The sequence below is a fragment of the Phalangium opilio genome, unplaced genomic scaffold (assembly GCF_054372755.1).
Source record: "Phalangium opilio isolate 3A_F unplaced genomic scaffold, DU_Popi_V2 ptg000041l_1, whole genome shotgun sequence".
Taxonomy (NCBI): Eukaryota; Metazoa; Arthropoda; class Arachnida; order Opiliones; family Phalangiidae; genus Phalangium; species Phalangium opilio.
The window spans coordinates 5,891,331-5,952,278 of record NW_028324165.1 but is presented as its reverse complement, the minus strand read 5'-3'; the positions used below and the strand labels follow the sequence as shown (position 1 = coordinate 5,952,278).

At 37.4% G+C, this 60,948-nt stretch overlaps 4 protein-coding genes and 2 long non-coding RNA genes across 7 annotated transcripts in view; 3 read left to right on the top strand and 3 right to left on the bottom strand.

The window, feature by feature from the left end:
• Positions 1–2,843: 2,843 nt before the first annotated feature.
• Positions 2,844–11,162, bottom strand: LOC149679571 (uncharacterized). 2 transcript variants are annotated; one of them, XR_016365838.1, is made up of 6 exons: positions 9,687–11,162; positions 9,258–9,310; positions 3,294–3,348; positions 3,208–3,228; positions 3,116–3,136; positions 2,947–2,980 (listed from the first exon to the last, which is right to left on the bottom strand). It is a non-coding gene; the product is annotated as an uncharacterized LOC149679571 (long non-coding RNA). The 2 variants fall into 2 exon arrangements; XR_016365837.1 differs by having other exon boundaries at positions 2,844–3,136.
• On the bottom strand, positions 5,369–8,131 carry LOC149679572 (uncharacterized). The gene is made up of 2 exons (XM_089835385.1): positions 5,656–8,131; positions 5,369–5,586 (listed from the first exon to the last, which is right to left on the bottom strand). Exon 1 carries the CDS (start codon positions 7,699–7,701, stop codon positions 5,938–5,940), a length of 1,764 nt encoding a protein of 587 aa, XP_089691511.1. The 5' UTR covers positions 7,702–8,131; the 3' UTR covers positions 5,369–5,586; positions 5,656–5,937.
• Positions 11,163–15,528: 4,366 nt separating the features above from the next.
• On the bottom strand, positions 15,529–29,539 carry LOC149679570 (uncharacterized). The gene is made up of 12 exons (XM_089835409.1): positions 29,484–29,539; positions 22,373–22,425; positions 22,155–22,208; positions 21,711–21,731; positions 21,619–21,639; positions 21,454–21,483; positions 18,570–18,633; positions 18,425–18,489; positions 16,752–16,805; positions 16,663–16,683; positions 16,573–16,593; positions 15,529–16,481 (listed from the first exon to the last, which is right to left on the bottom strand). Exons 1-12 carry the CDS (start codon positions 29,515–29,517, stop codon positions 16,422–16,424), a joined length of 498 nt encoding a protein of 165 aa, XP_089691535.1. The 5' UTR covers positions 29,518–29,539; the 3' UTR covers positions 15,529–16,421.
• Positions 29,540–31,214: 1,675 nt separating this feature from the next.
• On the top strand, positions 31,215–32,501 carry LOC149679569 (uncharacterized). The gene is made up of 3 exons (XR_016365842.1): positions 31,215–31,342; positions 31,406–31,531; positions 32,378–32,501. It is a non-coding gene; the product is annotated as an uncharacterized LOC149679569 (long non-coding RNA).
• Positions 32,502–33,241: 740 nt separating this feature from the next.
• On the top strand, positions 33,242–35,914 carry LOC149679568 (uncharacterized). Its single transcript, XM_089835689.1, has 5 exons — positions 33,242–33,245; positions 33,417–33,628; positions 33,706–33,769; positions 34,407–34,605; positions 35,677–35,914. The coding sequence occupies exons 1-5, from the start codon at positions 33,242–33,244 to the stop codon at positions 35,912–35,914; spliced, it is 717 nt and encodes a 238-aa protein (XP_089691815.1).
• A 5,117-nt stretch (positions 35,915–41,031) lies between these two features.
• The window catches only part of LOC149679567 (sodium- and chloride-dependent GABA transporter 1-like), a 21,720-nt gene continuing 1,803 nt past the window's right edge, over positions 41,032–60,948 (top strand). The window contains exons 1-13 of the mRNA XM_089835355.1: positions 41,032–41,530; positions 52,102–52,373; positions 53,703–53,834; positions 54,543–54,762; positions 55,949–56,081; positions 57,171–57,305; positions 57,722–57,825; positions 57,894–58,063; positions 58,135–58,202; positions 58,939–59,070; positions 59,142–59,244; positions 60,419–60,519; positions 60,591–60,761. Coding sequence (XP_089691481.1) covers positions 52,130–52,373; positions 53,703–53,834; positions 54,543–54,762; positions 55,949–56,081; positions 57,171–57,305; positions 57,722–57,825; positions 57,894–58,063; positions 58,135–58,202; positions 58,939–59,070; positions 59,142–59,244; positions 60,419–60,519; positions 60,591–60,761 — 1,713 coding nt within the window. The 5' untranslated portion in view covers positions 41,032–41,530; positions 52,102–52,129. The remainder of the gene's footprint in view (positions 41,531–52,101; positions 52,374–53,702; positions 53,835–54,542; positions 54,763–55,948; positions 56,082–57,170; positions 57,306–57,721; positions 57,826–57,893; positions 58,064–58,134; positions 58,203–58,938; positions 59,071–59,141; positions 59,245–60,418; positions 60,520–60,590; positions 60,762–60,948) is intronic.

Here is a 60,948-nt window from a genome sequence, read left to right as displayed (position 1 = left end):
GGGCCTTGAAAGATATGGGAGGCAATGAATGAAATATATCGCATGCACGGGCCTTGGCAGATATAGGAGGCGATGATAATCTCTCTCTTTGCACGAGAGGTTTATCTTTAATATTTAAATAAATATAATTATTTTTAATTGTTTTAATCTTCAATAATTAACACTAATAATAGTTAAATCGTTTAAAATAACGTTATACCTATTATCATCTCAAACTTTGCTAATATTGACGTTTAAAGTGAAGGGTACCCCTCTTGCCCACTTTCTTCAAATTTTGGGGTATATATACGATTCGTTTCCGTTATAATAGTAAGGAAAAAGCGCAATTGCGAAAACCTTTGGTGGCTATCCCACCTTAGGGAGGCTAGACGTTTCTCGTAAACCTAGCTGATCGCCGCGTATATCCTAAAACCAAACGATGATAATGGAGTAGAAGCCAATGAGACAGATTGGTATCTATGTGGAATAGACGGAAGACCAGTGGATGGTGGTGTTAGAAGCCAATGATACAGATTGGTGTCTATGTGGAATAGACGGAAGACCAGTGGATGGTGGTGTTAGAAGCCAATGATACAGATTGGTGTCTATGTGGAATAGACGGAAGACCAGTGGATGGTGGTGTTAGAAGCCAATGATACAGATTGGTGTCTATGTGGAATAGACGGAAGACCAGTGGATGGTGGTGTTAGAAGCCAATGATACAGATTGGTGTCTATGTGGAATAGACGGAAGACCAGTGGATGGTGGTGTTAGAAGCCAATGATACAGATTGGTGTCTATGTGGAATAGACGGAAGACCAGTGGATGGTGGTGTTAGAAGCCAATGATACAGATTGGTGTCTATGTGGAATAGACGGAAGACCAGTGGATGGTGGTGTTTGAAGCCAATGATACAGATTGGTGTCTATGTGGAATAGACGGAAGACCAGTGGATGGTGGTGTTAGAAGCCAATGATACAGATTGGTGTCTATGTGGAATAGACGGAAGACCAGTGGATGGTGGTGTTAGAAGCCAATGATACAGATTGGTGTCTATGTGGAATAGACGGAAGACCAGTGGATGGTGGTGTTTGAAGCCAATGATACAGATTGGTGTCTATGTGGAATAGACGGAAGACCAGTGGATGGTGGTGTTAGAAGCTAATGATACAGATTGGTGTCTATGTGGAATAGACGGAAGACCAGTGGATGGTGGTGTTAGAAGCCAATGATACAGATTGGTGTCTATGTGGGATTGACAACGAATAGAAGATGGTGGTGGTGGAAGCCAGAAAAGTACCAGACTGGTGTTCATATGGGATGGACGAATACAAAACATGTTGGTGTGAGAACTCAAGTATAGAGTAGCCAACGGAGAGAAATACTATTTTCCAAATTTCTGTGAACTGTCAATGCGGTCCGGAAATTGGGAACACGTTTGCTCCGATACGCAAACTGCGAACGCGGTCACGTGGGTGTAACAACGGACAGACAGACACACAGACAGACACGGCCGTTACAGAACCTCTCCTGGACTACGTCACACGGAGAGGTAAAAAAGGTAGTTTTTGAAACCAACGAATACAACTGCATTGTTAAGAAATGCTCAAAACTCAAGACAAACACTGCTATTTCCCAAAACAGCAGCCGCTATTTCTAAAATAGCAGCCGCTATTTCTAAAACAGCAGCCGCTATTTCTAAAACAGCAGTTTTGAAAAACTCCGCTGTTTTTTGGAATCGCGGTTGCTATTTCGAGAACTGCTCTACAGGAAACTGCTCATATGAGGTACACCCGTTTACGTTACCCTAGAAACCAAAATCGCTCGAAGCCTTGACTCTCACTAAAGGTTACACGGGGTATTGCACACGCAAATTCATTGTTTTATAGATTCATATTAAAATATTAACTCGCAAGTGTGCAATATCCAAGTCGAAAATAAGTAAATATGTTTCAAGCAGACCTTTTTACAAGCATCCGTAACAAGATAATATTGTGACATCAACTTGAAGAAAATTTCAACATCCGGCAATACTACAGTTTTCCATTAATTTATCAGTTTAATCCCAAATTTTGAACAATTGGTGGTGTTTGAGCAACAATTACCTTCTTCCTTTGGGCACGATCCTTCTACTAATTGAATCTTCGGGTTGGACAACATACATTTTTCCTGATATTCATATATAATAATAATCATGCTTATTTGCCAGGGGGCTTTAATTCAATGCATAGAAGGGTGGTGGAACCCTATGTCACATATAACCGACAGCACCCTATACTATAGGGAGAGGGAAAACCCATCTTGCGCCTGTGCAGCAAGTTTATCACCAAACCTACTAAAATCGTACAATTGGCGATAAATTTCTAAGCATTGACTTTTGTTGACGCGGGTTTAACTCAGCTTTCCCTGTCCATGGTTAGGTGCTGTCTGAAGTGTAACGCATATTTTGTGGCCAGCTTTTTGGCTTATTTGGGAATTCACAATACGATAGTATTAGCAGTATCCATGGTCGGAGTACCTGCTTTGTGAAAGTTTTGGGGAGTTGTAGGCAAATTGAAGATGGAACAAAATTCTTGACTTCAGTTATGTTTGCATGGAGCCCTTCAAACATTTCAGCTGATACTCTAATAGACCATCCCATTAATTATATGCAGAGAAAACAACACATAGGCGGAAGGCAGCAATTTTATGAATATTTGCCTCGTGCCGAGAGGCTCGAGTGACAACACGCGGAAGGAGGTTAGTCGACTCGCACTACCTCTAGCGTTACTTCTTGGCACGAGGAGAATTAACCCAAGAAGGTAATCTCCCCCGCCCGGCCCTTTGACGTTTTTTCTCCTCTGGAATTAATGGAATGATCTATTTTGACATTCATAGTTAGATTCCCGGTTTTTGGTTCGCCTAGAACCCTTTTAGTTGGATAACACCCTTCATAACTGACTAAAATATAAAATAAATTTACGTTACTTACTCCCATTTTTTTGGCATATTCATTATAGATCTAATTTGATATAATTATAAAAATATCAATTGTACGCAATATCATTTGATACTGTAGAACAACGAGGGGCCAATCACTCTTGGTAATCCGACAGAGGTTAGCCCCTCTAACAAAATAAAGTAACTATACTCTTACCTCATTCAGGGCTTTGCAAGTGTAAAGAAAGTTTAATTAAATGCACATTTCAAATTAAACAAATGTCAAATAAATAAATAAACACATCTCACCTTATTAAAATCGTTTTTAAACTGAAATTTAAATTTAATTAATAGAGATGAAGTGTAGGTTATAGTAATAATTAACAATAATTTACCGCGCATGTTTTGACATATTTTTTTATCTATATCGCCTTTGATACCTTCTGCTATCTGTAAATTACAAATAGGTATAAGTACAGTTTACAGGGAATACTGGGCATTTTTTTAAAGGCTGACTTCCAGCGAAAAGGGTTCTAGCGAACTGAAAACCGATCATCGAGACTAGCAATGTAGCGACCGTGCCGATTTTCGAAGCCCCACTGAGTCAAAAGTTGGAAGGGTTCTCGCTAACGGAAAGCCGTGCAATGTGGTTCTAGCGAACTGAAGATGAACAATTGAAATCCTTTTAAATTTATTTCCTCTCGAATTTCTGCTTTCCCTTGAAGGAAATTCTCTATTGTGTATCTTCAGTTCGCTAGAACCACATTGCACGGCTTTCAGTTAGCTAGAACCCTTCCATCTTTTACCCCAGCGGGAATTCGAAAATCGGCACGGTCGCTCCATTGATTCTCCCCCATTTCATCCAAAAACAGTTTCCCCAATTTCCATTTCTCCCAAACTCATTTCTCCCAAAATATTTTTCCCAAAACAGAAACATTGGCTATTAATTCCCCTTACAATATCCTCTCGAACCGTGCATTCCACTGCTTTAATAAACTCTGCGCGTATTTCACTGTATATCTAAATTAACGCAATAAAAGCAAACTGAATGATTACAACGCAACCCAACCTAGCCCAACCCAACCCAACCTAACCCAACCAAAACCAACCTAACCTAACCCAACCTAAACCAACCCAACCAAACCTAAACCAACCAAACCTAACCTAACCAAACCTAACCCAACCCAACCCAACCTAACCTAACCTTACCTTACCTTACCCGACCCAACCTAACCTTACCCAACCTAACCTAAAATAACCTGGTCTAACCTAGCCTAACCTTACCCAACCTAACCTAACCTAAAATAACCTGATCTAACCTAGCCTAACCTTACCCAATCTAACCTAAAATAACCTGATCTAACCTAGCCTATCCCAACCCAACCTAAACCAACGTAACCAAACCTAACCCAACCTAACCTAACCTAACCTAACCCGACCAAACCTAACCTTACCCAACCTAACCTAACCTAACCTAACCCACCCTAACCCAACCCAACAAAGCTAATTTTTTCTAGGTCTTTTTAATAGGTGAATATATAAAGTATTTGGTCTTGCTCAACTTGTTAAAAAATAAGAAATCGTCATCACAGTTGCGCGCGATTTTGCACGTGACGTAAGTCTGGATGTAGAATGCTCGTGAGGATTTTTTTTTTCAAACTAAAACAAATTTGTTCACGTGCATTCTTTCCATGATCTTACGAATTTGAGCGCGAGCGTCATTTTTACCTCTCCGAGTGACGTATGTCACGGAGAGGTTCTAATTTCGACGTGTCTGTCTGTCTGTCTGTCTGTCTGTCCGTCTGTCCGTTGTTACACCCACGTGACCGCGTTCGCAGTTTGCAAATCGGAGCAAACGTGTATTCAATTTCCAGACCGCATTTACAGTCCCGGAAATTGTATTCCACTTACAGGCTATTACTCCATTGCCTGTCTAACAACTCTGTTCATTTGTCCACCCCACATGGACACCAGTCTGAAATTACTAGCTTCTAAACACCACCATCTTCTAGTCTTTCGCCCATTCCACATGGACACCAGTTTCTACTTACTGGCTTCTAAACACCACCACCTTCTCGTCTTTGTCCATTCCACATGGACACCAGTCTGTACACCTGGCTTCTAACACCACCATCTTCTGGTCTTTGTTTTTGTCCATCCCACATGGACACCACTCTGTACACCTGGCTTCTAACACCACCATCATCCTTAAGCTTAAGACATACGCGGCGATCGGCTAGGGTTACGAGAAACGTCTAGCCTTCCAATGGAGGGGTCTTCCTCCAAGGTTCACGCAATTGCGATGTTCTTATCTACAGCTGCGGTTCGAATCCTTTATATACTACCTATTTTAGTAAGGCGAAGCAACCGGCGTATGCTTCATTTCAAACGCCAATATTAGTCAAGTCTCTCAAGAATGTTTAATTGTTCTTTTTTAAAGCGATGTAACGTTCAATAAGGCGAATAACTAACGAAGAAAATATTAAATACTAATTATATTTATTTTAATATTTAAGATAATCTTGTTTCTCAATTCAAAATTAATACGGAAAGAGTTAAAAAGCAGTCTATGTTATTGTCTGTGTGTGTCCGTCCGTTATTACACTAGTGCCGCAGTGCGCTGCGTTAGAAGTTCGTTTTGCTTTGATGTGTAAAGAAATCCTTCAGAACCATAATATTCCCTTTATCCTTAATATAAAGTGAATATTGTTTTGATATGTTTCGAGTTATCATACAAAGTTATAATACAAAGTTTACGTTTAAGAGCGGGATACAGGTTTAGCTATTCTTTATTCTACTGTGTTCTAGTAGCGACTGACGAGGGATCTCTCGAGGGATCTACAGGTACAATCCTAGTGTTGATCGGGTTGGGTTCAGTTCAGTTCAGTTTCAGATAATATAACATCCCGTTATTTTTAGAGTTGATGCCAAATGGTTGCGAGAGCAAAAAAGTACAAAAAATGATAACAAAACAACAAAAAAACTTAGACATAATCGGCAAGACGACGCGGTCGCGTGACGAGACGGCCAGATCTTGTACTACGCGGGACGGGCGGCGAGTCGGGCGGTACGGATGTGGGGCGCGGCGAGGTGACAGCGACCAAAGTAGGGACGGTGATTGAACGCGAGTGCGGAGGTGAAGTCGGAGGTGGTGTCCGAGGTGTAGTCGGAGGTGGTGTCCGAGGTGTAGTCGGAGGTGGTGTCCGAGGTGTAGTCGGAGATAGTCTGTTCGTCAGGAGTTTTCCTAGGTTTTCTAACGAGAACCATACTCGAAATCCATTTTGTAGGTTCCGTCACCTTTGCTATGACGCCTAATTTCTCTAGCTCGGCCAGTTTGCGTTGGAGAGGGTCACGTAACGCAACGGGTACATTTCTCGGTCGATGCTGTACTGGCTCCACCGATTTGTCTAGAACTAGATGACATTCTCCCGGCAAGCATCCCAAACCGTTAAAAACGTCCTGATAATCGGACAAGAGTTTTGCTTTGGTTAGAGGACTAGGAAGGGATGTGGGAGATTCCGTAACGGCGTGTACCGCTGAGCTGGGCACATGCATAGTCAACAATCCAAGGGCTTCGCAGGTGGCACCTGAAAGCAGTGAAGGTTTCGTGCCTGGGACGATAAGAAACTCAAGAACGTACGTGCACTGTTTATACAGACAATGCAAAGTTGCGATGCCGGTGGAGGTGATGGTAGATCCATCGTAACAGCTGAGAACCGTTGTCTCTGGGCGGAAAGTGGCGCTATTAGCGGGTAACGCGTCGAAATCAGTCTCTCTAAGACAGTTGCAGGTAGAACCGTTATCGAGTTGACAGCGTAAGTCAGTAACGGCGCTGTCGCCCTGTATTTGTAGGGTAACAAACCATTGCTTGCCCCGAGAGGAACGGGCCTGGTGAGCTTCTTCAAGGGCGTAAATTTCGTCAGTTTCATCGTCAGTCCCTGCAGCATCGGGAGCAGCAGGTTCTAACTGATGGGAAAAACCCTGTTTCCGACGGCCACGGGAATGACTTGATTTATTTCGAGGTAGAGGCCGTGTGGTAGCGACGGGATCTCGACCCTGGCGACAGACGGTGGAAAAATGGTTTTCCATGCCACATTTGCGACAAGTCTTACCCAGAGCTGGGCACAATTGTCTATCGCGAGCGTGAATCGTGTTGCAAAAATTGCAAGGGCGTGCGAGTAACGCGACGGGCGGTTTAGAGGCCGATTTGCGAGGGTGTTCACGATTCTGGCGGTCCAAACGATGGACTTCAACGTGATTGGGTTTAGTCTCCGAAAATTGGCGTTCCGCCAGTTCATTTGCGCGACATATATCGACAGCCGAGGCTAACGTAAGAGTGCGTTCCTTACTTAGCTGGGCGCGAGTGGTGAGATTCTTATTTCCAACCACGATGCGATCGCGTATAAGTTCCTCCTGAAAGGTTTTATATTCACATGTATCGGATAGGCGGCGTAAACGGTTCACAAACTGATCGATAGTCTCATTGTGTTCTTGGACCGCGGAGTTGAAGATCATGCGATCATAGATAACATGTGTGAGAGGCTTGAAATGGAGTTCAATAGCGTCCAGAATATCTGTAGCACTGGCGCGCTGTTCTGCCGTGAGAGGCAAGTCTTGATACAGTTTAAAACAATCCTCCCCCATAATAGCGAGGAGGGTAGCCGCACGAACGGGCGCACCCTTAGTAGCCAAACCGGTAGCAATTTCATAGTTGGTCCACTGGGCGCGAAACAATTTCCAGTGCGCGGCCGAATCACCCGACGATAGCGAGACCGGGCGCGGCGGCGGGATCGAGGAGGCCATAATACCGCGTCAAGGAGCGATACACGAAAAAAAACACGAGGCGGCCGAGGCTTAGGGCAGAAACGCGAGGCGGCGACGGCGACGGCGAGAGAACGGAGAGAGCCAAGGTGCAACGAGGGAAACGAGGCTTAAGCGCGAGAGGGAAGCGAGGCGAAAAAAACAGCTAATCCCACTTCTGACACCATGTTTTGATATGTTTCTTACTTTAAGATATATAAGAAGGTAGCGACGTAATGTCTATTATTAATAACCTTTATTAATAATAGAGAGTTATCATACAAAGTTATAATACAAAGTTTACGTTTAAGAGCGGGATACAGGTTTAGCTATTCTTTATTCTACTGTGTTCTAGTAGCGACTGACGAGGGATCTCTCGAGGGATCTACAGGTACAATCCTAGTGTTGATCGGGTTGGGTTCAGTTCAGTTCAGTTTCAGATAATATAACAAATATGATGAAATATTTTTCGTAATTATGATGCATTTAGTGCTTTTGTAGCTTTAAAGCTCTGTTTCATTTTGATATTCCAAAGAGTTTTTTTAATATTATTATTTGAAATGGCTGTTTATATATTACTTAAGCTATACTACATCTGTATATAGAATAATCCTTGGTTTAGTAATTTCATGAAGAAAGCTAAGATCTAGACTCCGGCGGGCATATCTAGTATTACTTGTAATAAGCTTAGTGAATTATAGAGTAAATAAGAAGAATAGATGATGGTGGCAATTAGATTAGTAGGGCTAAGCTACAGAGTTTTTATTCTCTTTATGGTGCGCATTGACTATCAGTGCGTCTAGCTACAATTTAGCTTTGGCATTATTTAACGTTAACACTCATGTTGGCAAACTAAGAATATTGTTGAGGTGAGACGAGACGATAGTGTTTACACTGCTAACCAGTTGTGAATGTAGCTATCAGAATATAGGGTAAACAGCTGAAGCGTAGACTTCATTTCCTGTTCTTTTTGCCATTAACTGATTTCCATGTGTCCAAGATTTATCCTTATTGGAAGTAAAATGTCGTCTGCTTTACTGTATATTCGCTATGCTTGGAATACTGCTTCAATATTTCGTAAATTTTTTCTTCAAAAAAGAGAAATAATTCCATATTTAGGTAAATAACTTTGTAGTAGTAGACCTCTTGACTCGGAGAGGTAATATTTTGGTTTTCCCAACTTGTTCCACACTAGAAACGTCACTCGTGACGATTTGTTATATTTTTCAATTAGCTCCTCCTACTTTATATATTTACCTATTTATATAGGCTAAAATTAGATCTCAACTTCCGGGCTTGGGCGAAATGGGAAAAAAAATCTTTTGGGCGAAATATTCCTTTTTGGGGATTGGGGATTATGGGATTGGGGAAAATGGGAACTACCGCTCCATTGTTAGTCTCGATGCTCGGTTTTCAGTTCGCTAGAACTCTTTTCGATGGAAGTCGGCCTTTAAATTGAAAATAAAGTCAATGTGAAATACTCTTTATATTATATACTCTAAAAAATATTATATATTATTACGCTGTGTAAACGATCATTGTGGATAGAAAAATATTACCTTCTTGCAGTCTTCGGAATAGTATTTGCCTTGATTTCTGTTAAAGCGAACGTCTAAGAAAATATAGCAAGAATATTCAAGAATAAGTCCAATATACTCCGTCTTTTGATACTGCAACAAGTATTTTTACTAAGAGCATTATACCAAGAAGCAACGATATATTTTCTTTCAATTAAAATACAAATTTATATGTATCATTATATAGTGATTGGCACAAACCGATATGATATCGAAGATCGATATGGCACTTAAACCGATATATCGGTTCAAGATTAATTGACCGATTTTTAAGGAAATTAAATAATCGGTTAAAATCGGTATCGGTTAGTTTGCGATATCGGCCATATAAAAGAATCATAATTTCATCTTGATAGAAACGCTCTCTTCCTAAAATACATGTTGAGACATTAGACAAAGAATCAAACTTACAATGTTCACTGCAAATAGTGTCTATCATTGTTGCACATATTGCATTCTCACCATCATCAAAAGCTATAACTAGTCCTAATCCAATCAAACCAAAAATGCTAACGAACAAAGCTCCCATTTTAAAGTTGAGCGCGGAACCTTTCAGATTTGGGAATATTTTAAACGCTCAAACCTATTTTATACTCGCTAATGCTCATTAGACATTTGCGTGAATAGATCCCATTTAGTTAAAAGATTTTTTCTCCCAGTTCGTTTCTAAATCGTTTATTTTACCACATTTAGCTGAGCAAATAATAAAGGTTTATCACACACGTAATTAAGCGAATCACTACGATCAAAGACAAATGGATATAACCGAAAGTGAGGCAGGGACGAGACCGTAGGCGATATGCGGGATTCGTTTTACCTCTGAACCGACGAAAAATTATATACTACTGCCCCCCCCCCGCGTAGTACTAGGGGAACCTTCCCCGTGAATAAGCCTCTTAGATGTAACTAGAAAGTAGAGATGGCCGATATCATGCTTAACCCGATACCGATCGATACCGATGCAAACATGAACCGATACCAACCGATACCGATATTGTTAGTATGACAGTACCATTTAAATATGTTTTAAAAATACAAGGAAATAATTTAAAGATTAATTTCGTGGATTATACTACTAAGTACAATGTTTAGGGGTATTTTCAAAATAATATTACGGCTTGTCTTTTTTAACTAGTATATGCTGAGAGGACCTTTTATACTTTAACTTCTAATACATTACTGAAAGACCTAAAAATGTCATGTAGCGCCATATAACGTATTTTAAACGAGTATCGGTTTAGTATCATATTAAACCAACCTATCCGATACCATCGGGAAACCAAAGTATCGGTGCCGATACCGATATGGTATCGGTACCGGTTCATCCCAACTAGAAAGGGAAAGACACGAGGGGAAAACTTTACCATCCATCTCGCTTCTTGGCGCCTGCGCTCTAGGCGTTTCAAATCCAGAGAGTGAGCAGAGACGGCAATGGATCAACCAACCCCCTTGTACGCCTCGATATTGAGGACTGCCTACTCCCTTTTTTACATCGAAGAGGCTGATACTACCAGGAGATTTATGATCAAAAAGAAACAAAAATTGTTCTACCGAAACAAATTACCTTAAAAGTCGAACTATTTACGTTGGAGAGAAGTAAAAGATAAGGAAAGAGACGAGTAGAACTTTGATAAAAGAAGCTAGAGAGAAAGAGATACTTTGCTAATACGTAGCACTACGAAAGGCTTTCCGCGACCCCAGTAACCAGAAGTGAGATGAGACTAGAAGTGAAGGGCTCTAGCATTGATAGTAGATCCTGGGAGGCTATTCTCTAAAAATCGAAAATCATTCGGATCACTCCGAATCCTTATGATTCGGATCGGGCTCATTCGGAGTGGACCGAACAAACCGTATTCTCTAACCCCAATCCTTATCGTCATTCGGATACTTCGAAAATTTTCTCTCAATTCAAATGGACGTCACTTCCTCTTAAGCCACGGCCCACGTGGTACTTTTTGACGCCCACTTTTTCTTTATTGGACAATTTTATTTGGCGCGCTTTCAAATTGAAGGGATGGAAACTTTGGTTTTTTCCAAGGAGTGGAAATTTTGGGAAATGGTCTTTGTATTGGGAACACATTCAATACAAAGCAAATTTCTATTTCTTTTCTTAAGATAGAAACAAGTGCTTTTTTTCCTTTTTTATTTATTTACTTATTTTTGATAAAAATTATTTATTCCTAAATTGCTTCATAATATTCTTTTAAAATGGTATTAAAGAACACGCTAAACAACAGTTAATATACGTCGAATTTTGAATGAAACTTAGCGCAAGTTTTGGTAGGGTTAAATATGAGGCAATGAGAACCTAGAATAACAACGTTAATTAATCGCAAATTATAATCCAATTGTGTGGATCTCGTGAGATTATGATAAATTCATTAATGTAGATCATTAGCCCCCCATCAATGGTTACACACCTACCAAAATTTAATAATTTAAATAGATGCTAAACGAAATAACCAAATTTAATCTAGCAATTATTAATAATTGATGCAATTGGTCAAAAATAGGTGGCTCTAACTTACAAGCCCCGGTAGAAAAAATATTAAAATGAACAATTAAATGTGTTAAGTAATTGGATCTCGCGAAATTATCCCTTAAATGTACAGGGTTGGCAAGTTTTTGCCAGGGGTGGAAAAAACCGCGGTTTAAACCAGGTTAAAACCGGTGGCAAAAACCATTTTTTCCGCGGTTTTTTCCACTTTTTAAGGTTTTTTCCAGTTGCTATGTGAAGTATTTGACTAATTATTCGTTAAATATTCGCGAAAAACCTGGCAAATTTGAATACTAAAAATTTAATAGAGTAATAACCACCTCAAATTTAAAAATTAAAAATACTATTGTTATTTTTCTAACATAACAATAACAAACATCACGAAAATGCACTTAAAACTCGCTAGTTTACCACTTTGTAACCATGAATTTAGTTTTTGCCGGTTTTTTCCGTTTTTGCCGGTTTTTACCGGTTTTTTCCACGTGTCCCGGCAAAAACTAGTTTTTGCCGGGTTTTTGCCAACCCTGTAAATGTAGGATAAATTCAACGACGTTTTTTACCTTTAATCTACCAAAAAAAGCCGTCGATCTACCTTGTAGATTTCGCCAAGGCCCGCCAAGGCCTAAAGCCATTTCCCGCTTTAACCTAAAATTTTGCCCACGCTTGATTTTAAGTCTCGAAAAACCCTTTGAACTCGTAAATCGCGACGGGCAATGCGATTACCATGTTCAAATCGCAAACGATGAAGCTTGAGTTGAAAAAACAAAGCAGCCATACTAAATAAAAATATGAACCGCAGCCAAAACTTCGGCGAAAGTTCCGCGAATCTAAGATTGATGGAGGGAAGAGAGGCGGTAAAATCTCCGAATGCCCGATTCGGCCGTCTCTTACGCCCGCCGAATGATTCGGAGAGGTTATCACCGTATGATTAGGATAAGGTGCTTACAGAATACGTTTTATTTTCATTCGGAGAAATTGACTCCGAATGAAAAGATTCGGATCGAAATTCCTCCAAAAGGACCTTAGAGAATAGCCTCCCTGGCACCAGTGAACAAAATTGAGGATTTTATGCCGCTTCCCACGCGCCTACACTACTGAGAGAAAAATTGGTCGAGTTCCAAAAACATTTCCTACCCCCTTCCCCTCAACCTAAAGCCGCGGAACACGGACGCGGGTGCTGGAATCTAGTTCGGCCGTCTACCGCCACGAGCGTCTCACGTTTTGGAGGGAAAATTCAGAAACCGCTACCAGAGGGCCAACCGTTCGTGTGTTATCAAGAATATTCACTTTCGCCGAGTGAAGAATTTGGTTAGCTCAGTACTTCTGGTCTCGTCTCACTTCTGCAGTAACTAATTAGTTTCCGTTATTTGTGTTTGCCTTTGATATTTGGTGCACACGCGAATGTTTTACAAGGTAAATTATTGGAGAATTATACCATTTTGTAACAGGTACTTCAAGACTATAATAAAACAAGTTAGGAAACCTAAATATTACCTCGTCGAGGCGAGAGGACTACCACTTATTTACCTAAAAATAACAGCCTGATAGTTTTTATTGTTTTGTCATACGTCCTCGATCCGCGATCGGATAGACGAATTTTTTTTTTTAAATTCCCTCATCCTTTAACCGTTACCTGCCCACATTCCTAAATAAAAACCTCGCTTCTAAATTTTTTCCCTAATGTCTCTATATTGCAACAGAGGATTCCATCGAGAATGGGATGAACCAATACTCTAAGTGCAATAGAGATTTACAAAATTTCTGTGAACCTTGAACTTGTTCCAGAAATTTACAAACTCCAAATATGGTCACGGACACACGGACACCGTCACACAGACAGACATACAGCATCCTATGTAATACCTCTCCCTGACGCCATCGACACTCGGAGGGGTAAGGAAACAAGCTTAAATAAATCCCTAAAACTAATACCGACTAATACCCTAATGATGTAGAAATTTCTAGTTTCTTATTTCGAAACGAATTATTTAAACAGATTGTTAACTTCATTGCTACATGACTTTAATGATGGTATAGTACAAGACGGTGATATCCCCAGAACCTTCAATGGTAAATCAGGTATATTTAAACAGCGCGAATTAAAATTTAGGATATTATAGCCATTAGTGTATAAGATATGTTCCATAAGTATGACAATACATTTACTTCGTATTTAATGCTAGAGACTTACTGCGATTTAGTTCGAGAACGGCGCGAGAATTTAATACACTCGGTTTTGCAGTACATCTTCCTATTTAGTCTTTACTAAGCCTTTGACAGCGCTTCACCAGGCTTTACGAGAATCTACGAGGTTTCACCTACTTCACTTCATGAGAAGCTCTCGGTAACAAACTTATGGAATATATCTTATGAACTAATGGTATATCTTATGAACTAATGGTATGTCTTATGAACTAATGGTATGTCTTATGAACTAATGGTATGTCTTATGAACTAATGGTATGTCTTATGAACTAATGGTATGTCTTATGAACTAATGGTATGTCTTATGAACTAATGGTATGTCTTATGAACTAATGGTATGTCTTATGAACTAATGGTATATCTTATGAACTAATGGTATATCTTATGAACTAATGGTATATCTTATGAACTAATGGTATATCTTATGAACTAATGGTATATCTTATGAACTAATGGTATATCTTATGAACTAATGGTATATCTTATGAACTAATGGTATATCTTATGAACTAATGGTATATCTTAGGATTCGATCATTAAATCTTTGATCTAATATTTGCCGAGTTCTAGCGAACTGAAAACTAATCATAGGCCAGTATTCGTTTCTATCGAGTAACTCGATTCAGTATCGATAACAGTATCGATTTTTGTCACTTTTGTGGATGTTTTGTTGGCTAATTCATTCTCCCATAAAAATATTTCTTTTCAGAAAATGCCATGAAAAATATGAATAGATTCTAGTTTTCATTGAATTTAAATGTATACTTCTGATAGTTTGCCAACATTTAATGGGTGCTTGCTTAGGGTCAAACTAAGTTAGGATTGCTAAAATAAGTAGCACTACACCTAAAAATACGCTAAAAGTTGCGAAAAAATATTTAGTATTTAATTATGTTTGGGTAATTAATTTTCCGAGAAAAAAGGCGGAAAATTTCTAATTGAATCTAATTTGCTATCGATTCAATTTCAACACTTACTGAAGCCAGGGATAGATTTAATTTCAGAAGTAGGAATGGAGAACAGAGTAATGTGGGCGCGCGTGAAAGTCCCGGACCTCTTTCCATGGGACAGGGGTATGAAAGAGGAGGCGGGTCATCGTGACAGAGGTAAAAAGGAATTACGGATTTTTCGCGTCCCGATAACAATATCAATTGTTGTCGATGGTTTGTTGGCTAATTCATTCTCCCATAAAAATATTTCTTTTCGGAAATGCCATGAAAAATATGAATAGATTCTAGTTTCCATTATTTTTAAATTTATATTTCTTAAATTTCTTGGGTTTCAATTGCCGCTATCTTTTAAATGGCGGTCCAAAAAGTAAAAACCTTCTTTATACAGTATAATAGTGTCTGCGCGTTTCATCCGAGTTCAAAAAGAATTAGTGTACCGGTCTTGTTTCGTATATACGGGCCTTATGGCTTTTGTTGTTTGATTTGACGTCAGCTCTTAAAATTGAGTCTCGAAAACTAACAAAAATGTCCCGACTCCCGACTGGATGACGGGCTAAGCCGAGAGCCTTAAAAAATACAATAAATATATAAATTGAAAGCATTTGAAGAATATATTCTCTTATTGCTTTATTTTTTAAACACAATTATAATTATTAATGTACGCCATTTAATTGAAACGATGATCTTCTTATTTAGGTTTCATCACGCACTCAGGCTGATATAAAGGAACACTTGTTAGATGAAACATTCAAGTTTGTGTGTAACGTCAAGTAATATCAAAGGCAAATATAAATAACAGAGAGTGACGCTTTCGTGAAGCCGAAGGTCTAACGTTTTCGACACCTCTCTAGCTTCTTTGGTCCGACTTTAAGGGCACGTTTGAATATTTTTGGTTCTTGGTGATCATAATGCAAACTTGGTAGTTATAATTTGGTTTGTCCATGTATTCTCGCTAGTATCAGAAGTTGCTAGTATTTATAGACCACTTCGATGTAACTAAACAGAAAAGGCACGAAGGTAAAACTTTGCCTTCTATCCCGTTTTTTAGCGCCTGCGCTGTGGGCTTGGGAGATCATTAGTGTGCGAACGTAGAGTCAGCTATAGGGATCAACCCACTTGTACGTCCCGATACGGAGGGTTGTTGTCTACCCCCTTATTCACATCGAAACGGTCTATACGCGAATTTCCTCTATATCAGTTGAAAGGGGGAAACGTCACAGTTGGGCCTGCCAATAAACAGTTTTCACCCTCCCTCCGTGCGACCCGCTGAAGAAGCTAAATTTCACGTACAAAGGCGCCTGGGCGGGGACTGGCGAAAACCCGCCTCAAAAACTAGCCTTTCCCCCTGAATTGAAATAGATCTATACCGCGCTGGGCAGGGGGGGGCGTGGCAATAAATATTTTCCGTTATCTCTGAGCAGGGAGCACAAATATTTGTACTCACTGGTCCGAGGCAAAGCTCTCACTTCAAATACGCACACTCTCTAATAATCACTATTTGCCTTTGATTATATTTACACTTACACCCAGACTAGTCAAAAATTTCCCAAATATCTGTCAAGTAAATGTTAGCAAAACTTTTAATTTTGAAAACAGGCTGACGAATTTGTTAATAACTTATAATTACAAAATTTGACTGACTTACCCCACCTAGAGTCATACCTGCCTAAAATTATAATGAGTAAAAATAAATACATAAATGAATTTAAAGAATAAATGGATATTATTCACTAACTTTCAACAAGTCAGCTTTAAACTGTGAAATTAGAGTAATAAAATGAGGTTTTGAAATGCATTATTAAGGTAGATTTTACTAATTGTTACCTCGCAGGCCATTTCCATTTGTTTCAATGTTCCTGGGCGCAATGCTAGAATTTTCTGATGAAACGAAATTGACAAATGCCATAAGTAAAATCATGAATCTATACAGCTATGAATATACATCCGTATGCTAGACCCTTTCTAACCTGTCGATTTGATTTTAGTATTGGTTTACTAAGCCTATGACGCATTTTGAGTAGCCAAGAGAAGGAGGGCGCCTTTTGAGTCTGGGTGTTGGAAGCGCGATATAGCTTTGGGAACATTTTAACGCGTTATGTTTTGAGATAGAGCGATTTTCATATGAAAAACTAGCTGTTACCCGCGGCGTCGCTCGCGTGTAATAAGAACTTCCATCAAAATGATATAAAGAATGGGTAGATTTTACTGATGACTGATATTTTTGTAGCACCCTAGGAGCGAGGGCACGCGGCGTTGCCCGTCAGCCCGTCGGGACATTTTTTATTATTTTTCACGCGGACATTATTCCATAAAGAAGGGTTTTAAGTTTTTGGCCGCTATTTAAAAAGATGGCAACAAATTTAACCCGAATGACCATTCAACCCGCCTATAGGTCAAAGGAAATCAGTGTACTAAATATTTGCGAAATCGTTTGAAACGCGCGGACTCTGTTGCATAGAGAAGATTTTTTCCATTTCTGGGCGCCATTTTCTAAGATGGCGGCGGATTGGAAAAATCTTTCTTAGTACGCGCCTACTACTTATGAGTAACGTTCCTGCAAATTTTCAGCCTTCTAGGGCAAGCAGTTTGGGCTGGGCGTTGATTATCAGTCAGTCAGTCTGTCAGTCAGTCAGTCAGTCATTCAGTCAGTCAGTCAGTCAGTCAGTCAGTCAGTCAGTCAGGACTTTGATTTATATAGATATAGATAACATAACATCGTATAAAATCCTAATTTAATAATGTCAGGGGTTGCGATAACGTATAACAAATTGTTAAAAGCGATTTTAACAAGTTTACGTTTACGTTACCCTATCGCTCGAAGCCTTGACTCTCACTAGAGGCAAATGTGGATGAGAGGGAAAGTATGACAATGGCCACAGAGCCTGTGTTAAAGAACGCGGACATCAAAGTTTCGCCAATAACTATTTAGTTTACTAGTGACTGATGGACTTGCAAACTCTCGACTAAAAATAGTTCAGACATTTATGCTCCTTGGTTTAACCATAGCCCACTTGATCACGCGCATCACGACGCAAGCTGCTCGCGCTATAGCTAAATTACCGAGATTTGTTTTAAACGTATCTAGTTTTATGTGCTCTTCTATTGCTTCGATAACCTTACTTAAATTCATATTATACATTGAAATACCTTTTAAAACATTACAAGCTACTCTGTCCTGACTACAAACACAAATCAAGGAAGTTCTAGCATACAAAATAGCAGGCGACGGTAACCGCGTAACCGCGAATTAACACAAGACCTATTTTAAGGGAGTGAACAGGCCCAGTATAGCTACGCCAATAAAACGGTCAACTACGGCGAAGCTCTGATGACTCGCGACTTTTGGCCATTTTCATACTTTTCCTCTCATCCACTTTTGCTAGAGGTTAGACGGGGTATTGCGCACGCATATTCATTGTTTTATAGATTCGTGTTAAAATATTAACTCAAGTGTGCAATATTCAAGTCGAAAATAAGTTAATATGTTTAAAGCAGACCTTTTTACAAGCATCCGTAACAAGAAAATTTTGTGACATCACCTTCAAGAAATTTTCATCATCCACTATTACAGTTATATTTTCCATTAATTTTTCAGTTTAAGCCCAAATTTTGAACAATTGGCGGTGTTGGAGTTACAATTACCTTGTTTTTTTCGACACGATTCTTCTACTGCTTGAATCCTCGGGTTGGACAACATACATTTTTCCTGATATTCGTATATAAAAATAATCATGCTTAATTGCCAGGGGGCTTTAATTCAATGCATAGAAGGGTGGTGGACCCTATGTCACCAGGAGTTCATAATAACCCGAAGTATACGAAACTGGTTAAAAAGCCAGTAACAACAAAGTTTCGACGTAAAACTCAGCGGATTCATACACCGCTTAACTACGAAAGAAATAGTTACGCCATTTTTAGCGCCCACGCGCATTAACTTACACACTTCCGGTTTAGCACCATTTTATCATGTGATTTTGGGAGCGAAAAGGGTTCACGTCTGCTTCTGTCGTAACGGTGTAAATTAAGCCTTGGCTAAGAAGTTGGCTTTTAGTCGGGGTTTCTAGTTTTTTACAAAATATTTAAACGATCGTCAATGATGTTTCGTTGTGATATGTGTGAGTGAGAATTCCGGGGTTAAATTAAAACGGTTTGAACAAATTTATTCGCAGTATCTTTAATATGAGAATTGCAACGTGTTTCTACGTCCACTATATCGCCATTTTTCTTTTCGACGGAGATCCCAGCCAACGGAAGTTTCGGAACGAAAACCAAGGAGCATAGATACCACTCCGATATACTGTAAGGTTGTATGTCCATAAACAGGCTAATCCTTTCTATGCGCAACGACAGAATCTTGTTGTTCGCGATTTTTACCATTAGTTCTATGGCCAGTTTCATACTTCCCCCCCGAAGGGGGGTTATTATGAACTCCACACGTATAATCGACAGCACCCTATACTATTACCATGGAGCAAACCAGGAGAGTCGACTCAGGCAGTTTCCGTAACTGTCCGGTAGAGGCATGACAGAAGCGTTGCGGTCTCTAGTTTTCCCACGGAGCATAATTAGATGCGAAGGGGAAGGGATGCCAGGGACTAGTTTCCTCAATCTTAATATCCCCCTGTTTTTCCGTACTAAAAAAAGGGGCGCCACAGTCGCGTTTCGAAAATCGGTTACCATAGAGTCGACTATCCTGGTTTCATCCATGCTATTAACATTAACTAGAGGTGTACGGTTAACCGTTTCATTCGAATAATTCGATCGAATACCGAACCAAATTATTCGATCCGGTATTCGATAAGCCCCATTTTCAATATTCGATATGAATATGGAATACCGAACTGACTATTCGGTTAAAGTTCGACTACCATAAATTTAGGTCCTTAATTGGCACTAGAGAGAACCACCTTGTTTTAAAAATATCATCCCGATTTTATTTGTCCTCCATCAAAAACTACCAGCAAGTGCCTAAGAAAATTTTAAGACACACTTGACCACCAATGAGGAGAGGTATTTTGACATTTAGGAGCTTCTAAATGTTTTTCTCCTTGCTTTGCATTAACTATTCGCGAACATTTGGGTTACCACCCGATTAATCGCGAATAGTTAAGCCTAGTATTCGCGAATACTAGGTTTAACTATTCGCGATTAATCGGTTAGTAAAATATTTACCAAGGCCTAACTAGGTATTCGGTATTCGATTTGGAATTAACTATTCGATTCGGTACCCAAAAACTGGTATTCGCACACCCCTACCATTAACCCAAGCAAGTTTTATTGGGAAAAAGAAAACCCGGATAACACCGTAAATGAAAAGTACTTTTAACTTGCAAACTCTAAGCGGAAGGGTATGTTCGGGTTCGAACTTGGGACCCTCTTGCTATTCACCTGAGGCTGATAGATATTTTTCCCCACGCGACCTCACTAGTTTCGCCTAGATTTAAATCCGCGGGTGTAACCTCAGACCACCTAACCATGGAAAGGAAACTGAATAAGGAGGTAGGTTTGCTTAGAGCAGCGCCGCCTGTGGCAGCGGGTGTAACAAGTTTATCACCAAACCTACTAAAATCGTATAATTGGCGATAAATTGCTAAGCAGTGCCTTTTGTTGACGCGGGTTTAACTCAGCTCTCCCTGTCCATGGTTAGGTGCTGTCTGAAGTGTAACGCGTATTTTGGGGCCAGCTTTTTGGCTTATTTGGGAATTCACAATACGATAGTATTAGTATCATGGTCGGAGTACCTGCTTTGTGAAAGTTTTGGGGAGTTGTAGGCAAATTGAAGATGGAACAAAAATCTTGACTTCAGTTATGTTTGCACACCTTTCAGTTATCATGGAACCCCTCAAACATTTCAGCTGATACTCTAATAGACCATCCCATTAATTATCTGGAGAGAAAACAACACATAGGCGGAAGGCACCACTTTTAGGAATATTTGCCTCGTGCCGAGAGGCCTGAGAGACTACAAGCTTAAGGAGGTTAGTCGACTCGCACTGCCTCTAGCGTTACTTCTTGGCACGAGGGGAATTAACCCAAGAAGGTGATCTCCCCCCCCCTTTGACGTTTGCTTCTCCTCTGGAATTAATGGAATGATCTATTTTGTCATTTATATTTAGATTTCCGGTTTTTGGTTCACCTAAAACACTTTTCCTTGGATATCACCAGGGATAGATTTAATTTTAGAAGTAGGAATGGAGCACAGAGTAATGTGGGCGTGCGTCAAAGTCCCGGACCCCTTCCCCGGGACGGGTGGGTATGCAAAAAGAGGCGGGTCATAGCGACAGAGGTAAAAAGGAATTACGTATTTTTCGCCGTCCCTATCAGCAACGTCATCAAAACGTAGCTTAACTGAGCCAATAAGATAATTTAAACTTTTCTTTACGTGTTGGAGGGAGGGGCTCTATACTAGGATTTGAGTCGAATTTAGTAAATACTAAACGTTCTCCATTCCTAATTCTAAAATTAAATCTGTCCCTGATATCACCCTTTAACTGACCAAAATAGAAGTAAAATTTATGTTACTTACCCCCATTTTTTCGGCATATTCATTATAGATCTGATTTGATATATTTAAATAATTATCACTTTTATACAATATCATTTGATACTGTACAATTTCGAGGGGCCAGTCACTCTTGGTAATCCGACAGAGGTTAGCCCCTCTAACAAAATGAAGTAACTATACTCTTACCTCATTCAGGGCTTTGCAAGTCTAAAGAAAGTTTAATTAAATGCACATTTAAAATTAAACAAATGTCAAATAAATAAATAAATACATCTCACCTTATTAAAATCGTTTTTAAACTGAAATTTAAATTTAATTAATAGAGATAAAGAGTAGGTTATAGCAGAAGTTAGATGAGACTAGAAGTACTGAGCTAACCAAATTGTTCACTTGGTGAAAGTGAATATTATTGATAACACACCAACGGTTGGCCCTCTGGTAGCGGTTTCTGAATTTTCCCTCCAAAACGTGAGACGCTCGTGGCGGTAGACGGCCGAACTAGATTTAAGTACCCGCGTCCGTGTTCCGCGGCTTTAGGGTGAGGGGAAGGGGGGTAGGAATTAGAACTCGACCAATTTTTTTCTCTCTAGTGTAGACGCACTGGAAGCGGCATAAAATTCTCAAATTTGTTCATTAGTGCCAGGATCTATTACTAATGCTATAGCACTTTACTTCTAGTGTCATCTTACTTCTGGTTATAGTAATAATTAACAATAACTTACCGCGCATGCTTTGACATATTTTTTATCTATTTCGCCTTTGATACTTTTTGCTATCTGTAAATTACAAATAGGTATAAGTACAGTTTACAGAGAATACCGGGTACTTTTTTAATTGAAAATAAAGTCAATGTGAAATACTCATTATATTATATTCTCTTATAAATATTATATATTATTAAGCTGTGTAAACGTTTGTAGTGGTAAGAAATAATTATTACCATCTTGCAGTCTTCGGAATAGTGTTTGCCTTCATTTCTGTTAAAGCGCACGTCTAAGAAAATATAGAAAAATATTCAAGAATAAGTCCAATATACTCCGTCTTTTGATACTGCAACAAGTATTTTTTTACTAAGAGCGTTATACGAAGAAGCAACTATAAAAATACTTATTAATTTCAGTAATATTTTCTTTCAATTAAAATACGAATTTATATATATCATAATATAGTGATTGGCACAAACCGATATGATATCGAAGATCGATATGGCACTTAAACCGATATATCGGCTCAAAATTAATTGACCGATTTTTAAGAAAATTAAATAATCGGTTAAAATCGGCATCGGTTCCAGCTAAACTTATCGGTATCGGTTAATTTACGATATCGGCCATGTAAAAGAATCATAATTTCATCTAGATAGAAACGCTCTCTTCCTAAAATACATGTTGAGACATTATACAAAACATCAATCATACAATGTTCACTGCACATTATCGCTATAATTGTTTGACATATTTCATTCTCATCATTAGCTATAACTAGCCCTAATCCAATCAAAACGAAAATGCAAACGAACAAAGCTCCCATTTTAAAGTTGCGCTGAACCTTTCAAATTTGGGAATATTTTAAACGCTCAAATCTATTTTATACTCTCTAATGCCCATTAGGCATTTTCGAGACTAAATCCCATTTGGTTTAATGACTTTTTCTCCTAGTTAGTTTGTAAATCGTTTGTTTTACCACATTTAGTTAAGCAAATATTGAAGGTTTTTAGCAGACGTAATTTAGCGAATCACTACGATCAAAGGCAAATGGAAATAACCGAAAGTGAGGCAGGGAGGAGACCGTAGACGATATGCGGGATTCGTTTTACCTCTGAGCCAAAGAAAAAATACTTACTGCCATCCCCCCGCTTAGTACTAGTGAAAACCTTCCCCATGAATAAGCCTCTTAGATATAACTAGAAAGTAGAGATGGCCGATACAAGGCTTAACCAGATATCGATCGATACCGATGCAAACATGAACCGATACCGACCGATACCGATATTTTTAGTATGACATTGCCAATTACATATGTTTAGAGGTAGTTTCAAAATAATATTACGGCTTGCCTTTTTTAACTAGTATATGCTGAGAGGCCCTTTTATACTTTAACTTCTATTAAACTTAGTTATTAGATAAACTAAATTCAAGTACTTTTTATATAAATGAGAAATCATTACGATTGACATTCATAGAAATGAGATATTACAACCATCAATACATTACTGAAAGACCTAAAAATGTCATGTAGCGCCATATAACGTATTTTAAACGAGTATCGGTTTAGTATCATATTACACCAACCGATTCGGTACTATCGGGAAACCCATAATATCGGTTCCTACTAGAAAGGGAAAGACAAGAGGGGGAAAACTTTACCGTCCATTTCGCTTTTGTCGCCCGCGCTCTACGGGTTTCAAATCCAGAGAGTGAGCAGAGACGGCAATAGAACAACCAACCCCATTGCACCCCTCGATATTGTGGACTGCATAGTGCATACTCCCTTTTTTACACCGAAGGGGCTGATACCATCGCTTAAGGAAAGAGACGAGTAGAACTCTGGTAGCACCAAGGCTTTCCGCGACCCCAGTAACTAATTACTTTCCGTTATTTGTTTGCCTTTGATATTTGATGCACACGCGAATGTTTTACAAGGTAAATTATAGGAGAATTATACCATTTTGTAACAGGTACTTCAAGACTATAATAAAACAAGTTGGGAAACCTAAATATTACCTCTCCGAGACGAGAGGACTACCACTTACTTACTTAAAAATAACAGCCCGATAGTTTTTGTTGTTTTGTCATACAACCTTGATCCGCGATTGGGATAGACGGAAATTATTTTTTAAATTCCCTCATCCTTTTACCATTACAAGCCCACTTTCCTAAACAAGAACCTCGATTCTAAATTTTTTCCCCAACGTCTTTATTTCAACGAGAATGGGAAGAACCAATACTCTATTACCAAAATTTCTGCGAACCTTGAATTAGCTCCTAAATTGGAAACACCTTTTTTAAAATTTCCAAACTCCGAACATGGTCACGGACACACTGACCGCGTCAGACAGACAGACAGACATACACGTCCTATGTAATACTCCCTGACGTCATCGTCACTCGGAGAGGTAACGAAACAAGACTAAATAAATCTTTAAAACAAATACGCTAATGATGTAAAATTTTTAGTTTCTTATTCCGAAACGAATTATTTAAACAGATTGTTAACTTCATTGCGACATGACTTTAATGATGGTATAGTACAAGACGGTGATATTCCTAGTACCTTCAATGGTAAATGGGGTATATTTAAACAGCGCGGATTAAAATTTAGGATATTATAGCCATAATTGTGTATGATATGTACACATGTTCAAAGGAACAATTTGAGAAATATATATGCAATTTGAATAACCCATGTACACCTTTATGACATCATCCTGTCGCTATAGTTTCTAAGGGCGATGAAAAGTGGCAAGATTATAATCGTCGAGTATTCGACAAATAATAAAAATATAAATCAACTAATTAGAAAGAGATCAAAACTGTAATCGAAGCAAGTTTAAAAAAATTTAAATTCGTTTTTAAATCATTCATTTTAAGTAATACTTAAGATAATATACGGATTTTTTTATGATTTTATGTAAATAATATTGTAAATTAATATAAGAAAACAGGTTAGTAAATCAAATACCACCCTTATACATTAAAGGCAGTATCAAGAAGTTATATCTAGTATCTCAGAGAGAAGGTATAAATTCGCCAGATTTCCAGCTTTATCTCCAGTCCAAACGTAGGTCCGGAGTCAATCCCCGTCTCTAAATTACAACCAGCATCTCATTGGTTCTTGAATACTCACGTCAGCGCGACGACGCGAGTGACGAAAATTACAGTCATATTTTCCTTTTACGTCCCCCCTTGTATTTTGAAAGGGGGACTGGGACTATGGCGCGCGAATACAAAGGCATCTTATACCTTCTCTCTGAGATACTGATATAACCTCTTGGCAGTATGAAGTCTTTTCTATGGGAGCTACTATCATGTAGTTACATGAGTTTGACCACAATTTATGTAAAAACCGAGGGGTTAGTCATTAACAAAAATTCTGTACACCTGATTTTTTATGTGAATTCCGGTGATTACTGAACTAATTCCTTGATTTTGTGATTACGATTATTTTCGGTGATTTCCTTAACCGTTAAACGGATTTCCCGTTATTGCCGCAGATTATTTGTGATCTGTAATCGGTTTTGTTCACCTGATTATTCAAGTAACTAACCCTTCGGTAAAAACAAAATCTGTTCGACGCATACATATATTTGACAGAAGAAACTCATAATCCACGTTTGCTTATATAAACATTCAAGATTAAAATTTACAATACAAACAAACAAACGAACGCTAGGCTTCTATTTGCTACCTTAGTTAAATTCATAAAACAACCTTCCTCAACGGGAAATTTTCCTTAATAAACTTTTGAGGGTTTCTATGTGCACTGAACAGATGAATTTCGTGTTCGTCAAAGTTTCTGTAAGCTTTAATGACATGCAATGACTAACACATCAAACATATCCTTTCTTATAAAGATGTATGTTTAAATTGAAATTTTATAATAAATATTATCAAGAAGTGATATCTAGTTTATTAGGGAGAAGGTATAAGATACCTAAGTATTCGCGTGCTATAGTCCCAGTCCCCCTTTCAAAATACAAGGTGGGACGTAAAAGGAGGCGGGGCTATTTCGCCTCTCCTCAGTCGGAAAATATGACTGTAATTTTCGTCATTCGCGTAGCGCTGACGCGAGTTTTCAAGAACCAATGAGATGCTGGTTGCAATTTAAAGGCGGGGATTAACTGCGGACCTACGTACGGACTGGAGATAAAGCTGGAAATGTGGGTAATTTATACCTTCTCCCTAATAAACTAGATATCACTTCTTGATATTATATTATAGTCCAGTCGTAACAAGAGCGTGCGTGATTGATCAAAAAATGTTATATTTTGCAACTCGTGTCAACGGAATTAAAATATGTCAGAAATAAAATGAAAAACACACAATCTTTGACATAATTCTGAAAATAAACTGTATATTCGCGCTCACAAAGACATACCCTATTCAAGTATCACGCAGTATCACTCCAACTTACGCAGATACCAGTTGGTAATAAACTTTCTGTGAAAACCAATTGAGAAATAGAAGAACTTTTCGAAAATGAGTTTGAACGACAGTGGTAAGTTCTAATTTTTACAGACCATTGTTCTGTAATAACATTACTAACGAACGTAAGTAATTAGGCTAGTTTGCGATAATTATAGTGTATTAATAACAAGTGACATCATTAGGTTAAACAGTTAACAGTTCTAACGCGAGGGTAAAATAACTCTTACTCTTAAGGGATTCAAACTACAAAGTTCATAGCCCAATGCCGGACAGTTGAATGCCCCGGCCTATGCCCAATATAACCCTGGGGTTCTGGTTTTATACATTTCTAAATGGGGTGTTAAGGTTTTAATTTTTAATGGTGCCATCTATATTTATTGGTTTTGGGAGGACGCGACGAGCATAGCCATATGATACCAAAAGTATATAGATTTAAAAACAAAAAGTACACTTCTTTCAAAATTGCTAGCGCCGTGTAATATGAGTAACGCTGATTCTTCATCCCAGAACAGTGCCGCCCCCCTCTGCGTATGATTATCTTCCCGACCGTGGCACAAGAAAAAAGCCGTGAATAGGCTCATGAAGTAGCAGATGCTAGGTCTAGTACTAAAAATTAATGTTTGGATCACCAGCATCATACCTATGACGTCAAGATCTTCCATAATTGGTTAGTTCCTGTAGGTGGTTGAGCGGAGGGTAGTTTTCTTCTCAGTTTACATGTCGTTTACAGCCAAAGATTGGGAATTTTTAATGAAGTGTACTTTTTATTTTTAAATCTATAAACTTTTGGTATACCCTAGCAATTCGAAAAGACTAACCGTGATAGTAAGGCACAGATTCATACGTCTCATTCTTATACTTGCGAAAAACTAAAATGATTAAATTAAAGACGCGTAAATAATTACAGATCTTCAAAATATGACCATCAGAGTGGCGCACAGGGATGTAAGCATAACGATTAAGTGAAATTTTTATTCAAAAATTAAGTAGTTGAAACTTGACGTCCTCTTTTTCAGCGAATAGGCGCAATTGAATATGACGCAAAAACTGGTCGATTTGTCGGAGTGCAAGCTCTCAATTTTAATCTTCTATTCGAATCCCTCGTGAGAATATTTAAGTAAGGGGCTATCTTAATTTGTTTTGCAATCCAAATATAAATGTAATTTCAACGATCCATGGAACATGTTTGACTTTAGAGCGAATCTGGTTTTCGTAAATGTGAGCGAAAATGATGGTTTTCAAGAGAATCAGTTGAGACTATTTAGAAATGTAAGTACTAATTCATTTACAAAAATCTAGTAGGCACGGAAATACTTTGAAATAAGTTCTCATCCTTGAAAAATAACTCTCTAAAGGCCTGTTCCCAATTAACAAAGTTTTGAAACTATTCATAGAAAGAAAAAATTCAGTTTCAATCTTCTGCACGTGGTCACTCGCGCATTGCCAAATTCACAGAAATTAGATTAGTTAGATAAAGCTAGTAGTTCAATAAACGGTTTGTGGTTAGGACAGCAGTTCTTCAAACGGCGTGTCATGGTTTCATCCTATGTCAAAACAGCTTTTTCTGATAACCTCGATTATCAGGTTTCATACTTGCGATGAAACAAGTGAATAAAAATGGCACTATGATTTCAAAGAGAGCTCCATTTATTTTCAACGAAAGCTATTCTGACAAGAACTGCTGGGACCCTATTCTCTAAGGATCTAAATCATTTGGATGAGAATCCAAATCTAAACGTTTGGATCGGTTCCATTTGGATAGGGCGCTTAAAACCGTATTCTCTAACCCAAATCCAAATCGACATTTGGATATCCCGCCAAACCTTTATCCAAACCAAATGTACGTCACTTCCTCTTTCATTACGTAATTTTACTTAGTGTTTATTGGTCAATTCTTTTGCAGCGTTTAATATAAAAGTAAAATGAAGCCTTGGATTTTTGCATGTTAGATAGTAATAATTTTGTAAAATTAAGAAACCTCTTAATTTGATAGTTTAAGCTTATTAGGCCTAATTAATATTAATTGGGAAATTAATTTGAATGAAAAATAGGTGGATATCTTTTATTAATTGGGAAATAATGCACACATTTTACATTTAAATTTTAGAAGTTAATTTATTATTTATTTTGTGTATGTAAAATTCAGCGTTAATTTCACTAAGGCAATAAATTAATTACCTACGAGGAATTAACTAGTACATATGTTTAATATTAGAATTTAACTCGTTTCAAAACTAATAAGGTTTTGAACCGGTTTTTGTAATTTAGTTAATAAAATTTGTGATTGTCGATTGGTCAATATTGTAAATTAACCAATGGTGGAACCAATTTTTTTAAACTCAATGAAACTGAAATATCAATCAATCATCTACTGAAAGAGGTATCAACCTATTATTTTTCAAAAGAAGGTAAATAAGGATTAGATGGCTTGCTGCTTCAAACAAGATTTTTAATCATGAAGAGAATATTTTGTTAATTTTGGTCAAATTTAGATATTCGGTAATCGAGTTGATATGACTTGAAGCACTTTTTGCTCATGTCTATTTTAAACTTTAATCACAGATTTCGCTTACCATTTCACAAGCATAATAAACACTACTGAAGGACGCAAATCTATCTGTGATCGGTAATGGTGACCAATATAGCAATTTGCCCAATTAATCAGTTTGAACTTCATTTGCACATTTCTATTCGTTAATTTGAAATGTTGCGAGAAATTTGAATGGAATATAATTAGATATCTCTTTCAGTAGATAATTTTTGATGTTGATATTGAAGATTCATGGAGTTAAAAAAATTATTAAGCTTTGATATCAACATCGGTTAATTTACGATATGGGCTTATAATGGTAGTCTGTTTATAAGATTAAATCGTTACTTTAAGTGTCACTAGACAGTATCTACCTCCAAAATCGAGAGTTAGTAACTTTATAACCATCTCCTAGTCACAGGATATCCGAGGGTCAATTTCTTATATCATATGACATGTGATAATCTGACGAAGGCTTACAGCTCAGTCAACTTTTGGCAAGGCCTAATACCGTTTTGCTAGACTTTCGCGGCCAAATTCCTTTTAAAGCATAGATCATATAGTATCCACCCTTGATTTTCATTTCGCAACACATGTTGGATTCGTAAACCTCGACGCGCACCACGATTAGAAGCTTTAAAATGCAAAAACAACACACTGACCGCATACATTTTTAGCAGTGGTGGGCAAATTCGCGAATTTTTCGATCATTCGCCGAATTTCCCCCCGCTTGGTAGTACAACGTCATTCGCGATTTGCCCAACACTGATTTTTAGTAAATAACACTTCTCAGTTCTCACTATGCCTACAGCTGTTTTCCGGGCTGAAGCGAGACGGCGATAATTCCGAGGGGGTAGTTTCAAGGGAACGAAATTCAAATGCAAACCGCGTCCCTTGAATTCGTAAATACCGACGTTTAACGCAATTATAATATTGAAATCTTATACAATTAAGTTAAATTTAAGAAAACAAAACACTACTTTCAAAGTCTAAAATACGACGATAAGAGAAGGCGAAGTAACGGGCAACGAGAGGCAAACATTTAAATGGCAAAAATTAACGGTAAGCCAAGGCTTAGCGCAATTTCACCGCCTTAAAAAAGGGCCAAGTTTAGAAATTGATTGTGGGACAATAAAAAGGTGGAAAATCATGATATTAGGCTTATATTAAAGCTTGAAACCTACTTTATACTATATTTAAAATCCATCCATAAGCAAATCCTCAATAAATATGAAAATGACCACGAAAAAGAACCCACTCTCAAATTTTTTCCCCTTAAAAAAAATGGCGGCCACAAACGGGGTGAAAATGGGGAAAAGAGCTATCCAAATGACGATTTAGCCGGCCATTTGGCTTGCCAAATGTTTGGATAGGGTTTGAACCAAATGAAAAGGGATTTGGAGTTACAGAATACGGATTAGTGTCATTTGGGGATGAGCCGACCCCAAATCCAAATCATTTGGATTAGGAACGATCCAAATGTAGTTAGAGAATGGTCTAAACCAAGAAATTTGACATAAAACCAAAAGTCCATAGATAAAACTAAAAAAATGGCACAATTCGGGCTTCTATAGTATTAGCAAAAAGGCATAGGTGAAAACCAAAAGTACACTTCATTGAAGCTTCCTAACGCCTAGTAATATGAGAAACCCTTCTTTACCTCTTAGAATAGGGTCAACCCCTCCTCTGCGTATGATTATATTCATGACCGAAGCGTGAATAGGTTCAATATAGTACCAAAAAATTTACCTTTGGATCGCCAGCACAGTACTATTTTGAATAAACATTTGACCTCAAAAAATCTGTTTAGTGTGGGGATTGAGAGTGGAACTGTGATCAAAGTATACATTTTGAATATCATACGATTATAATAGCGGGTTTCTAATTCACTCGCACGATTACGCAGTTTCGGTAACACTGTCCTGAAAATATATGGCTCATCTACTAAAATTCTCGTACCTACATTCCAAATTAATGGGTCTGTAAAAATTATTTGAAATACGTGAGAGACACGTGACTGAGGGAAGGCGTGGTTTAAAGAAGCTTAGTTCGTTTTATTTCGAAACTACTACTTCGGGCAATTAGCGCTACAATCTTGGAGAAAAAATTAACTAATTGTCTAATCCCACTCCATGTTGAGTCCTTGTGTCATGGCGTCACGTGGTGTCTGTGACGTATTTGAAATTATTTTAACCCACTCGCCGATGCCTTGTTTAACTACGTACAGGTACAGGTATAACATCTGCAATTTTAATTTTAGGAGGCGGATTTTATTACCGATTATTCAAATCAACAGCTTATAGGACATCCTGAGCTGGAGTTCAGTACCCTTATTGGCAACATATTCATGACTCTGATATCATTAAAACCTCGATCAATCGAAAAACCCATATTTCAAGAAAGTACAATCTTCGACAATTGCGTGAGTAAATTTTCCGTCCTCACGAAGGATCGGTAAGGTGTGTTACGTGTGTATCACGAGTGTAGTTTGATTTCGTTCGCCCGACATGTGGCGGCCACTACCATTCCCAGGCTGCACTGAGGCCAAAAACTGTCACCGAAATGTCCCGACTCCTATCCCATCCCATGCAGCCTCGGTGGTGGCAACAACTGGCCCGCGATTTGACTACTTATAACGCAAGCAAGGGTCTAAACTGAACGAAAAACGTTTACGTCAAGGTGTAGTGCAAAAAGACCTTTCGAACTTGCGTTTCGTTAGGTTTAAATACTTGTAGGCATACGTGTTAAGCATAATTTGAATGTGATAATGAGGCGTGATTTTTCTTGCGCCATAGCTGAAAAATTTCATTTTTTCGTATGAAATATATTTCTTATAATTCCCTATAGGTTGAATACATAGATTTTCCGACTTTTAATCTTTAAGAGGCCATAGACCCTATACTAATAATTGAAGGTATGGGGAAGGGCTTAAAACTTGATTAAACCTCCAGTTCCTCCTTCCTAGCGTTTCATTGGATATTCACATACATAGGACAACTGTCGACCCTAGGTCTACTCGTTCACACGACGCAACAGAACTTGTTTACATTCGGGTACGACGCTCATGGGTGGGTCGCGAGAGTCTCGGCACAGGTCGCTAGCTCACGTGGATTTCTAAGTTAAAATACATTATGCATGACGTCAAGGGTGACGGTTTCTACAGCTCCTCCCTTTTAATTCAAGCAGAAAGGCTAAAAAATGGCCTGTTAATGATTCCAAGAAGAGAAAAAAATCTATGTATTTCTGGTGATACTTATTAAACGTTTAGGTTTGGATCTTAATTTTTGTGACATTCTGGTTGACACCACTTCTCGTACTATCGTATCACAAGGGGACGATATCGCTAGGGTCATTCAAGAAAGCCCTTTACTACTTCTTCGTTAATCTTGTGGGCCAGTGTAAGTTGAAACTAAATGCTTTGTTATTAGGGTTGTAACTTGTAAGTCAGAAAATTACCGAGGAACATTTTTCGGGAAAAATTTGCCTTACTTTTCCAGTACCAATTTTTTAGTTTTATCTGGTTTTTAATCCCAATTTATTATTTATTTTTATTTTGTGACCTCCATCACGATAGTTACTTCTTTTAGGTTCAGGTCAGGCCCAATTTAAATCACAGGAAAATCGAGGGTGCGGGTCGTAGCCAGCGTTCGCTTGGAACTTAGAAACAGTTTTACTGTTACTTTAGCCTTCAGTAGGAGTTGAAATTGAATAGATAGCGAATTATATTCAATTAAAACAAATTTAAATATTACTCTATAGTGTAAAGCTTTGTCCACACTGAACTCGCGCTCGCGTGTTTGCGCCTTCATCTATTCGCATCTTCGCAACAGATGACGAAAAACATTTGCACTTCTGTTCTGATACACGCAAAAATTTTGCTTTTCCCATTCTGAGAGCCAATAAAGTTTGAGCAATCATTGCGCCATCGACGTTGTCCAAAGAGAAAACTAAACTAATCGCCCCAGCCTTCCTCTCGTCTGGGATTGGTGCTTTTCTCGCGAAGGCGCGAGATTCTTGGCCTTGTCGCAAGAAATTTGTATCTTCGCGAGTTGAGGACGCAAAGTAGCGAAAATGCAATGTGGACAGTAGCGCGATCTTGCAAACAAGCAAAGCGAAGATGCGAACTCGCAACATGTGTCAGTCTGGACAGGCCTTAAAGTCTAAAAAAGCATTTTATATCAATTAAAAAACTTAAAAATTCAACGATTCAAAGCCAATTCCATGGTTTTCCGTAAAATTAACAACCCTTTGATGATGGACTAACTGATCTGATACGGCCATATACTAATAATTTGGGGTCATTCCAGCCACGAACCTCGACTGGAATCAATTCCGATACAGCATTTTGCTCATATTTTATACAATTCCGGCATTTGTGCTGTCAAAATCTTTCACCGGTCTCTTGCTCTCTAAACTGACTCTACCGGACAAGCCACAATATTTCGAGACTTTTAACGACGTGGTTGATGACCCCCACATGAGAGTCATTGGCATGTGGTTTGCCTATAATATTGTCAAAGTAATAAACAGAACAATAAGGTGCATAAAAATTTGTGATATTCTGAAATTCACATGGATATTTTCTCAAATTTCTAGCAACAAAGAGGTGAGGAACTGGCTCTCAAGAAAGTAAGAAGATTTAAGGACGATTACGTTCAAGGTAATTCTGAAAACATTAGGGTTCAACTGTGCGATTGAGGACTTTGGAAAATACAATAAACGTATTCCTTTTATCATAAACGAATAATTCTCTTTAAGTCTCCATCGTTAGGTCTTTGGAGGAACGTTCACTTCCCCATTCCTTTACGTCAGCGCCTTAAAGGGAGGGTGTAGTGAAAATCAAGTGATTTATCGATTCTTCTACTAATTATAAGACCAACCTGCATAGTGAAACATCCAAGAAATAACACCGAATGATTTTAAAATTAAAATTAATTTGAAATTCCATGGATAATTTTAAGTACTTCCGACCAATTGCATAACGCCATAATATTTATGGACAATAATATTCCTTTTCTAATGGGCAGTTCGTAGTGTTGACGCGGTTTCCATTTTTAGTTTTGCGCTCTTTAGAGCTGGAAAAACTATTGTTCCGACCACTTACGGCTGGGGGCCTATTCTCTAGGTTTTGTTGTGATCAATTTGTCCGCGCAAAACTGCAATATGGCCGGCGCCATCTTGTTTATTTTATATTCAATCCTAGTTTTAACATAAGCACTGTACCTATTTTTTGGGGTCACGTGACGCTAATAGCGTATAGGTATTAATATTACTTAATCGTAATTTTTCTTCTTAAGATATCATGGATTTTATATCTAACGACATTTGCATGGCGTGTGATATCTTGCACGCGGTTGCGGCTGTAGACCAATTGAATCTTTGCGACGAAGCTAAAGACGAGTTGTACAAATCAAAAGAATTTGTGGCAATTGTGGCCAGAGAAATGATCACGAGAAAAAACGCTCCGAAACTATTTCGACAAAAATTCCTAGATATGTAAGAAAATTCAGTCATTACGTAAAAATAATGCAATGTTAATTTCTAAAGGTGGGCGGTAATTAAGTTTATAAGATATGTTCCATAAGTATGACACTTAGTTCGAGAACGACGCGAGAATTGACCACACTCGGTTTTTGCAATCCATCTTCCTATTTAGTCTGTACTAAGCCTTTGACAGCACCTCACCAGGCGTCGCTTTACGAGAATCTATGACTTTACACCTAAGTCTCTTCACGACAAGCTCAGTAACCAGTGACAAACTTATGGAACATATCTTATGAACTGATGATTTACAGATATATTGGCTTCGGTTCAAAACTAAATCCATTAAAACAGTTTTCAGACTAGGATTGATACCATTTGGCGGACAAAGTACAGTACCAAGTAGCTTCGCCTCCTGGTGTAAGCGGTATCAATCCTCCTAGTCTGAAAACTATGTATATTATCCGATAAATATTGACATTGTTTTATGATATACAAGTACTGAAGTTCATTGGGGTCTATTGGCGGTTTCGAGTTGAAAATGTTCAATGTCATTTTGTCCGAAGGCCCACCCTAAAAACGTTATGATTGGTTTGTTTTACGGATAACCCCTTAGTTAAATCAGAAGTAAGATGAGACTAGAAGTAAAGAGCTCTAGCATTGGTAGTAGATCCTGGCACTAGTGAACAAATTTGAGGATTTTATGCTGCTTCTATCGCGCATACACTAGAGAGAAAAAAAATTGGTCGAGTTTCAAAAAATTTCCTACCCCCTTCCCCTCAACCTAAAGCCGTGGAACACGGACGCGGGTGCTTGAATCTAGTTCGGCCCTCTACCGCCACGAGCGTCTCACGTTTTGGAGGGAAAATTCAGAAACCGCTACCAGAGGGTCAACTGTGGATGTGTTATCAAGAATATTCATTTTCGCCAAGTGAAGAATTTGGTTAGCTCAGTACTTCTAGTCTCATCTTACTTCTGGTTAAATTAGCACTAGGCCTATATTTTAGTTTCTAACTTAAATTTGTTCCCCATCTCTATTAATTGACTACAGAATTTAGTGTTAAAGCTTATGCAATTCATTTCCAGATGTCTCTACATCGTTGAAAGTGGCATATCGGATCATTATACCGCAATGCATGTATGGAAATACGAAAGATGTTTCAAGAAAATCAGCCTCTACCCCGAAGGAGTCGTACCTCTATCAATGTCTAGTCTTTACCTCCCCTTAACCATTTTGGCAATTGGAACTCTATCGAGTTTTCTAGCCTACTTTGTGCAGTTAATCTACAATAAGAAACTAACCAAATGCAGTCCAAAAACCTAACTCTAGATGAAATATATAACCACAACCAGTCACCCGCTTCAGTTGTTGCAATTGCAACTGGCACAATAATATTAAAAATTGTTCATGTAATTTATGCAGTTCATCTACAATAAGAAACTAACCAAATGCAGTCCAATAATCTAATTCTAGATAAAATATATACTACACGCAGTCACCAATTACAGTTGTTGCAATTGCAATTGGCACAATAATATTCAAAATTGTTCACGTAATTTTTTAAATGAACAGTATTGTATTAATATATCATAAAATTTTGGTTCATATAGAACACAATATTATTTTATGAATATATAAGACTAGTAGAAAAGGCACCCTGCGTTGCCCTTTAGCCCGTTGGTTTAAAATATGGCGGCAAATCGAAACCCAAAAGCTATAAAGCCCATCAATGGGGTATAGGGAACCAGTTTACTTAATTAAATCTGTTGAAATGCACGGACGTTACTCTATATAGAAGGTTTATGTTATATCTCTGGCCGCCATTTTTCAAGATGGCGGTGGATTATAAGAAGAGTTCTTGCCTTGTGCCATGCAAATTTCCAGCCTTCTACGTATAAAGCTAGGTTCCCACTAGACCGAAAATGACGACCGAAAACTTTAGCGCTGTGGCAAAAAATTGAGTTTTACGCAGCCCTTCGACGGCAAGATTTTAGGTTGGTTCACACATACGACCGAATTCAGACCGGTAGTCACGTGGCACGAACTGGAATTGGGACTCGGAGCCAGAAGAACTTCAGCCTTGGCCTTTGATTTCCCCTTGATGGTATCTTAATTAGGGAGCTTACCAAATTAAGGTCAGAGATTCATATCAGAGGTTTATTACATACAAACACGGCAATAGCGACTCGCGATCAAATTCGATTAGAGAATTCAGACTCAAAAGTTCATGACTTGCAAATGTGGCAATGGCGACTGGAGAGTTAAAAAAATAAACCAAAAAACCCTCAAAGCGGCGATAAAAAAAACTCCCCTATTATGACGTCAACAGAAGCTTCATCCCGAAACGAATTTTCATTGGTTATGAAAATAATTTTACGTCGTCCTCTGCGTCAAAAATAGAACACCAATTTTGTCCGACCGAAAGCTGTTTCGGTCGCGTTCTGCGGAAGATGTTTTGCCGCAGAGGTACTTACGCAGTGTTTACGCCTGGTTTTCGGTCAAGTGGGAACTAAGCTTAAAGCGGTTTGGACTGGACGTTGATTATATAAATAGAGATATACATAGATTGCACATCATATATTTCAATATTTGCGATTTAAATAACTGTGACAAAATATTAAAGGAAAACACACCTAATTGTGACATCACCCTGTTGCTATAGTAACGGCGTCTCAAAAGGCACGATTTGTAGAATGTACGCCAGTCGCAAGCTACAGATCTTCAAAGATGGCACGTCATCAACCAGTCAAACGGTGCCAGTTTTGTTTTTCTTTTGCAAAGAAAATTTTTAATTTTCGAATATCAAAACTAACTTTATATGTACAATATTAATATTTTCGGGTAGTTAAATCTATCAAAACCTTTTAAAAATAAACTGTACTGTCCCTTCAATATGTGTATCCGCAATATTCACCCATTAGAACATTATGTTTAACTGTCTGTAACATCATTTGTAAAGTTGTTAAATGATTAAAACATTACGAACTTGGCAAGCTCTTGCAAATCTTGTTTTAATCCGTCAATCTTTTTTTAGAGGCTCAATCTCAGAGAAATTCTTAACCAAATGCGCACGCAAAATTTTATTTTCATTCACGGAAATTTCCGGACCAATTAATTTCATAATAATGTTGAAAGAAAACGCTTAATTACTTTAATTATTAAAATGGACAAATTACGTTCAATGCACGTGAAAAACATTCGGGGTTCTATATGATGTTCTATAAAATGTCGACAAGTCGATACTAGCTCCGCCTGGCTACCAGCGCTGGAAAGCCTTTCGTGAAAAAAATCAAAGTATTGGACATGTGAAAACTCAAAACAAAAAACCTACTGTTTTGCTACTAGCAGACGACGCTAAGTGAAACAAAACTACGGTAGCGCGTATTTTTTTCTTATGTCCAGTACTTTTTATGTTTCACACGAAGCTTTCCAGCGCTTGCAGCCAGGTGGCGCTAGTATAGACTTGTCTACATTTTAGTATAGGGAATTGGCCATATGTCTAATCAGCGCCACTAGCGGATGGTCTGAAAACTACTCCCATAGAGTCTAGGTATATTTAAGCGGGTTTGCAGAATTTCCGCCAGGTGGCTCGAACGCCGCGCCATCTGACGGAAATTCTGCAAACCCGCTTAAATATACCTAGACTCTATGGGAGTAGTTTTCAGACCATCCGCTAGTGGCGCTGATTAGACATATGGCCAATTGCACACCCTATAGAGCGACGAATGCTTTTCGCGCACATCCTTTATCCATGGCTGTATTTTACCTCACGCTGCCTTCTGCGCGCCTAGGAATTAGCATTGTTACCAACCAATGAAATCACACTTAAAAAGACGTCAGAATTATGAGGCGTGGCGGGTAGAAATTAACATGGGACATATGGGGAAAACAATGATTCCTATTTTCTCTGTATGTATTCATGTATGGATCCATACTTATGGAGGGTATAATACGCTTATGACGATTACCACCTCTAGATGACGTCAAAACTGGATTACTTCCAAATAATATCGTAAAATATTTTATAACATTCTGGCTCGTGCCTATACATCGAAATGATTCTATTCAAATCAACTAGGGTTTATTTGGCTGACAACTACACTTTTGAAATACTTCTTAGAGAGCAGGCTTATCTTGGGAGGCTTCCAAAATAGGTGTGTTGCACAAGGTCTAGGGCCCGAGATTTAATCACTCCAATAAAATGTCTTCAACTTTAACCTACAAGAGCGTGTTTTCAAGTGTTTGTTTTAGAGATTCAAGATTGTCAAGGGCCCCCAATTGCTTTTATGACACTTCTATCAGTTCATTTCGTAATATCGGTCGTGTAAATTACCTTAAGTTTTTTATTACCCGTATAAATATTGTTTAGAACGATTTCCTGCTTCGTAAAATTACCCAACAGTTGTTTACGTTGACTATAGAAAAATTTCCACTCTTCGCTACTGCAGCGAGTTTTATGAAATATAGACAGGAAAATGTGTTCATTCACCTTAAAGTTTGAAATATTTGTACTTTGAAAGGAGTGATTGGAATTTGAAAAGTGGAAAAAAGCTTGCTATACTTGAAAGATCTTACGTTTAGAACGCAACACTTTGCTATGGGCGTTTTTCGGTAAAATTTCTTCCGAAGTTTGTCACTGGTTACAAACAGGAGTTTGTCATGAAGTGATGTAGGTCATAGATTCTCGTAAAGCGACGCCTGGTGAGGCGCTGTCGAATGCTAGTAATGCAGACTAAATAGGAAGATGGACTGCAAAATTAACCGAGTGTAATGTAATCAATTCTCGCTTGTCGTTCTCGAACTAGCTCGAGCTGCAAGTCTCTAGCATTACTTAGTATGGGAAGTATCATACTTATGAAACATCTTATAAACTTATGATCTTATGCATACATTTGAGATAGTGTTTTGTTTGGATATTTATTCGTTATGATCTACACCGTCACAATTAATTAATTTCTAAATTTGATTTATGAAACTGTATGCTTGATATCAGTAACGTCAGAAGTAAGATGAGACTAGACTTGGCGAAAGTGAATATTTTTGATAACACACCAACGGTTGGCCCTCTGGTAACGGTTTCCGAATTTTCCCTCCAAAACGTGAGACGCTCGCGGCGGTAGACGGCCGAACTAGATTCAAGCACCCACGTCCGTGTTCTGCGGCTAAGCGGCATAAAATCCTCAAATTTGTTCACTGGTGCCAGGATCTACAACCAGTGCTAGAGGTCTCATCTTTCTCCTGGTAACGTTCATTGGAAGTTGTTTAATGGTCGAGTTCTTCTAAAAATTTTGATTGAGGCTGTAAATAACCTATCTACAAACAGTATGAATAGTTCCTAATTAGACAAAGTTTTACTGAAATTGGAAGTTGTAAAAATACTTGTTTCTAAAAAGACAACACTAGGCAGATATTTCTGCAAACATTGAGGGCCAGCTGCTACCACGCTTCCGTTCTCAAATGTAATTAAACTAAAAATCAGTTGAAGTAATTTGAAGCCGAAATAAGCTTAGGAAAATTAAAACAAAATTTGATATAAACTTATATAACCCGCTCTGAAGTTCGTCGACTTAAAATCTCACATTCTTTGATTTTTCAAGAGAAGTGTATAATAATTCGTTGGGAAAAGTGTTTGAACTGAGCTTTGATATATACTGCAGTCACCTCTGTCTTCACTTTCATACTATCTCTTAATAAGGCTGTATCTATCATTTAAGTATAGACAGTGTCAGATTGTAGACAGACTTCCAACGGTATCAAATTCTCTTCATATCAATTTATTTAAAAACGCCATTAAAGGCCGCTTTCCAGCGAAAAGGGTTCTAGCTAACTGAAAACTGAGCATCGAGACTAACAATGAAGCGACCGTGCCGATTTTCGAAGCCCCGCTGGGTCAAAAGTTGGAAGGGTTCTCGCTAACTGAAAGCCGTGCACTGTGGTTCTAGCGAACTGAAGATGAACAAAGGAAATCCTTTTAAATTTATTTCCTCTCGAATTTTTGCTTTCCCCTGAAGGAAATTCTCTATTGTGTATCTTCAGTTCGCTAGAACCACATTGCACGGCTTTCAGTTGGCTAGAACCCTTCCATCTTTTACCCCAGCGGGGCTTCGAAAATCGGCACGGTCGCTCCATTGTTAGACTCAATGCTCGGTTTTCAGTTCGCTAGAACTCTTTTCGATGAAAGTTGGCCTTTAAAGAATATAAAATTTCCACTCTGTTATCAACCAATCGTATAAAACCAAATTACTCGAAATGGTTTTTTTTTTGTCGGAGTTTGAGAGAAGTTATCGAAAATATAAATTTTTCCAAGCGCAAAAAAACAAAATAAAACAATAATTTGATTTCAAAGACAATCTTAGTGCGCATGCTCCAATATTCCTCTCTCTTTCTCTCTCTCTCCGTTTCTCTCTTGGAGCAACATCTTCCTTCCAAAGACAGGTCTGTCTGCGTCTCTGGGAGAGTTTGATCATTTACCGAACTAGCAGCAAAGCAACCACTAGTTGCATAGATCTCTATAGAGCTAGCTAGAATTCTAGACGACGTAACAGCTTCCACAAATAATACAACACAACTGTATTGTTTAGATTGTACGACTGAGTGTTGTCTTCCTGGCACGTAGAAAATCAAAGCTCGATTGTTATTATAAATAAAGTTAGATTCTGTTAGGCCGGATGTCTTGGAGACGACTTTTAAATTTATCAACTTTGAATTGAGTTAAAAGTTATAGTATAATTTTTAAAAGGAAGTTTGAAATAGGTTTCTAGGATACTACTGTTTTCTTAGTCTAAATATATTTACTAGTTTACTTTATATTTTGCTCTGGTTATTTGCGTTTGAAGTTCGGGAAACTTAACAGCGATTAGTGGTGAAGTTATCATTTATTCAAGTTTGCTGGACAATGTTCAATTATCGGCTTTAAAAAGTTGTTAATTATATATTTGGGTAAGTGTTTTTCTTGATGTTTTTTTCTTGCATTTGCAGTTTATTTATATTGCCTTTTCTGACTAAGGGATTTAATATACGCTAAGTGCTTGTTGCGACCGCTAAAAATATACATTGTTTTCTGACAAGGAGGATTGATAACATTTACACCAGGAAGCTAAGCTATTTGGTACTGTACTTTTTTTCCGCCAAGTAGCTTGGCCTCCTGGTGTAAATGGTATCAATTCTCATAGTCTGAAAACTATGTCTATGTATCCTTGATATTTCTCAAGTTTTAAATAATGCATCTGCGAAAGTTATGGGGGTAAATTTTATTATTATTTTTAAAGGATTTGTAAAATTATTTCTGTTAACGAAAATTTTATGTATAATATTGAAGCACTGTAAGGTAGAAATGCAACGTAAATGTTTATTGGCTTAAAATTTCAAGGCTATAACCGTATGTAGTTGCTAGCCATTTTAAAATTGCTGAACTCTTAACTTTAAAGTTAGTCTCATTTTTAAATTTAGAAAAAATATTTTAAGGCTTGCTTTGAATTTCATCGAAGTAGAATGTGCTAGACATACCGAACTTAATTCTGCTGTTTGGCAATTTTTTTACGTCTACGTATAGCTTTTAGAATGATATGAATATACAGGGTATTTCTGATAAGTCTGCCATAAATTAAGGGGGATATTCTTTGGGAAACCGATTTTGAGTCGAAAATGTTCTATACTTCTATCGCCATTTTGCCACAAGGGACACCCTGTTTTCGAGATATGATTTGATGGGTGTTTTAGGGATGACCCCTTAATTTAACTAGAAATCATTGTCTAAATCTCTTAATTAAATTTAAGAGGTAATCCGTAAAATACTCTAATCTTAACTTCAAAACAGGGTGTCCCTTGTGGCAAAACGACGATAGAAGTATAGAACATTTTCGACTCAAATTCGATTTGCCAAAGAACATCCCCCTTAATTTATGCCACCAGACTTATCAGAAACACCCTGTATATATGAACCTATTGATACTTGTGACGTAATTAGCTCTTTTTATGGAGTTATTTAATTTTAAAAATCCCTTCGTACTAAAAAACAAAATTCATTAAACGTTAGGCATTTTTAAGCCAATAGGCCTAAATGATTCAATTCGTATTTGAACTTTAAAACGAAGTCAAAAGGACAGCTTTTGAGACTTTTTAGCGGTGGTCAATTTCCTCAGTTAAGGAAGGCAGTGCTTTTACAAAGTTTAAGGTTGTAATAAGCCCGTCGTAACGGTCGTACACAAAATTTTATCATTTTCTGATTTTAATTAAAATAAATAAACACTTACGGCTTAGGTTGCAATGAACCCTGGACATTTTTAGAATATATTTAAAAAAAAAAATGCAAAAGCGCAGATTTTACAGCAGTTTACTTTCATTACGTAAAGCAACAGATGTCTTAATTATCACCCCTAGCATTCTGGATAATCTTCTGGACAAGAATTTTTTCTTGCCAAAGACAGGAACCAATCAGATCTAATGCACCAAGTCCCATTGGTCCCTTTCTTTGGCTTAACTAGCCTTTAGCAAGCTTAGCCACTGTGTAGTAGAAAAGGCATAGGCATCTTTAAGTGGCACCAACGGAGCTGCCCTTTGTTTTAAAAGTAGCTAGCTGCTGCACCCAAGCGCCTTAAACACTAGATTATGCTGCCGAAATCTCAATGCCTTAATTTTCATGGATACTGACACTATTGAACAATATTTTAACCTAAGCACTTGAATTTTTCTACGAATTGTAGAAACAAACTACATTTGTAACTGCAATGGCATAAATAATGCCTTCATAGGGAATTTAAATACTTAGACAACCATTTTAAATGGCGTTTGATTGAAAAAAAAAATATTAAAATCATAAACTCACCCAAAATATTCAATTAAAACGTTTAAAGAAAATTGGCAACAACTCTAATTGCTGTTTATAAAGTAACTAATAAGCAATTATATTAATTAGAGTTATCCAGTAATTAATTTTCGGAAATAACGAGTACTCGGAATAAAGAATTTAATTACTGCATAATTTAAGCTTCGTAACAGTTTGACAGCTAACCTTGGCATAGTTTCACGCATTTTATTATAGTTTGAAAAAATTCTTCGAAAACAGGAAAATGTCAAAAATAGTTTTTTTACGCCATTACCAGATTATGCGGGTGATTTTTAATTCAAAATATTTTGAAAATGTATTTTTTAGACTGAGTTGCAAACAATTTTTTAAACTTAATAGACATAGGTCTAGTTCTTAAATAAATATTTTTTGATAAAATAAATGGTCTACACAATTGTTTTTTTTCTAAATATATTGAAGGCAGTGTTAACCAGTTAAAAATTAAATTGCTTTAAATGAAAGATACGGATTTTTATCTTGATATATGTGGAAATGTATCAGGAAATTTTCCTAAATTTCTAGGATAAAATAGGAAGAAATTAGGGAAAGATGGGAAAAAATTGGTGAAATATTTAGGAATATATTGGTGTAAAATTTAGGAATATATTGGTGTAAAATTTAGGATGAAATTGGTGTAAAATTTAGGATGAAATTGGTGTAAAGTTTATGATAAAATTAGTGTAAAGTTTAGGATAAAATTAGTGTAAAATTTAGGATAAAATTAGTGTAAAATTTGGGATAAAACTAGTGTAAAATTTGGGATAAAATTGGTGTAAAGTTTAGGATAAAATTAGTGTAAAATTTAGGATAAAATTAGTGTAAAATTTAGGATAAAATTAGTGTAAAATTTAGGATGAAATTGGTGTAAAGTTTAGGATGAAATTGGTGTAAAGTTTAGGATAAAATTAGTGTAAAATTTAGGATAAAATTAGTGTAAAATTTAGGATAAAATTAGTGTAAAATCTAGGATTAAATTAGTGTAAAATTTGGGATAAAATTGGTGTAAAATTTGGGATAAAATTAGTGTAAAAATTAGGATAAAATTAGTGTAAATGTTAAGATAAAATTGGTGTAAAATTTTGGATAAAGTTGGTGTAAAATTTAGAAAGAAATTAATGTAAAATTTAGGATGAAATAGGAAGAAATTGGCATAAATATTGCAGTAAACTATTAGGAAAATGTATTTTAGAATGTTCAACATTTGATTAAAAATTAAGCCTGAACCATTTTAATTTTTTTCTCCAAGGTTCAATCAAGCCTCTTTTAATCGATAAGAAACAAGTTTATCAATGTCTCGTTAATTGAGGGTTTCAGAGACTAATCAAAGTCGAAAGATATGACATTCCCCAATTAAAATTATTTCCAATTAAAATATGGGCCTAGTCGAATTATCAAGAAATTTAGAGGGAAGCATTGAAAATCTTTAGGAAAAGTGCTATCACTAATTCTAGCGTTCAAACGATCAAAGTATTAGTTTAATTGTGTTAAAAGGCTTTGCTATTTACTTAATTATTAAATTCAAGTTGGTATCTCTAGATTCTCGAATAAATAGATACTTTCAATTTGAAATATTATTGATTCTTTGGGTGGAAAAAAAATCTCTCTTTAAAATTCTAAACACAATTTAACAGAAATTGTTGTTAAAAGAATATTTCGAAAAAGCTTTAACCTCTATAAACTGACTTGGAAATTTTCCAAAAGAACTTTTTTTTTGTTTTTAAACATGCTTCTTCCATCTCTCTTCTTTAGAATTGGTTCCAACTGTTCCGAAGAAACTTTTTTTTTTATAATTTTTTTCTTGACTTTCAGTCCTGTTGTTTAAGAACAGTTTTAAAAATAAATCGAGGCAAATCCGAGGGGCTAATCACTATCATATTCCCTTCTTTTAATAACCTCTGATTGAGGAGGAAAGTAACAAGTTTTCGGTTGGATTCAGATCAGTTCTTTTGGGTACGAACCTATTTTTAGAACTTCCGCAACATCCACTTGCTATAGAACCTCTACAACGCCATCTAAGAGTAGACTAAACTTATTATAGGCTTAATTATTTTTACATAAGTAGACCATTTCAAACGTTGGTGGTAAAATGGACTGTTTGTCCACTTTGTATTTCTTAAAACGAGACATTAATGGGTATGTGGCAAACAAAGACATTAGATATGGCTTCAAGATGAAAGCGATTTGATGGACTGGTAACGTTGAAGTCCTACCTAAGGTCTTTGGATCCATTTACCGGGTGTTCTGACTTAAACCTTAAATCAAGCCACCTTTTGAAAAGAGCCTGTTAGTGCATCTTAAAATTTAAATCATTTCATTAACGAAAGTATGAACACACACTAAATTAAATCTCATTTAGACCTTATTTAATTAGTATTTTATGCAGCTGGTTAAATCTCATTTAGACCCTAGTTAATCAGTATTTTATGCTGTCTCGCTGGTTCACGTATTTACTGCCACCCTGTGGTATAATAGGGGGAAACTTGCGTATGAATACGCTAGTACGCTGGCAAACCGAATCACCTAACCTAAAATCTATAATTATCAATTAAGAATGTCTCAAGGATATATCCTGCTTTTATTGGGCCATAATTAAGGATAAAGCTTTTAAAATTAACGCCTAATGCCTTTAGTACTACATTCAAGAGCATTGAAGCGTGTACACCAATTGAAGAGTGGCGGGCCCCTCGGGCATGGCTCCTTTAAAATATTTGGAATTAGATGAAATTGGTTAAAATTTGTGCGCGAATTTGAAGGTAAAATTTATTATTTGCTTAAGTAGCAGACAATGACAGCTCAATATAACGGAATTTAACTTCAATTCGTCTTTGTTGGCGAATTTTGATTTTCAGACTGATTTTTCTATGACGAGGCTATTTTTATAAAACGTCATATCATATTCCTAACGTAATTTTATGGAATAAGTAGAATAATACATTCTATTTTTAGTACGAACATTATCGCAAGAAATAACATAATAATTATGTGTGTTTTTATTTTTTAAGCTGAAAAATTGAGTAAAGTCCTCTGTAAATGTAATATATTCGAATAAATTCCCAATTTAAAATTTAATTTCGACAATTTGATAGTCTTATCATAAGTTCATGAGTTATGTACCATAAGTTTGTCACTAGTTATTGAGAGCTTGACATGAAGTGACGTAGGTGAAACGTTATAGATTCTCGTAAAGTTACGCCTGGTGAAGCACTGTCAAAGGCTTAGTAATGCAGACTAAATAGGAAGCATCTAGTGGCACTTCTTTAAACTAAACCACAGAAGAACTTGCTTTAAGTTTGTTTTGTTATTTGAAAAACGGCAAACAAAGTAGTCCGTTTAACTATTGATGATGAGTTTTAACTGTGGAAAAGTTCAGTAGATCGTGACGTCATAACAGCTTAAGTATTGCTTTAACAATTTGATATGTATAAGTTCTGTCTTTCCTGTTGTTTAAGATCACTCTGAAGATATTTATAGCAATAGTTCAGTTAACAATGAATATATAAGACTGACCTTCCCAACTTCCGTTATTCAAATACGTTAAAAAACAAGGTTATGTATTTCTTAAAATGAAGCAACACTGTGTAGCTATTCAGCCTAATTGGTTGAATATTTGTCTATTGACGTGACAGCCAGATAATATTAATCTAATAACATTAAAGTCTAATTATGTCAATATTGACGCCATGAAACTCGTGAACTCTCATTACTTGAAGTACCAATTAATCTAACCTAAAAAGATAATTGGTTTTAGTAGACTACTTATCCGTTTTATTAATTTTTTAAGGAAAGGGTTTTTTCCAGCCCTAATAGCATAAGTTTATAAGATATATTCCATAAGTATGGCACTAACTATACTTCGAAATGCTAGAGACTTACAGAGAACTAGTTCGTGAACGGCAAGCGAGAATTGAAGTACTACACTCGCTGGTTAATTTTGCAGTCCATCTTCCTATTTAGTCTGTACTAAGCCTTTGACAGCGCCTCACCAGGCGTCGCTTTACCTCGAATCTATGACGTACGTCACTTCATGACAAGCTCCAGTTTGTAACCAGTGACAAACTTATGGAACATATCTAACGAAGTTATGCAAATAGTTATGATATTAAAGGTTTCAGGTGATTTGAACCAATGAGCTCTGTTCAAGCGTGCTCTGACGCAATAAAGAAAACTGACGCGTATTGATACATATTGTTGTGTTTGTCAACACTGAGTCTGATACGTTACAGATTGATCAACTTTCTAATTAGTCGGAGTCCTTTGAAGCCCTGTATTTCTCATAATCAGCTTTGATACTGTGTTTTAACTGCTTCTTCTAATTAACTAATTGCTTTGAAAAAATAATCTCTGATAAATTAGGCCTGTTTTAAAGATACAGGATCCATAAAAACAGTTGACAGGCGTCATTACCCCTTCAAAAAAGGTCAATAAAATAAAATATCCAATATGATATTGTGATTTTGAGCATTTTTTCCTTAAAACAAGATGGTCAAGGCGTATTTGAGCTTTTGGTTACCACTCGAATTTAGATTTTAACGTGTCCCAACTAGTTAGTTCTCACCTACCTACAATTAGTTAATAATTTTATATCCTTACTACCAATATTAATTTTAATCTATATTCTCCTAAATCGGTTGATTTAAGCAATATTAAACGGATATAAAAACGCGAGTTATCAAACATGCGTGATTGGTATCCTAAATATTTTTCTCTCGTCCATTCTTGCTCTCTGTGGCAATCGCCATTGATTATGAAATTTCACGGTTAACTATTTCAGTTCATATTTTTGGGAATAGACGTGGGGTGACTCTACTAGTCGGTACAAACTATGAAGGAGGTCTCGTATGTAGATCATTTAGAATCATGTCTGGGTAATACTTATCGTATAGTTGCTTGCACCTTTCAAACAGTGTTAACAACTCTAAACACTTTACCGACCCTATCCAGTATTAAAGGGATATACAATCTGATATGTAGGGGCGTGTCAAGAACTATATTTTCAAGTAGTATTGTCACTATTTTCTGGAGTAGTAATAGGGCAACATCACTAAAAAGCGTGGAACGACTCGACGTCGGAGTCGACGGATAGATTGAACTTAACGGCCTATGGCCATTCCCAGTGCACTGATAACGCTACGAAATTCACGCATGCCCAGAAGAGCTCTATTTGACGGATGATGAGCTTGATATTAGCCACAGCTTTATATAACAGATTGTATATCCCTTGGTTTGTAGAATATAAGTGTTTGCTGCTAGAAAGAGTCATTTACAACTTTATCTACGAGTAATATCGGCTAAACTAAACAGTAAAAGTTAAGTAGCAATATTTCCAATAGCCCCTTCCAAAAAGTTTTGAAAAAATGTTCTTAGTCTGAGTCAGTTCAGTTCTTCGTACAAACAGGAAGTAGATTCCCCGCATAGCCTAGTTCACAATGTAGATATGACGTTTTTTAGCTCCAAGTGCGCATGCGCGAAGAACTTAAACAACAAGATGCACAAGGCAGTCAAACTTTTTGGAAGGGGCTATTCGGTTAACTTCGGGCCACATAAAAAACAACCACCCGGCCAACCAGCCAGACGGTGTCTCCGTATAAATTTTTCTAGCCCGAAATCTAAAAAAGGTGGATTGTTGGCAAGATTTCAACAGAAATTTTTCGGCAGTAATTATATCACTAAATCTTCTATGTTACGATTTTTTATAACGCATGGTACATAGTTAATTTCTTTAATTCGTGAGTGATAGTTTAATCTGGGTGCTAAAATTTCAAAAGCCGTAAAGTTCAAGATATCAGTCAATGGAATTTTTGAGATCACGTTTTTTCGGATATAAAGTGAAACTTTGCAATCTCTTAAGAGTATCATTAGCATGCAGCCCAGGCGACGTTAGATAAGAAACCAAATATACGTAATATTTCGAAACCGAAGATAATCTCAAGTTCTAGGAAAATCAATTTTATTTTCAAGTTGGTGATAATCTTTATAAACTTCCTCTCGTCATGACTCTTCTCCCTCTTTTGCCAATCTAGAGTGCAACAGCCCTTGCCTTAAAAATATAAATATAATAGTGTAATGTGTTGTTTGAGTATGCGGATGTCAGTTCAGTAGGTGTGGGTGCAGGAATGCTTCCCGGACAGATAAGGGAAAAATTAGGTGAACTTATAAGTGGTAACGCCGTAGTTGTATGGCAGCGAGATAAATTATTCGCGAGGTAAAATTTGTTATGCATAATGATTAGTCTAGCTATTCCCACAAAATTTGCCTAGATACGATAAGCTGTATCAGAAATACATAGATTTCTTCTACTTGGAATCTTTAAGAAGTCATAGACCCCATAACAATATCTGATTGAATGTAAAGGGAGCGGCTTAAAACTTTATTAAACCGCTTGCTCCTTCTTCGCGTTTCATTGGCTATTTACCCTAGGTTTACTAATTAACACAACGCAAAGATAACTTGTTTACAATCGGGTTCTTCGCGGATAGGTAGCTACGTCAGTGCCACATGGCTTCTAAGTTCAACCCCTTTAGTTGTGACGTCAGGGGTGACGGATTCTTCATCCCCCATTAATTCAAGCAAAAAAGCCCAGAAAATATCAAATCAAAGGGACTGTAAAAAAATCGGTGGGCCGTTGAATTTTATTTTTTGAAAAAGTCACCCGACCCTCTACAATCATTGATGTCAGATCTCTCTTGTGATTGGTTTGCTAGAAGGAAAGACTTATGTTTTGCTTACCCCCGGGGGGATTGTGACGTTAATAACAACTTTTTCATAAAAGAATCCAACGGTCCGCCGACTACTTTACAGACCCTTTAACGATCGCAAGTAGAAAAAAATCTACGCATTCCTGGTGACATATAAGGTACAATTCAAATTCGCTTCAATGAGGGAAATCAAACTTGACCTAAATTAGATCTGACTTCACGCCAGCCATTGCAAGAATAACTCTTAACGAAACGCGTCCAAAACACTTTGCTATTGTCAATCTAAATGAAAAGCTGCAATATCCGCCTATTTCGTCCACTTGTTGAGATGTGACGAAACTCGTTCTAAACGTATCGCGTTACTATGGAAACAAGGTTTAATTTCCTCGCTATCTTCATGGGAAAAAAAAAAGAATAATGACCTTTCTATAGGGAATAAAGTCTGTCGGGCACCTATATTAAAATTTATGCTCAGTTAATATTACTTAATTGTAATGCGAGTATTAAAGAATAACGACTTCAAAGTCTGGAGTTGTAATGGTTGTAATAAAGTTCTTGAAGGTTCAAAGACTGGAGTATATCCACTTTCAAGGCTAGTATTTAAAGCGCACTGAAATTTAAAAATGTATATATAAATTTATAAGTAAAGATATGGCATTGTGTGACTAATAATCAGCGCTAAGTAATGGTCTAATCAAGAAGTGATATCTAGTTTATCGGTTACAAGGTATAAATTCGCCGCATTTCCAGCTTCTATATCTCCAATCTAAACGTAGGTTCGGAGTTAATCCCCGCCTCTAAATTACAACCAGCATCTCATTGGTTCTTGAAAACTCACGTCAGCGCGACGCGAATGACGAAAATTATGCATTTCCGACTGAGGAGAGGCGAAATAGTTCGGCCTCCTTTTACGTCCCCCCTTGTATATTGAAAGGGGGACTGTGACTATAGCGCGCGAATACTTAGGCATCTTATACCTTCTCCCTAATAAACTAGATATCACTTCTTGGTCTAATTAAAGGCCGACTTCCAGAGAAAAGGGTTCTAGCGTACTTCAAACCGAGCATCGAGACTAACAATGAAGCGACCGTGCTGATTTTCGAATTCCCATTGGGGCAAAGGTTGGAAGGGTTCTAGCAAACTTAAAGCCGGGTGCAATGTGGTTCTGGCGAACTGATGATACACAATAGAGAATTTCCTTCAGAGGAAAACAAAAATGGACCATTTCGATGCAACTAAGAGGGAAAGATACAGGGGTAAAACTTTCGCCTTAAATCTCACTTTTTGGCGCTTGCGCTGTAGTAATTTTGTACTATGAGAGTGCGCAGAGACGGATGGCAATGTATAAACCCCCTTGTATGTCCCAATATCGAGGGTTGCCTACCCCCCTTTTTACATCGAAAAGGTCTATTCAGGAAGAAAAAGATTTAAAGTATTTCTATTGCTCATCTTCAGTTCGCTAGAACCACATTGCACGACTTTAAGTTAGCTAAAACCTATCCAACTTTTACCCCAGTGGGGATTCGAAAATCGCCACGGTTCCTCCATTGTTAGTCTCGATGAGCACTCGGTTTTCAGTTCGATAGAACCCTTTTCACTGAAAGTCGGCCTTTAACTTAAGATCTTTTATTTACAATGTCAACAACTTTAAAAACTGTTAAAAATCAACACAATTATTTTGATGAGTTATATTACGGTTTTAAGCCTATTTTACCTTTCTAAGTCGAATTAAATAAATTAGTTATAAGCCTTCACACTCCCTTTAAGGTTATGGATAGGCATACAACAATAAATCTGCAGCGAGTCGCACGTACGTACGACGGGCTTAAGTTGGGATGATTTAGAGAAATTGACCCTGAATATCCCTTTGGGAGTAATACACACGGAAAAGGTTGCCTTGGTAACCAGTTGCGTCTAAAAATAACTTCTCTTTTATCCACTCAAATTAAACCAAACAAAAAAATCTTCAGAAACGCTTGGAGCAAGATATCGAGAAGGATGTCGTCCGATTTGAAAAAGAAAAAGACTTCTTCAGGATTGCCCAGCGAGTCCGAATTGTATTTGGCTAAAATAAATTGCGTAAATGCAACGGAAAGTACCACGACATCGTCCGTTGACGAGGATATACCCGAACGCGGGGAATGGGTCGGAAAAATGGACTTTCTATTCAGTTGCATCAGCTACGCCGTAGGACTCGGGAACGTTTGGAGGTTTCCATATTTATGCTACGAGTATGGAGGAGGTATGTTGACTTATGGTACAAAGTGATATGTTACGTAAATGCAAGTTAGTAGATTCGATATTTACGTTCCATCAGATAAATATTACAGTTATATGTTTCTTGGGTTTAAAATCAATCATTACTGCTAAAACTGATAGAATCAATAATTAATAATTCTAAAATGTTTGCGAGCCTTTCATGACTAAAAACGACGTAATCTTCTCAGGGTGTGTTAGTTAAAACATAAGTTTATAAGATATGTTCCATAAGTATGACACTGCCCATTCTTCGCAATGCTAGAGACTTACAGCTCGAGCTAGTTCGAGAACGACAAGCGAGAATTGATTGTCTACACTCGGTGGTTAATTTTGCAGACTTCCATCTTATTATTATTTAGTCTGTCCTAAACCTTTGACAAGGCCTCATCATGCGTCGCTTTACGAGAATCTATGACTTTTCCCCTACGTCACTTCATGACAAGCTCTAAGTAACCAGTGACAAACTTATGGAACATACCTTATGAACGTATGGTTAATTATGCATGCAATTTGAGCATTATTAACTGTACTTGGTATTTCTGATACGACTCAAAAAACATGGGGTCTACAATATTTAGTTACCGACATTTGGGCTCCAAAACATTGATTGGCCCCTAATCACAAGGAAATAGTAATAAGACATGTGGATGAAGACACATCAGTCTTCAATCTAAATGTCATTGAACCTTTATCTATAGCAGAAATTTACTATTAAATAAATAGAAGTGCCCATAGGCTGGTAAAGCAAAGCCAGAAGTTTATAAGATATGTTCCATAAGTTTGTCACTGGTTACTGAGAGTTTGTCATGAAGTAAGCGAGGTAGGTCATAGATTCTCGTAAAGCGACGCCTGGTGAGGCGCTGTCAAATGCTTAGCAATGCAGACTAAATAAGAAGATGAACTGTAAATTCGAGTGTAGTCAATTCTCGCTTCCGTCGTTCTCGAACTAGCTCGAGCTGTAAGTCTCTAGCATTACGAAGTATAGATTCCGTCATACTTATGGAATGTATCTTATATACTTATGGTAAAGCTAATTACTCCACATTTTCCTTGTTTTTGAGCCAATGTTTGGAATTCCATATCTCCGTAACTGAAAGTTGTAGACCCCCTTGCATGTTCTTTGACACTTTCCACTCAGTTTGACCTAAAGAACACACCCTTTATATTACGACTGACTTATCAGAAACACACTGTAGATTGTAGAAATTTTGCAGAAATTAATGATTTAAGGTCAAGAAAAAATTTGGTTCGACTATTTCATGTAAGTGTCATTTAAAGCAAGTTTTGATCGTTTATGATTTTACAATTCCAGGGGCATTTTTGGTTCCGTACTTTATATGCCTAGTTTTCTGTGCGATTCCAATGTTTATGATGGAAGTAGCCATTGGTCAATATTTAAGTACTGGTGGTATCGGTGTTTGGGAGCTGGTACCTATATTCAAAGGTAAGATTCACAGTGAATTTTTTGTCGTTAAGGGTTAAAAGTAGAGACGTAAGTCCACTTACCAAATACCACCGTAAATTATCGACTTATATCAAACGCTAATTAGCTATCTTAAACTACCAAACTTTCCAAAAAAAAAAATTCCAAATTTTGGTGCTCAGAGTCAAAAACGTTTTGAGTAAAGCTAATGGTACTAAACTGCAAGATGCACTTTTACTTCTAAGTCCGGTTTTGCCTCAATTTCCCACTTCTTTGACGCTGTTTAAAGCACTTAAACTAGGTGTGAAGTGCTCACAATTTAACGTGGTTTACAAGTGAAAAAAATAATTACCATAAATTACCGACAGAATGGTAATTTTATTTATCCCAAAATTTTAATCGGTAATTTACGGCAGTAAAATCTATAGTTTTTAAGAAACGTTTAATGCCCAAGACAAGTATTGTCCTTCAAAAAATAATCATTCTGTGAAGTATGAAATCATTAGAAAGTGTTTGGACAGTCAGTTCAAACACAGAGTTCATGTCTGATTTATATTTTTTTTTCACACGTGTTTTATAGTGAAATTAATCTTAAGTAATAGGTGCAGACCAAGAGAGGTTTTCAATTCTCTTTCTAAAATGCTAGCGAAATTTAACTTCGATTTTATCACTTAATTGAAACGTCTGGATGCGAAAACCTAAAGTGTTATGGTATTTCATTTGTATAAGGTATTGGCTACGCATCGATGACTATCGTATTTCTGTACAACCTTTACTACGTCGTCATAATCTCGTGGACTTTGATCTACTTCGTGTCCTCATTCACGAGTCTTCTACCTTGGAAGAATTGCGATCCGTCATGGAGCTCCGATAATTGCGTTGATTTGGTTCTAAACGGCACCACCAACGTCACGGACAAATCAACATCTCCCGTAGTCGAGTTCTGGGAGTAAGCATTAAGCAATCACTTGGGGCATAAGTTTATAATGCTAGAGACTTACCGAGAGCTAGTTCGAGAATTGACCATACTCGGTTTTGCAGTCCATCTTCCTATTAGTCTGTACCAAGAAGCGATATCTAGTTTACTAGGGAAAAGTTATAAATTCGCCACATTTCTAGCTTTATCTCCAGTCCAAATGTAGGTCCGGAGTTAATCCCCGCCTCTAAATTACAACCAGCATCTCATTGGTTCTTGAAAACTCACGTCAACGCGACGCGAATAACGAAAGTTACGCATTTCCGACTGAAGAGAGGCGAAATAGCCCGGCCTTCTTTTATCCCCCCCTTGTATTTTGAAAGGGGGACTGGGACTATGGCGCGCGAATACTTAGGCATCTTATACCTTCTCCCTAGTAAACTAGATATCCCTTCCTGCCTGTACTAAGTCTTTGACAGCGCATCGCCAGGCGTTGCTTTACTTCGAATCTATGACCTACTTCAATCACTTCAAAATTACAAGCTCCAGTTTGTAACCAGTGACAAACTTATGGCCAACATATCTTATGAACTTATGATAGGATTAAAATCTCACTAGTGGCAAAAGGGGATGAGAGGAAAAGTATGAAAATGGCCAAAAGTCGCGAGTCATCAGAGTTTCACCGTAGTTGACCGTTTTATTGGCGTAGCTATACTGGGCCGGTTCACTCCCTTAAAATAGGTCTTGTGTTAATTCGCGTTTACGCGGTTACCGTCGTCTGCTATTGTGTATGCTAGAACTTCCTCGATTTGTGTTAGTAGTCGGGACAGAGTAGCTGGTAATGTTTTAAAAGGTATTTGAAGGTATAATATGGATTTAAGTAAGGTTATCGAAGCAACAGAAGAGCACAAAAAACTAGATAAGTTTAAATCAAATCTCGGTAACTTAGCTTTAGCGCGAGCAGCTTGCGTCGTGATTCGCGTGATCGAGAGGGCTATAGTTAAACCAAGGAGCATAAATGTCTGAACTACTTTCAGTCGCGAGTTTACAAGTCCATCAGTCACTAGTAAACTAAATAGTTATTGGCGAAACTTTGATGTCCGCGTTTTTTAACACAGGCTCTATGGCCATTGTCATACTTTCCCTCTCATCCACATTTGCTAGTGGTAATTGCTTCCAGAAGCACGCTAAGCTAATTAATTCTTTCTTTGTCTTGTAGGCGACGAGTACTGGGAATCACATCGGGTATACACGATTTAGGTAGCATTCGATGGGAACTGGCTCTCTATTTGTTCGTAGCTTGGGTTTTGGTTTATCTCGTCATTTGGAAAGGATTACACAATAGCGGGAAGGTAATTATCGAGCGAATTGGGGGGGTTTCATTTCATAATTGAATATACGAGATTTACGTAAGCTTTCATAAGTAGCTGATATTCCTTAAAGGCGCATAGTACTCGGTAGTCTTGAGAAAAAAGTCTCTCAAATGAGGAGAGGCTAAAAGTATACCCAAACTTAACCTTCACTAAACATGCAACTAACCCAAAGCAAAATATTACCAGGGATAGATGTAATTTTAGAAGCAGGAATGGAGAACGGCTAATTAGTATTAAATTCAGCCCAGTATAGCCCCTCCCGCCAACACGTAACGAAAATTTTAAATGATCTTGTTGGCTCACGTTTTCATGACGTTGCTGACGGGGACGGCGAAAAATACGTAATTCCTTTTTACCTCTGTCGCTATACGGGACTTACGAGGTTACCGCCCCCTTTTCGGAGAGTTGTTCTGCCAAGGCTACGGAGCGCGTTCGACCACAGGGAATGTCAGCCAGTAACTAAAGGCCGCCGACAGGTTATGGCAGCGCCCACAGAAATACCTCTCGTAAATTCCGTATGACCCGCCTCTTCTTTCATACCACCCCCCGTCCCGGGGAAGGGGGTCCGGGACTTTGACGTGCGCCCAGATTACTCTGTGTTCCATTTCTGCTTCTAAAATTACATCTATCCCTGGTGACACTTAGTAGTCTTGACAGAAAAAGTCTCTTAAAGGGGGAGGGACTAAAAGTATAACCTAACCAAACCTTAACTAAACCAAAACCTAACCCAAACAAAATATTACCTAACCAAATGGGAAGTTAGGTTACCGTCTTATCCATGGGGTAGATAATTTCTTAATGCACGAATAGACCATTCTCGTAATTACTTGTAGAGAAACCAACGCGCAGGGGTTCCTTCCGACTCGCCAAGAGGCAACGCCAGAGTTCACAATACGGGAGCCTAGCCAACTCGCACTGCCTCTGCAGGTGCTTCTTGACGCACCCCTACTCACTGTAAAGTTCTCTCTGGTGTCAATAATGAAATGGTCTATAGTTTAGAAAGTGTTTTAACATGACTTCAACGAGTTCAAAATCAGTACATAAACATTTAAATTTGATTAATTTCAGATTATGTGGTTTACATCGATATTTCCATATTTGATCTTAACCATATTGTTCTTTCGTGGCGTAACTCTGCAAGGTGCCGGAAAAGGCTTATCATATTACATAACCCCTAATTGGAGTCGTCTACTAGAAGCAAAGGTGAACAAGTAAGGGTCAAAAGAATGACCAATTAAACCCAAATTACCATTCCCATAAAAAACATTGAAAGGTGAAACTTATTCGCCAGTCTCGAATGGTTCCCGGTTTTCTTCAAAACTGACAAGTGACGCTACAAATAATATAAAAGCTACTCCGATTCGGAATTAAAGCTACTGCGGTTTGGTATAAAAGCTATATGGATTCGGAATAAGCTACCCCGATTCGGAACAGCTTAGTGAACAATTGATCTCGGCCTTCGGAGCCAAGAAATAGATCCTAAACATTTTTGATATAGTTCAGAATCGTTTCGAAACGGGATCGAATGTCCAAACGAAATGAGCCCCAAGCCGTTCGGAACTGAAGAATAATTTTCACCTAATTTAAAGAGTAGAGTCAAAATTTTGGTGTCCCCTTAGGTATGGGTAGCTGCTGGTACTCAAGTATTCTTCACATTTGGTATCGGATTTGGATCCGTCATAACTTTGGGAAGTTATAACAAGTTTCATCATAATTTCTATAGGTAAACTCGAAATTGATTCTAAGAATTTTTCCTTAATTTTTTTTCTAAATTTAAGTTTTAATTCACAGGGACTCGCTAATTTTGTGCGCAATAAACCCTCTAACGAGTTTATTCGCCGGAACTGTAATATTCTCCGTTTTGGGTTACATGGCTGAAACGCAAGGCAAGGAAGTTGCCGATGTTGTTAGTTCGGGTCCCGGACTGGCCTTTTTGGCCTATCCCGAGGTTGTGATACAACGTAAGTCATTTTTAAACTGATATAATACTAATTAAGTGATGATCAATAAAAATTCAATTTGTTATTTAAAGTTCCAATTGCACCATTATGGTCCATATTATTCTTCTTAATGCTTATTATACTCGGAATTGATAGTCAAGTAAGTTTATTATTTACGGGATAGTAGCGTATAAATCCACCATTAAATTTATGAATCGATTATTGAAAATCCGGTATCGATCGTTTAAATTTCGGTATCGATCGTTTAAATTTCGGTATCGATCGTTTAAATTTCGGTATCGATCGTTTAAATTTCGGAATCGATCGTTTAAATTTCGATATCTATTCTTTATATTTCGGTATCGATCCATAAAATTTCGGTATCGATCATTTAAATTTCGGTATCGATCATTTAAATTTCGGTATCGATCATTTAAATTTCGGTATCGATCATTTAAATTTCGGTATCGATCATTTAAATTTCGGTATCGATCATTTAAATTTCGGTATCGATCATTTAAATTTCGGAATCGATCGTTTAAATTTCGGAATCGAAACATCCTTTTACGTATATATATCCTATTATTTAAGAATTATCTCTTTTAAAATTTGCGGTTTAAAAAATCATTGACGATACGTTATGAAAATGACACAGTAATGACGTAACTATTGCTATTGTCACGGCCTATGGAACAAATGTTTATCGCGAGGTAGAGATATAGTTCCTCATTAGGGGGACACTGTTATGACGTCATTAGCTAATCAAAGGGTATTTATTATTTTCCACATTTTCAAGCATTTAAATCTAATGGTGGTCGAAATTAAACGCTATTATCCCTATAAAGATTGAAATTTAAAAGTCAACTAATTATTGTTTAATTAATTATTAAAATTAGTTCTGTACGGTTGAAGCTCTAATCCAGGGTATAGTTGACGAATATCCTAAACAATGTAGACCCAGAAGAAAATTAGTAACGCTAATAATATGCGTTTCTCTCTTTTTAATGGGATTACCGATGGTGACCGAGGTCAGTTTAAAAGCACTAAATGCAGAATGCAATTGCCGGAATATAAATCATTTAAATATTATGACATATAGGGTGGAATGTACATATTTCAACTTATGGATTTCAACGCTGCTAGTGGAATTACAATTCTCTTCACAGTTTTCTTTCAGACAATTGGAATATTTTGGGTTTATGGTAATAATGTCTATATCTATATAAATCTTGACTGACTGCCCAGTCCAAACCGCTTGCCCTAGAAGGCTGAAAATTTGCAGGAACGTTACTCATAAGTAGTAGGCGCGTACTAAGAAAAACATTTTCCAAGCCACCGCCATCTTAATAAATGGCGCCCAAAAATGTAAACAATCTTCTCTATGCAACAAAGTCCGCGCGTTTCAACCGATTTCGCAAATATTTTATACACTGGTTTCCTCTAGACGGGCTGAATGGTTTTTTGGGTTCGATTTGTTGCCATCTTTTCAAATGGCGGCCAGAAGTTTAAAAACCCTTCATTATGGAATAATGAATAATAAAAGTTATAAAAAATGTCCCGACGGGCTGACGGGCAACGCCGAGTGCCTACACTTCTAGGGTGCTACAAAAATATTAGTCATCAGTAAAATCTATCCATTCTTTATAACATTTTGATGGAAGTTCTAATTACACGCGAGCGACGCCCCGGGTAAAAGCTATAGTCTGTCAAACGAAAGAAGAGCCCTGAGAAATTTGTCCAAATTGGTGTCGCCACCATCGACCCCATAGTACTTTATCAACTTGTTTTGTTTTGTCAATAGTCGGCTGTAATATAGTCTGCTATAAACAGATAGGCTTAATCGCAATAGAACCAATACATTTTGCAATATATATTTAATATGTTTATGTTTCATGGTTTTTTTACGATGATCGAGTATTAAAGAATATAAAACAAAATTAACGACAAGACACCAGTTTTATATTTGTTGAACTAGCATTGCAATATATTTTAATGACATAATATCAGACTATATTACAGACGACAATTGGCAAAACAAAACAAGTTGATAAAGTACTATGGGGTCGATGGTGGCGACACCAATTTGGACAAATTTCTCAGGGCTCTTCTTTCGTTTGACAGACTATAGTCCTTTTCATATTTTTAATCGATTTAGTGTTTTAAACTAATCAAATCATTAAGAAAACCAGAAGTAAATCGGTTGAAGTGCGTATCGCAGAGGGTTTTGCGAGGCGTCGAGTTATGGTTTTTTTCGCAAATTACCATAATCGCGTATTTGCAGATTATATTTTGCAGATAAATCTAATAATAAGACCCTCCCATTAAACATTTTACTAATTAGCGGTTCTCTGTTTAATCGTCTCCTGTCTACTTTAGGTTCGACAAAATTTGGAGACCATATTGAAGAAATGATAGGGAAACGTCCTAGTCTATTCTACAGGATAAGTTGGATGTATATTGTCCCCGCTATCACATTAGTACGCTATAGTTCTAATAATAAACATCCTTAAAATAATTTTATCTAATTAGAAACTTTTATCACCTAAAGGGAATCTTTCTATTCTCAATATTTCAATACAAGCCTTTGGAGTACGGAAACAATTACACGTACCCTTTGTGGGGTCAAATGATGGGTTGGGGTATTGCCCTTGCATCTATGGTCTGGATACCTTGCTACGTCATTTACTACCTTTGTATCACACCCGGAACATTGAAAGAGGTAAGAAAGTTTGTAAGAAATATGAAGGTTAAAAGATAGGACCTTTCATAATCGAAAGAGCATGTAAAACAAAAATTTTCATAAGCTCATGAAACCCGTTAAGTATCTATGTGAGGTTGTTCGGTGGAATGGTCTTTCAAGTGGAGGCATTTATATATATATTTGGGAGTAGCCAGACTCTCTTTCG

Excerpts from the sequence above, each read along its gene's own strand:
- LOC149679572 (XM_089835385.1), bottom strand. The coding sequence starts at position 7,701 with ATGGCCTCCTCGATCCCGCCGCCGCGCCCGGTCTCGCTATCGTCGGGT.
- LOC149679568 (XM_089835689.1), top strand. Across the intron at positions 33,629-33,705 it reads TTGCCTATAATATTGTCAAA|CAACAAAGAGGTGAGGAACT; the intron begins GTAATAAACAGA and ends TCAAATTTCTAG. Across the intron at positions 33,770-34,406 it reads TAAGGACGATTACGTTCAAG|ATATCATGGATTTTATATCT; the intron begins GTAATTCTGAAA and ends TTTCTTCTTAAG.
- LOC149679570 (XM_089835409.1), bottom strand. The coding sequence starts at position 29,517 with ATGGTTATAAAGTTACTAACTCTCGATTTTGGAG. Across the intron at positions 22,209-22,372 it reads ATTCCGAAGACTGCAAGATG|ATAGCAAAAAGTATCAAAGG; the intron begins GTAATAATTATT and ends TGTAATTTACAG. Across the intron at positions 18,490-18,569 it reads ATCGTGTCGAAAAAAACAAG|TGGATGATGAAAATTTCTTG; the intron begins GTAATTGTAACT and ends TAACTGTAATAG.